The sequence below is a fragment of the Lygodium microphyllum genome, chromosome 13 (genome assembly GCF_053477565.2).
Source record: "Lygodium microphyllum isolate KBCC chromosome 13, Lygodium_microphyllum_v1.1.10, whole genome shotgun sequence".
Taxonomy (NCBI): Eukaryota; Viridiplantae; Streptophyta; class Polypodiopsida; order Schizaeales; family Lygodiaceae; genus Lygodium; species Lygodium microphyllum.
This window is the reverse complement of record NC_141147.1, coordinates 64,797,822-64,869,910: the sequence shown is the minus strand read 5'-3', so window position 1 is coordinate 64,869,910 and position 72,089 is coordinate 64,797,822. Positions and strand designations below refer to the sequence as shown.

The window sequence follows — 72,089 nt, the reverse complement described above, 5'->3', positions numbered from 1 at the left end:
GTTCAATCATCTTATATACAATATGTTCAAAAGTTAAACACCTTCAAAAGATAATTGAAGAGAAAAAATCTCACTAATGGGCTCCCAATGAGTCCGATGAGAGAGAGAGAGGGAAAGAGAGAGAGAGAGTTCCTTTAATGCGTGAAACACTCTCCTCATTGTGAATGAATCTACAAGTACACATACAAACCAAGTATACTAGACAATAACTAATGTTTAGGTATAGGAAAAATGTGAGCTTTGTATGGGGGATAGAAAAGTACTCCTAAACACTATGATGACCCATATTAAATGTTCCGAAGGTGTGCATGTGATCACTTGTGCATTAAAAGGACGTTAACAATGGCATGCACAAACCAAGTACACTAAGTGAGAATTATGGCCTCTTAACTTTTGCCAAGTGCAATCATATAAACGTGTATCGATCATATGAAAATAGTAGATTTACACATGCAATAAATCCTACATTGAAAGTATTAACCCTAAAAGGTATACTGATCAAACAATTTATTTAACATTACCTAAGGAAGCTCTTGTAAAAGATTTTATAACCCTATAAAATTTCACTGCTATCCAATAGTGCAAGGCTTTTAGTTTTTTCCCCTTTACTTTCACTCAACCATTTCACTTTGTAGGGTAGAGGGGCCAATCATTTTACATGTAACTCTTTGTGGCTTGATGTTTGCATGTTAAGGAAAAGGTTGAGACAAAGCAACCATATATGCATTCATTAGTTTAAACTCTACCATCAATATAAATGTCACATCAAGTAATGGTGGATTGAATCACAGAAGAAAAAAGCCCTTGAAAGATTCAATCATTTTATTATAATATTAGTATGGGATCAAACCCTCATTTCCTTTAATAGAGGACCACACAATAATCTTTTACTTAGAGAAACATTGATAATTGATCTTTGAATGTTATGGAGTCCTTCTAAACACCAAGCAACATGTTTTGAGTGATTCATATTTGCCAATGAGAAGGCTAATCTCTCTCTCTCTCTCTCTCTCTCTCTCTCTCTCTCTCTCTCTCTCTCTCTCTCTCTCTCTCTCTCTCTCTCTCTCTCTCTCTCTCTCTCTCTCTCTCTCTCTCTCTCTCTCTCTCTCTCTCTCTCTCTCTCTCTCTCTCTCTCTCTCTCTCTCTAAACTAGGGCATGGCACCGTTCCCTAGTTTATAGAGTTTTCAATAACCCTACTTCCTTTTATTATAGAGTTTGTACACATAGGGGATTCCATTATCATTCAACACAACTCCTATTAGGGACAATGTGATTTCAAGCCATGTATTATGGAAAAGAAAACACCCTCTACTTGGAATCATTGCACTCATACAAAACACATTATTTGTTGGCTACTACTACATTGAAACACGTATTTTTTGCTACCAATGAATGCCTTATGTATTCCTTCAAACCGAGCTAATAACCTCTGTTGGCTGTGCTTTTGTTGATTGCTGGCTCTGGACACGCGCACTCGACCATTAATTATAGCATTGATGGCATTATTGTGGGTGGTTCTAAACTTGATACTATTGCAACTACCTATTGGCTTTGATCATAGGCACTTAACCATTGATGATGCTCTTGATGGCATTGCTGGGGTTGATCACCAACTTCATAATGATGTTGATGGGTGCTGCTAATGAAGCAAGTGATTGACAGGTGCTGCTGCAAGTCCCCCCCCCTTAGTCTCCAGGTGGCTGATGGGTGCTATTGCGACCCCCCCATTGAATGCTCTAGCATGGAACTTCAAAATGTTGTTGATGCCTTCCCACCCTGCTTCAACAAGGCATATTTGATTTTCTTAGGGAGTCAAGGGAGAGGGATAGGGTGTGTACCCATTGCCATGTGTCCAAGAAACAACGATCTACATGCCCATTGCCAAGGAGTCAAGGGAGAGGGATAGGGTGTGTACCCATTGCCATGTGTCCAAGAAACAACGATCTACATGCCCGTTGCCATGGAAGCTAGCATCAACAATTTTTGAGGCGGGCAATCTAGAGTTATCTCTAGTGTTGCCGGCACATTGATGTCATTAGTAACTCGCATTGGTTGGCACCAACAATGGCATGAACAAGGCTATCAACTTGTGGCTGACGTGCGTACCAATTAGACATCGATCCAACAGTGCCAGTCAGCAACTTGTGGCTGGTGGCTGTGTACCAGTTAGACATCATCATACATTAATTCGACAATGCCAAATTTGGGTCAATGATGATGATTCGAGTGTTTCTACTCATCATTGGGCCTAAATTCATCTTGTTTGTGAACCTGTGAGGAACAATTATTGCAGAGTGAGCTTGTGCTGAGTAATTATTACAATGATACAACTGCCTTTCCTACACGGTTATGCCAAACCTGAGCATTAAAAACACATCTCAGAAGACTTCAACTTCATTTGGTAACACCACCTACACAAGGATCCATGGCTCTCTAACTATTGAACTTCACCACAACGATTCATCAGTGGATGCAGAATACATAGAATCTTGCACTCCCATGCTAGCCTACCAGTGAGAGTGCATTCTCGCACTAGATGGACCATATGTAGAGACCCTTGACTACTAGTGTATATAGTAATCTAAGGGAATTTTAAGTTGGAACTGGAATGATCAAGTTATATTAGGAGAAACGTACCTTAATAGATGGCTTTATGCTAGACCACCATGTGTGCTTCTCTAGCAACCTAAGCACATGCGAGTAAGCGGGATGTTACTTCTTGGAGTTATCTCCACCGTGAGAATAGAACAGAGAAAAGGAAATCAATAACGTTGTATGGATGACAATTTCGAAACAGTGCCAAAGCATCAATATGACAACACACCTTGTATGTACTGAATAGAAGAGCAGCGAAGAGACCTTTGGTTAATAAGACTAGAAAGAGGAGACGTAGCAAAGTCCAAGTGAATACTACCCCTCTTGGGATTCAGTATTTCATGAACCTGAGGTAGATGATCGTGTTTCAAGTCATGGGGTCCTTTAATCATTCTCACTCAATAAGTAGGGGTTCCCTGAAGCTCCCCAAGAGTCGTTGCCACAAGCTTTCGTGTAGAGATGGCAATGCAATGGGCCTGAGATTGCCTTGCGTAGGCAACATTTGTGTGAACCAATACAACAGCCATGGCATCAAAGAAGGGATTATCAAATATCTTCCAACTAGGGATGGAGGGGGTGTTGGGGCCACAAGAGAGAGCCAAAGGAGGGTCGCGTGCTGCCTTCTTGCCCCTGATTTGATGCATGCTTCTCCTTCCTTCCTGGGTGCCTAAGTGATAGAAGAATAGACCATTCAAAGAGGGAGGGAGGGAAGAAGAGAGAGTACATTTACATTTACACATGTTATTACCATAATGGCCACATGAAGGAACAATAAAAATATTATGGAGCCACTACCCTACTAGTTTACTCTAGTCTCCTCAAGGCATTTCATCCACCATGTATGATTAAATTTTGATAGTGTGCTTCATGCTGACAGTGGATGGGTGGATCGTGGGTAGTTGAGCATGCATGCGGGTGGTTAGGCATGCGTGTAGGCAATCAAGCATGTCGGAAAATGGGTCAAGCCAGGATAGACACACTATGATTTTTTGTGATCATTAATGACTTATACTTTGCAAAGTTATATGACCAATGGACTAGTCCCCACCACTATGATTGAGATCAAAGTTGATGCATAATACCTTGATTTATCCATAGATAACCTCCATTAAGTCAGAACACTATGTGTATTCTTATATCCAATTATATCTTGAGTCCTATTTAGGCTCTTATGAGAAAGCCTCGCAATGTGCACCATATACTACTGACAAAATCTCACACAATTATTTCATGCCACTAACAAAACATTTCTTGCAACTTTGGCCATTTTCAATGGACTATGAATCCATATTTGTTGAGAATAGCAAATGATGCGTGGTATGTATGCCCATAGAGGCTAAATGTGTGCCCAAAAGAGGCTTGCCCATAAGTGTCTTTGTATGAGAGATAGACAATTATGTATGCTCTAGGAAGAGATATCCAAAATCCCATAAGCACTGTGAGGAGGAGTGGTACTACCCAAAAGCTATATAAGCATGTACTTGACACTCATTTGAATGTAATAGTACAATCATTCTGTGTCACTCGAGATTGTGTTTATGAGTCCAAGTTAATCTATCTTGGAACCTAATTCACTTGAGTTACAATTCTTTATCTCAATCATGTTTTATATTTATAATCTCCGTCCGCCATAGCTAGCATAGCTCTAGATCCGTGTTTCTCAACATGGTATCAGAGCCATGGCTGAGCTAGGTAGCTAGTGGTGTGATTTCTTCTTCTTTGCAAACTTTACAATTTGTTTCTCATTCATTCTTGTCCTTGTACAAGTCCACTTTCATTCCAATCTCTCTCTCTTTCTATGTGGAACAGGGCAAGTCTGTAAAAGACCCTTCCCACCTTTTGATGTTGGTGGTGTTGTTTTTGCTGTGTAAGAGAGACAGGCAAACAGAAGAGAAGCCCATGGACAAAATTTTTTGACAATCTGCTCATGTAGTGTATTAGTACTCTTGGCTTTGGCAAGGAAATGGAGCTCTCAGTCTAGGAAAAACAGATGCCCAGAATAGAGCTCTGCAATGGCTCTGGAATTTTGATCGCATGTGAGGAGATAAGCAAGTGGGTTTGCTAGGAAAGGTGCAGCTTGGAAGCATTTCATTGCTTCTGCAAACGCTCTCGTTTTCACTAAAACAGAGTACTAGACTTTATCAACAAGAGAGGATTTGTCGACTTCTCATATATCACTAACAGAGAAATACCCTATTTTATCACTTTGTCAAACTACGAGAGGAGAAGACAGAATAGCGCCATCTGTTGGAGTAGTATATAGATTCTGATTACTATGAGCCTGTGTTGAAAGCTAAGAAAGAACTTGCAGATGCTGCAAAAGCCTCCCAGTCAATATCGTCTGATTCATCACAAGCCAGTGGTTTGCTGAAATCAGAGAGCAAAGAAGGCATTGCAGAGGACCAAGTCCATCTCGAACATATTCCCCGCACCTGCAGGTTGATATTCTCTCCATTCCACTTTTTTTCTATTTTTTCCTGAACTCTAAGGCTTTAGGTTGGAAAAAAGACCTAACTCAATCTCTCCTTTCACACTCAAGCTTCTTTTAATGTGTGTTCATACTATTGCTCTCAAAAGTGGTCCAAGTAGCCCTATTCACACTATCCTTTGCCTCAAACTGATTTATGTAATCACCTTAAGAAGATGTGTGATTTTGAAAGAAGATCCAACATCAATGTAATGTCAAGCCATATAGCCACTAAGCCAAAGGCCAATCCTATATATGGCAAAGAAAGCTTGTCAAGAGAAAGCCACGTACCTATAAAGTACAAAGATCGTGTCAAGAAGGTTGGAGCAAAAAGCATGTACTATGCATCAACAAAAGGGATAAAGAACATAACAAAGGAAAAGAGCATGAAGACAAAGACAACCAAGAAGACCCAGAAGATCGAGAAGACCAAAGGATGTCAAAGTAGCAAGAAGAGGATAAAGAAATTTTCGCTGCTAACAACAAAGAATGTCCCATAGTGGATCTCCCTTAGTGGATCTTGTTTCCCATAGTGGATGTAAAAACCCTACCAAGATGTAAAATTTCAAGCCTTAACTTGACTAGGCTGCCAAAGAGCTAGTGTCCTGGTCCATGTTTGCATGCAGGGGGGGCAAAAGCCAGCAAGGGTAGGAACTCATCATTTGAGGGGGGGTGTTGAGAATAGCAAATGATGTGTGGTATGTATGCCCATAAAGGCTAAATGTGTGCCCAAAAGAGGCTTGCCCATAAGTGGCTTTGTATGAGAGATAGACAACGATGTATGCTCTAGGAAGAGATATCCAAAATCCCATAAGCATTGTGAGGAAGAGTGGTACTACCCAAAAGCTATATAAGCATGTACTTGACACTCATTTCAATGTAATAGTACAATCATTCTGTGTAACTTGAGATTGTGTTTATGAGTCCAAGTTAATCTATCTTGGAACCTAATTCACTTGAGTTACAATTCTTTATCTCAATCATGTTTTATATTTATAATCTTCGTCCGCCATAGCTAACATAGCTCTAGATCTGTGTTTCTCAACAATATTTTCATGTAAACTTCATCAATGCACATTCTACAAACTATATGGTTTCTTCAAAGTAGGGTCTAGCATATGATGGGGCTACATGCAAAGTTCCTTTTACCTACGTTACATATGTAACTAGCCACTAGTAGGGGGCCCATAGAGGGTATCACTTTGCACCCATATGTGAGTTTCATAATGTCTCATATCGTAATTCCACCCATAGTATGAAGAACGTTGTTAATGGTCATTTTGGTTAAGTGCTTGAGGCTTAATCCAAGATGGTGTCCCAACCACCACTTACCTCCACATGGTATCATGAAAATGAGATGGTTACCACCAAATAGTTTTGGTTGTCATATCACCACTCCATGCTACTAGATCCACAATGATCTTGTCATAGCAACTAGTAAACAAAGAGACAATGATGATGTATATGAAGCTAATTTCATGAGAGCTTTGTGCCCTTTGAACCCCTAGTTTTAGTGCGTTCTTACATTTTCTAGGTTGAAAGGGCCAACAGTAGTACATCTAAGGTCTCTTGATTAATAACACTAGATAAGAAAGTTTGGACACTGCATTAGGTAATGCATCTAAGGTCTCTTGATTAATAGCACTACATATGAAAGCTTGGTCACAAAGCTTTTGCATGATAAAAAAGCATGTATATTGTGCTTGCTTCAAAACCATTTTAATGACTTACCATGGATGATAAAATTTGGATACAATGTGTAAAAACAATAACTTTCTATACATTAACATAATTGGGCTAGTAAGAGCACATTAACACATCAACATTCTATATGTTTTACACTCATTGGAAGGTATCTTAGTATTGGCCCTCACTAGTGTAACTTATTTTTGTCAATACTAGTCCCTGTGATGCTGTTAACCCTTTATTTAAGATATTCAACTCTTGTTTGAACAAAGTTACAAACAAAAATAGATGCATGAGAATCATTGGCTTGTAATTTATTAGAATGAGAATTGCTTTCATGTGGCTTCCTCAAAAGAGTTTCCCCCTCGTCTTGAGATATCTCTACCTCTTTCATAGGTTTGTTAATGTCATGCTCATTAGAAAGTTTTGAAGTTTTACAAAACCCTTTGTTCCTGATCCAAGAGCTATTTTCAAACTCTTTTTTATTACATTATGTGAATTAACTTCTGTGTGTGGGTGTGTGTGTGTGTGCGCGCGCGCGCACGCACAAGCATGCATGTATGAGTGGATGTACATATGTGTGTAGATGTTGTGGGAGCTTTCGCTCAACCGCCAAGATCCTCGGACCGCTTACTGTTTCAAGCGTTCCAAGCCAAGCACTAATGGCTACCTCTCACATAGCCGACGCGCCATCCATATCTATGGGTGTAGTGAGCTTACCTCCACGCCGATCGAGTTGCCTCCTCTCCCGCGCACTCCGGTAGCTCCACGATCCAAGTGCAAGTTTCAAGCACGCTCCATCCTCAAGCTCCATGCTCCAAGCTCCATTGCCGTGAGCAAGACAAGAGAAGAGAAGAAGAGAGGAGAAGATGGAGAGCTTCTCCTCCCCAGTTCCTCACCCTCACACACTCACTCCCTCACACTCTCACACTCCCTCTCTCAAGCACAAGCTCAAGCAAGCAAGAAGAAGAAGAAGAAGAAGAAGAGGAGAGCCACTTTTGGCCACACACAAGAATGAGCTTCTCATTCACTTTTCAACTTTATATACAAAACCCTAAATCCCTTTTGGGCGGTCATCCCCTTTTCCCCTTTTTTACATGGCCGGCCCTGGCCTAGGCCCTTTTTCCCATTGTCCTTCTATCTTCCTAGCTTCCTTTCCATCGCCCGTCTGCATTTACAAATTGCAGGGGTGAGAGCCCGCTGCTCCTTGAATTAACCCATGATGCACTTGCGCTCTTTTACTAAAGTATTGAGTTGCGCTTTTTCTTGCGCACTTTTCTCCCTTATTTAGGACTTTTCTCCTTGTGCGTCTTCATCTTTCATTTCTCTTTGCCTTGGCCTTTGTCTTTGTCTTCTGCTTTAGCTTTTCTGGATTATCCACCTTCGTTTGTTTGAGGGTTAACATTATCCCCCTCCTAGACGAGTGCCAGTCCCATGGCACTCATCGTCGCAGGTAGCAGGCTTTGGTCTGCACCGAATATGCAAGTAGCAAGGACGTCTGTGGTTGCCATGGAGGAGTGTTGGTAGTGGTGGGGAGGAAGGTCGTTGGGAGCACTTTGGTGGCCTAGGTGGCTGGTGGTAGGGCTTGTCTTTGTGGGGATTGCACTGATGGAGTACAAGTGGCAATTTGTTGGGGATTCTACACATGATAATTTTTGGCGGGCTTGCAAGATGATAAAGGATAGAAATTTAGAGTTGAGTGTCGATGAAGAGCGAACGACACTTTCGTTGGAGTCTTCAATATCTGCAATTGAAAACCTCTCATAGGTGGTCTCTCCCTAGGGATAGTGCTAGTCTTCTCTATCGTGCACAAGACATAGTTTAATTAGTTTGGGAGACAGGTCGAACTCCAAGAAAGCTGAGAGTATTGTCCTGCATCACTTGAGGACCCAAAATGTGTATATATTTTGGTGCAAATATTATGTGAGTACTCGTGCATACTTATATATTACATAGTTAGAAGACGGTGGACTGGTTTCTCATAACAATGTGGGGGTGAAGCAAAGTTGTCCATGTTGAGAAGAAGTACACGTGAAGGTGTATGCGACATCCTTTGCATTGCGACTGCACGACATAACATAATTGAACATAGGGACACTGCACTATTGGTAGCGGATAGCTATTGGACCTGCGTAATGAGGACAGTGTACTTTTCATGGCCATTCATGCGGTGCTTACCGCAATTAATTGCAATGGTATTAAGGCAGAGTGCAAGAAGGAATTGTGTGAATGGGTCAGAGTGACGGGTCTAGACGAGACAAGCTCCCTAGGTATGTCCTGCCCTTGATGTGCCCTGAACTATTGTGGGTGATGCTAGTGGGCTAGGGGACTAGGGACGAAGCCAACCGACCAAGGTCACTAGACGCACCTAATTTGAGGACCCCTAAGTGCGGTGCTGTGATCGTGGGTGCTTCTTATCTTTTCATTATTTTCTTCTCTTTTCTTCTTCTTCTTCTTCCCTTTTTTTTTTTTTGACTTGCCTGAGTACAACCATTGCAATATGTTGAGGCTATCAGCCTTTCAATGGGTTGGGAAATGTCAAGCTTCGAAGGCTCAAGAAATGGATATTACAGTGATGATTGTGCCCTAGCCTTGTTGTTAGAGAAGCCGTTGTTGAGATGGGAAGATACACTTGAGATACTGCAAACCTCTTTGAGACATGCAATGTTGGTACGATTGAGGTAACAACCATCGTGAGCTCACTGTAGAGCTTGACCTAAGAAGAGAGCGTAGCCCATGACTATGCTTTGGTTCGTGCGATGTGGGCACTCGCAAGGGTGATTTTTTGCGTTCGGCAGCATGGCTTTGTTGCGGTTCTTTGTGAGGTTGGTGGTCTTGCGATGACTTGGGCATTGAACACATTTGCACGAAGACCTGTGTCATCCTGCATCCACTTGTCACTTCATGAGAGTATATGCAAGTCGCATGCATCAAGTACAACGAACAAATGCAATCATGTCAAGATATAACTTTTCAAAATGCTATGATGCTTATTGCAATGCCTATTTCAATGCTTGTTAAAGACGTGGCATATATTAATGATAGGTAAAGGAAGTGTGTATAGGTGGGGAGCCTACCCCTTTAATCATCAAAAGACAAAAAGTTATGGCAGGATGGCTTGTTAAGCTGCTTGTATATCATAGGGGCTACTCGATTTGCACAAGGCGGGGTGAGTCCGGGTGGTCAAGCGACTGAGGCTCTACTGGTGCGGGGCTCCTATGAGGCTGGGCAGGGAAGATGTCGGCAAGGATCTGAATGGTGTAGTCTCTAGCCACCACCGTTTCCAAAATGCTTTTGAACAATGCATCGAATTCTTCCCTGTCTAGGGTTGCCCTTTCTGCTCTTGAGCACCTGGTGCCCGAGCATCTGTTGGGGGTTTGCACAACTGGTGTTGCCACACCTTGTGTGCTTCTTTGAGCTTCTACTCCCCTGACCTGGGGATTCTTCGGCCTACGTCTAGGGTAGTGTCGCTTGGGACCTCGTTTCTTTGCATACCTTTTGAGGGTATGACAAGAAGGGGAGGGGTGAGGCATGCAATGTTTGTTGTAGAGGGGTGGCCCCCATGATAATGTTCATGTAGCCTCCAGTCATTAGCAGATCTTGGCTCATGCTAAGTTACGCGGACTGGTGGCCATGGAGTGGGGCAGGGCTCATCCTCGGAAGGATAGAGCGAAAAGGGGAAAGGTGTATAGAAAGGGACAGTACCCTGTCTACACCATCAGATATGTTGGTCGGGGCTTTCTATGGTGGTAATGAGGATTGCATGCCCTCCACCAGGAGGTGGGAATGGTCACACAACTTCTAAATGTGTGGTGAGAGGAGGACCTGAGGAGCTTAACCTGTTGAACCCAACTCTTCTCCCTACGCTTGACTATTATTGCTTGTGTGTGTTGATAGTGTCTATACAGGGTCACAAAAGTCACTTTTATTTATATACATATCCATGAATCCATGTCACTTCACGAGGATAAAAGCCAATTGTAGAACTTCGGATTGTACTGGAGCGTGGCACACTCATCTAGTACTCGTGGCAGCTTACTCAATACCGATAGATATTTCGCAACATCGAGTAGCATGGAACCTTGTTCGAGTCTACTAGCAACATGTAACTCCTCCTCAGTGAGAACCTTATCAAACAAAGAGTTGTCTTGACTAGGTTCAGCTAAGCCCGTACCCTGAATGGCAGTCAACACTCGAAGGGAAGTTGGTGCCACATAGGTTGGGTCTCTTTGAGACCGCCATTTGGCCAATCGCTCCTCTGAGATTGTCATGATCTGGGCTCCTATTTCAACCATTGCAACGCGGTTTTCACACAACGCTGTTTGAATTGACTTCGGCCCTTTGATAGTCACTTTAGTTGCTCTATCTCCAAGAGATTTGGTTGGCAGAGCACATCATTGAATGTGACAGTTAAGTGTCGTTCGTCAACTTCCTCGTCAAAGATGAGTAGCATGCGTTCATATAGGAGCCTGTTATAGTGCTCGTCAAGATGTTCTTGCTCTTCCTAGGATAATGAAAATGGCAAGTATTCTTCGAGTTGCTCTTTAGGGAATCCACCCATGTCTGCCAGGACATAGACACGTGCGAACACCTTGAGCTTAGCATCCAACTTAGTTAAGCATTCTGTGACACTTCTATGTTCAACGAGGGCTTGCTCGGTTGCTATCTCATGCAAGGTTCTAGGAGTTTGCATGGGCTTTAGCGTAGCTAGGGGCTCAGGCCTAGACAAGCAAGTTTGGCCAACGCTAGGATTTCTTATGCTAGCAATGGGCTGCAATATGGCCTATTTTTCCACAATAATGACAAACAATAAACAGAATTTCCAGAACTTCTATTCTGCCATCCACCTCTTCTTCTAGAGCTCCCCCTGCCTCTAAAGTTTCCTTGGCCTCCTAAAACCTTCATTTCACCAAATTGCTGATTGAACCTATTTTGTTGGTTATCGCCAGCACGTCCCATACCACAACCTCTTGAAGAGGATCTACCATGTCCCCTTCCTGAACTTGAGTAAAATGCTTGAACTTGTTCACCATTTTTTTTAGATAAGTCGCCCTGCATATTGATCTCTTCGGTAATCATGAGAGAGATCAGCTCATCAAAATCTGGAAATGGCTTCCATATGTATACAGAAGTAACAAATGATTTCCATGCCTTCTCATTATTAAGGCCACTCAAAGTGGATGAAACCAAATCATAATCATCAGGCATTGCATCAATCGCTACTGCTAAAGCATCTGCAATGCTCCTCACCTTCAACATATACTCATTGACATACATTTTTCCTTTCTTCAAGGCATTCAACTCTTGCTTGAGTTGAATCTTTCGTGCCTTTGTATTTACTGAAAACGTTTCTCAAAAATTGTCCAAGCTGCATGTGAAGTTTCTACATTCTTGATATGTCCCAATATTGTATTATCAATGACTGCTGATAACCAGTACATCACCTTTTTGTCTTTTGCATTCCATTCTTTCCATGCTTTTAATTCATCTGCAGTCGGAGGGATACCTAGCTCTAGCTCCTTTTCTTCACTTCAAACAAACTCATAAAGACCCTTTCCAATGAGGTAGTTTGTCACACGAAACTTCCATGAAGGGTAGTTTTTCTTGTTGAGCTTCTCAATAATGGGATTTCCACTGTTCTCTATCATTATCACAAACAAGGATACAACACAGCAAGCTAGTCTTCTGCAATCTTTCACAACACGTGTATAGCAATATACCAAGCAACCTTTTTCACTGATTACTCAATAGTACATGTAATCTACAACCTATTTGCAGATAAACCTTATGTTTGCTTCTTGCAAACACCTCAAAAATTATAGATTCAAAATCTGTAACATGTGCACCCACTTTCGGTCAATATAGTTGAAATCACAATGTACCCTAAAACTGTTGTCCGCAACCTTGCGGCTCTAAAACGGGGCCTTAAATGGCCTCAGACGCCCAAAATAAGTGCGAGAGAGGCCTAAAGGGAATATCTGCAGAATATACAATGCTTTGCTCGCACACCAAATCTCACAGCAATCAAATATTTTTGCTCTACCATGCTTCCAATGCCTCCATAGGCACTATCCAAGAGAGAGAGCAGAAGAATGGGAGAGCTTCTTACAAGTTTCTTGCTTGCTCGAACCTTGCTTCTTCTCCTTCACTTCAACCTTCAAAATCAGTCTCTCTCAGCAAGAAGAGAGATATGGAGGCCAAAACGTTTTCTTCTTCGGCCCAAGTATATTTGTGAGGGCCACGACATATCAACCATGCAATATCCAAGTGAATATCCTAGTCTCAAGTATTTGAATGCTCGGGTACCATAAACTACCTGCTCAATGTCTGTTAAGCATATCCAGATGCTTCCACTAGCACAAAGGCCATAAATATCAAGCAAAGAAGCTCAACAAGGGCATATGATAGCACCATTTCTAGAAGATCCAAGATCAAGCATCAATAAGACCTCATGAGCATATAGGCCATGTAGCATCCGTACATAGCATCCATAGACATCAAATACAACCAAAATATAGCTTTGGAAAGCTGAGAAATAGCCAAAGTAAGCTCCAGGCAATCAAAAATCAAGCTAAAGCAAGACTCAATAGCATCCAACTCCAAACAATATAACGGGCGTGTAATATTGGCATAGGCCAAGCATGTCAAGACCGGTCAAACATAAGCAAAGTACATGCCATAAGTACATTAGAGATGAAGATCCAAATGCTATGTGGAGCAATCTCAAGCTGAACCAATGATTTGAGAGAAAATCCAAGCTCTATGTCGATCCCCAAGAGTCACTACATCAATGTATACATCCAAGATATAGCCCAAATCCAATAGGCGTATCCAAACATAAGCAAAAGAGCTTCAGCCCTGAATATTCTAGCAGTAAAAAAATGTCCAAAACTGAGCAAACAACAGCTCAATCCAAACTCAAAACCATACGCAAAACATAGGCATACTTCCCCATATGTATAGGCACCAACCAGGCATAATCGAGCATCAAATGACCATGTAGCATAAGCATAAAATGTAATGACATGGGGCTGCCCTTTTTTGGGCTGCTTATGGACTATGTAAAATAGTCAATGGCTTAGAAAATTCAGCCCCAAAAGCATCTCACATAATAGGCATACATTTCCCTAGCATTCGGGAAGCATTCGATCGGGCAACCAAGGTCAATGCCAAAGTGGTCCAGACATAAAATGCTAATGTAGCACTACTGTGAGCTACCTATAAAATTTGTATAACTATCCCAAGCCTAAATTAAATCACATCAATGCTCAATGCCAAGGCTTGGGATCAAATGCCCAGCATAAACCAAGTGTAGAGTGCCTAAATGAGGCTGCCAGTGTTGACTGGAATGAGCTGGAGGAGATCAGACAACTGATAACGTGATGTAAATGCACCTGGAAAAATGGCACAAATATTCTTGGGGCTATTTCTCATGTTTTTGAGCTGGGCAAAGTGGTAGGAATCTCAAGTGGGTGCCAAAGAGGCACACAACAAGCCTAAGGTGCCCCAGTAAAGCCTATGTCAAGATATGGAGCACCGAAGCATCCATGGTGCTACCCCCCTCTCTTCTTAGACCTGTAGACACGTAATTAGCATGAAACCTTGAAGGAAATGAATAAATACCTTTGTTGGAATGCCTTGAGGGTGCCCAAAGGGGTTGGGTAGGTGCTCGGGAAACCAGGGAGTGACGAGAGCTCAAGAGAGTTGGCTATGGCTACCAAGAAGGAGACCCAATGAGTGTAGATAATCAATAGGAAGCTGAAGACACCACGAACCAAGCTCAAGTGGTCATGAATCCATGTTCTAATACCAATTGAAAGGTGAGAAGGATTGAAGCTTGGTTGGAAGAGCTATGGCCGGGGGAGAGAGAGAGAGAGAGAGAGAGAGAGAGAGAGAGAGAGAGAGAGAGAGAGAGAGAGAGAGAGAGAGAGAGAGAGAGAGAGAGAGAGAGACCAAATGGGAACTCCAACGGTCACAATGTGTGACCGGGCCTTCCTTTATTCAAACTATCACTAAAAGAATAAAGAATAAAGTAATGGTGACAGGTGCCTGCCACCTATAGTGTGCAGTGGCAGGTACTTTCAATGTAGTAATACACAGGTGGCTAGGCGGCTAGGCGGAGGTGCCTTTACCCCCAACATATTATGCCTTACATTTAATTAAGTCAACCTTAAAATACCTTTGGTTGAAGGAATAAAATCGATTCTTGTAGAACCACTTCTATATGGCTTTGCATAAATTTTTCTAGTCTAGGTTTGAAGAAATATACACAGAAGAGAAACACGATATTGCTTATTGAGTAGATATGGAGCTCGATTGCGATAGTGTACTAGTCTCCAACTGCATCATTGATGACATTATTATTCACTATCTCGGATGCCTGTTGTTATGCACTTTCACAAAACCAAGAAAACTCCTAACTTTGCATTGGATGGCTAGTATTTTGTTGGAATTTTAAATTTTTGTGAGAGTGGTATTTGAGTTTTGATAATTGAGTACAAACTCAATCTCTAGTAGGGTAGGAGATTGAATCTTACTTCGGCTTTGATTTTTCTTATGCATATAATCTTTTTTTGCTAGATTGGATGTGTTATACATGATAAAAGGAGGAAGTAGATCAACATGTTCAATGAGTAACCTTGAGGAGAGGTAAGATTTTTAGAATCCTGACACTTACATATCACCAAATGAAGGGTCATAGGCACTGCACTGCACTGCACTTGTTCTTATGCACGATATGCACGATATTGGGGCTTCATATACCCCTACTCCTTCAACTACTTCCATGCCATAGAGGATGATACACTAAACTACGCCTTTTACATACATTGCGCATCATCAGTCTCATTGAGGCTATACTCAACAACCCTAGAAGCACATGCACAAGAAGAGATTACATTGCACATACACATTTTGAACAACACTTTAGGAAAAGTCCAACACTCAATAGGCACCTTAGATTGAGAGGGTGAATGGGATTATGTGAGATGAGGGTTGCGATTGTCTAGTCTAGCTATGAGAAGGGTCTAGAATGGTTTTCAACTTCATCCAGAGAGTGCTTGAGAGTGTGGGAGTGGAGCAAAGATATCCAATGAATGGTAAGGTTCTATGTAAGGGACTGAAAAAAAAATTAAAGAACCTTCTATGCATATATGCATAAAAGCACAAGCGCTAGTGTAGGCACAAAGGATTCTTCAATACATTCATTTCTCTTTTGTTTGCATTATGTGTTGAAGTGCATAACATATTCTTTAAATTGCATTTTCTTTGGAGCATGCATGCTTCGGTGCATGTTACATCAAATGCATAAGCATGTGCCAAGATAGGTGCACAAGGGTTGTATAGGGGCCCATTCAATGGGCACTAGTGTAAGAACATGCATTACAAGTCATTTATACGAGCCACGGACAAACTAAATATGTATAAAGCATCTTTAATATATGTAATTTAAAACTCTAATTTAGTAGTTCCCAAACTAAGGAGATGATTCTCAAGCCTAGGTGGCACAAACTAGAAAGGTTTGGGATGCAAGGGTAAGTGGAGGTATTTCTCCATCATGAGAGCTACAAGACACTCTTTCATCCTCCTTACATCTATCTCTCTCTCTCTCTCTCTCTCTCTCTCTCTCTCTCTCTCTCTCTCTCTCTCTCTCTCTCTCTCTCTCTCTCTCTCTCTCTCTCTCTCTCTCTCTCTCTCTCTCTCTCTCTCTCTCTCTCTCTCTCTCTCTCTCTCTCTCTCTCTCTCTCTCTCTCTCTCTCTCTCTCTCTCTCTCTCTCTCTCTCTCTCTCTCTCTCTCTCTCTCTCTCTCTCTCTCTCATATGGCTAGCAAGTGTTTGCAACCTAACATGGCATGGGTAGGTGCAAATGTAGTTATTGTGCAGCAATCAAGTAGGCAAAGTGCTATGTGCATGAGTAAGATCCCAATATGTGAGCACCCATGTACATGGGTTATAACCATATAAAATGGATTTAAGACTTCGAACTATGTAGGAATAGAGGATTCGAGGGTTTGTGAAAAAGATTTGGATTAGTGAATAATTGAGCACAAATAGTAAAAAGTGGTATAGAGAAAGGATTTATGCAAATGCATTAATGATAAACTTATTAAAATAGAAGGCAAACTTTGAAAAATACACTTCCACTCAAGATCCTCTTATCTAGCTACATAGTGGTACATGTCTAAGTCTCTATCATAATTTATCTCCATTACCTACATAATGAAGGAGGACCATAGAGAGAAAACAAATTATACAAAGGCTGTATGAACTTGAGATTGTATCTTACCATGATGAAGCAATGGGCAACTGTGTATCCATGTATGTGTGCCCTCCCTATAGCTAGAATCTCTAGATTATAGACAACTAGTTGCCCCTACTCAAATTCACCTTCTAAAGAGTTTTCTATTGATGGTAAAACTAGAGTGATGGATGATATCCCAAGAGGAAGAAGGAATATTATGAATATTCATGGCTATACATGGTGAAGCAATGATACCACCCCTTGAGAGCCTCTATAGATAGGGGAACTAGATGTGACGAGATGTGCTCTAATGGTGAAAACTTTGGGAAAGAAGTTGAGACATCAAATACAAGAGTGTACTCTTGAAATCCCTAACACTCACAATGAATCATGTGTCAAGTGTATCCAAGTCTACCACCATATGAGAGCACAAGGTCTAACGAACTATAGAAAGATGTATAAACAACAAGATTAACAAACCTAGGCTCTCCAAAGGATATAATTGGGATGAAATAATATATTGAATGAACAATTGCAATAAAGCATACAATGTGCTCAAGAAGTGGAGAAGCCACCTACAACATAGTTGCAAGGATATCATACTCAATGCAAAATTTTGATTTGCATTGATCAACAAAGATTTCATGGATAACAAGTAGTGGTAGTGTTAGCTACATTTTAATGCAAGTTCATTGTCCAAAGCAACATCACACATCATGGGGAGCAAGGAAACTAGGCCTATTTTACAAGGAAACTAGGCCTATTTTAGTGCATCTCATGTCTAGTCCTACTTAGAATGCTATAAGTATACACTTATATGCAACTCAAATTGTATTACAATCTATCTTTCTTATCCATATTTTAATCAAGCTAAAGAATAGGATAGTTGTCCTTTATAACAACTACAATTTCTCACTACAAGGGAATACAACTATAACAACAGGTAGTAACGACACTTTTTTGGCATCACTATTTCTATCGCTATGGTTGCCTCGGTATAGCAATGCATATAGCAATACTAAATATCAATGTTCATTCCGACAGCCATTCCAACATGCATTTTGGGTATGCATTTCAATGTCGATACCAAGTAGAAATAGCAATAGCGTACTTTGTTAAAAAAAACACTATAAACGCAAAGCACAACAATTTTAGCTTTGTAAAACAAGCATTAAGAAAGAAAGAAAGAGGAAGAGAGCATGGAAAAAAGCAAGGGAGGTTCTGTGTGTGTGTGTGTGTGTGTGTGTGTGTGTGTGTGTGTGTGTGTGTGTGTGTGTGTGTGTGTGTGTGTGTGTGTGTGTGTGTGTGTGTGTGTGTGTGTGTGTGTGTGTGTGTGTGTGTGTGTGTGTGTGTGTGTGTGTGTGTGTGTGTGTGTGTGTGTGTGTGTGTGTGTGTGTGTGTGTGTGTGTGTGTGTGTGTGTGTGTGTGTGTGTGTGTGTGTGTGTGTGTGTGTGTGTGTGTGTGTGAGCCATCCATGAAGAAGAAAGAGACCATTGTAAAGGAGAAGAAGAAGAAGACTATGCATGATTGTTTCTTCGAGCTTTGAGGTAAGTCCTTTCCTCTCTTTTCTCTATGTTTTTCTTTATGAATTGCAATTAAAAGATAGATGAGGGGAAAAAGAGAAGGAAATGGAGATGGAAATGGAGAGAAAATGAGAGAGAAGAGGGTTATAAATTTATTTTCTTCTTTCCTTGTTTACTTTTTGCATTGTGCTTATGAGGGAGAAAGAGAAAAAGAGAGGGGGGAAAGGATTGTGGTGATGAAGAGAGCAATAGAGAGAGAGAGAGAGAGAGAGAGAAATAGAGAGACATGGAGAGAGAAAAGTCTAAAGAATGGGATTAGAGGGTCTTACATGGGGTTAGCACATGTGAATACCAGGTTGCACTAATGGGGTATTTAAGGTGTACAAGGACCTGATTAGGGTACCATTTGATAAATACAAATCTGTCTCCTCACCTTCACCTTCAGCTCCCATGGATTCCCTTCTCTGTCTCCCCTCTTTCTCTCTCTTTTCCTGTCTCTCTCTCTCTCTCTTCTCCTATTCTTTCTCTCTCCTCTGCTCTCTTCTTCTCTCTCTTCTACAGTCTTCTTCCTTCTCTCTCTCTCTCTTATGTCTCCTTCATGACAATTGGTATCAGAGGTTAGGTTTTTGGTCCCTTCTTCTTTTTCTTTCTTCATATGCAGTTATATTTCACAAAAAAAAAACTAGTTACACAGGTACAACAGTTGTAAGAAGCACTGATGGAGTACCACATGGTGTTGGCAGCCTTTCTTGGAAATCTCATAAGAGCCACATGACTTGGAGAGAGTTTTGACTACATTTACTTTTCAAAGGAGAGTTTTCTTCTTCATTCTTGAGAAGCTCCCATGGATTCTCAGTCCAACGAAAGAAGGGAGAAATCTTCTTTGTTTTTGCATCACCCATAACAGGAGTTAAGGAATCTTTCGAGTAGCAACATCATAGGCTTGGACCGCTTCTTCAGCTGTGTCAAATAAATGTTTCTTTCTCCTGGAGTTTGTGTTCTCAACAGGTGTTCCTGCTATGATAGACGAAGGCGTAAATCAGGGTGGAAAAACGTTTCTACAAGGGTTCCTACTGCACTTACTCTCACCTCTAAGGCTCCTACAGGGGCAACTTTACTCATAGAGGCAAAGTCAAGGAAAAGTCAAAGGCAATGTTAGCTACCTAGTTTATTTGACTTGTCTATTAAGGAAATTTGGTGCACAAAGCTCAGATGGATTTAGGAGGAACATGTAGGGCATAAGAGTAGAACAGTGGGGAATAGTGACAATGACCAGGCCGCAAAGAAACTACATCTGCACTATGATGATAATAGCCTCATGATCATAGAGGGAGCTACAGAAAGCCATAACTAGAAGGACCCTCCAGAAGAGAATGGTCAAGTGATGGAAGTGGATGCATACTGTGGATCAAATTCTTAGGAATGGACTTTTTTTTTGCAATGCCTCAAAGCAATCTTCAGATGAAATAACATAGGAGCCTACATCAGCCTTCTCCTTGGGGGTTTAAAAGCAGGCTCTGAGTCAGGAACCCACTTTCCTTCATAAAAATGGTGATCGCGCTTGGTTGCACACAACAAAAATCTTCTTATCAAGGTTCCGTATTTGCAAAATTTGCATTGTTGTTTTGGGAAAGTTTTACTACTCTTTTCTAGTTACAATAGGTATCCTCGAAAGTTCTCTCGCCTCTGGTTACATCTGCTAGAAGAAGCTCAATCGTGAATTTCATATCTGAAATACCTTGCACTACCACAACCTCTTCATCCACACCATCCCCCCTCGAAGATTTGAGATGCAACAGTCTCATCCGATGGAGTGTAATAATTCCACAACTTCTTCTTTCTCACAAGGATAAGGACCTACAACTTGCTGAAATACATATTCTGAATCCACATAGTCGTTATTTGCAAGAAGCAAATGGTGAAATTCCTCCTCAAGTCGTCGGATCATAGCCAATTGTAGGAGGCTTTGTGCATGATCAAACATCTAACCAACTAAATTTCTTTATTAGCCCCTATTTCAAACAGACAAAGGTGGGTGCTAGTCCAAGGAGCAAAAGCCCAACAACAAGTCAATGAAGCCTTTGAAAGAAAACAATCTCACCTTAAGCCGATGATCAAACCATCCATGTTGCTGCTACTGCAGCAAAGGCCTCCCCCTCATCACAAGAGCCATCCCTCAGGGAGGGACTCGAGAGAATCCAAAAGAATCAGGAACCTTATGCCATTGCCAAGACTATGAAATCTAAATCAAGAGTTATGCCTATAAGGAGCTAAAGTCACTCAGTTCTTTGTCAGTAGTGGATTTGCATTTGTTTATGCAAACTCTATTACAAATGCTGTGGCTATTCCCCTGTAGAAATTGTATTCACATGGATGGGCAGATGGAGACCAACATCAGCTCTTATTCTTGCATTTACAACAATGGGCCTTGATCTTGTAGGAGAACAGAAAGTGAATAAATGTATTGGAGTTCTTTTGGTGCAAATTCATTGTTAGACAAACGTGTCTCAGCTTTGAATAATCTACAGAAACATGGTTTTCAAGAGGAATCAAACCTCTCATAGCAGCTTTCTTCTTTCTTGGTTGAACAAAGTATGATGGTAGCTTATGAGCTTGTATGTGCATTGAAGTCCTTAGGGACCTTTTATCCTGATTTTTGGAGGAATAGGCAGGTACTAAACTAGAAGGCACGATTTGATTGGAGTTCATCTTGAGGATATCCCTAGCATCTAAGTTCTAAAGCCATGCATGAGGGGATTCTTAGCATGGCATGCGAGACATATACATTATACATTGGGATCATTCCTGTGATAACATGGAGATTGATCAAAGAGAGGAGATGTCTAGGGTGAAGTTAGCAATCATTGGAAACATGGCTACATTGGTTTGCAACTTGCAGTAGCTTTGGTCATGGAAAGGAAGGGATTGACCCTCTTTTGAATATCTGTGTCAAGCTGTGTCATTGAGATCTGACATCAATACTAGGAGCACCCAAGGAGCTTAGTTGTTGTTATTCAAAAGCATTCCCAAAAATCTTCTAGGTCTCTCTGAAAACCAAAGCTTCACATTAGCTTATTGATCTGCCCAATGAAAAGGAAATTGCAAAATGCTACCAGCTTTAGATTCACAGGGTTTTGAAGCAATGGAATGCATTGGATGTGTGAGGAATCATGGGGTGTATGCCTAAGTGTAGTAATTTAGTTGCAAAGCTAAGGCTTGGCACTTTGATTCTCTTGATAGTGGCACTTATATGCCCATGTTGGTATGAAGATGTTTATGCAAGTGGCAATGGTACTCACGGGGTATGCCTATGCCTTTGATTGGCAATCTTGGTAATGATGCTTATGATTGGTCTTGAGATGTCATGTCTGGTAAGGTTATGCTCTTGTTGGCAATGTATTAGCCCTAGTCAGCAAGGATTTGGTTCATATTGGCAATGGTTCCCATGCACAGTGATGCATGGAAGTTGCAAAGTATTGCAGGGATGCAAACTCAGGGAATTGCTGACAAAAGTGATTACAGAAAAGCCCTTTTAATTTATTGAGCTTGAACCCCATAGCTCATTTTGAAGAGGGCTTAGTGCCCTTCGATCTGAGCCACAAATCTTCCCATTCCGCCCTACGGAGATACGCCCAATTTTGTGCTCAGAGGAGGTACTGTGGGACAGGCAACAGTCCTACACAGCCAATCCACAAAAGTCAATTATAGCAAAGCCCTGGTCATTTACTATCAAAGATATTTTTACTGAGCTAACCAATGGTGATGAGCATGTGTGTAGATTGCTATCTAAGGCTAAACGCATTAGACACCTTACTAGTGATACGATACGGGAACTCATGATGTGGGCTTATGCTATCAATGTGCTAAGCAGATATCTTGTGATCATCCAGACAAATGTAGAGCACAAAATGCAAAACTCCTATTTGTATTCGAATATCATTATGCCAAGGATAGGACAGATCTTGCTAAAGACCATTTTGATGTGGGTCCAAAGCAAGACGAACTTTCATTCAAGAAAGAAGATCATGTAGATCTTAAAGATCATGCTCATATTACGGATCAAGAAAACATGTCCTTTTAGGAGACCCTTCAGTCTTTGTACACATGTCACATATAATGATTGATGCAGTACACATATTACGGATCAAGAAAACATGTCCTTTTAGGAGACCCTTCAGTCTCTGTACACATGTCACATATAATGGTTGATGCAGTACACTTTTTAGGTTATGCAACCCCATGTGTTATTGACAGCATCCAAGCACAGACCAAGCTTAATCATATGATGCTTATGGCATACTCGATGCAACAGCTAGTGGTACTGACCATTCTAGCTTTACTTGTGGATGGTAACCCAATGCATGGAAAGGATAACCACTTTCCATGTGACCCCAGTGGTAGTGCAGAGACCCACGCTTGCATGGAAGACCTATATGCTGGTGATGCTTACCATGCAGGTTATCCATTTGATCCTGGAGGTTGAAAAAAGCTCTATCTATATCAACACTCCCTCGATGCAGTCCCCTCACCTTGAGATAGCAACCTTGGCTGAAGGACAACTGGATTTGGGCATGTTTTGTAGTAGACAGCCATCTATTTTTTAACAGATTTGGGCCTGCATTAATTGCACCCATGCATGACCTACTTGGGCTGAAAGTACACTCAACGAGCTCTGTTTTGACATGTGGAACGTCTCGTTTGGAGTTGCCATGGAAAGTTATGATCAGTTTTCCGCTACAGGTTTGTTCGGCACAGCATGATGTCCAATGTTGTCCAGCCCTTCTTGTTTGGAATTGGTGCCTATCCTTGTACTGAGTTTCCTTCTTCCCTCATGCTCACACCGCATACATGCTCATAGGCCACCGTTCCACAAGATTTCACCCCACCCCTCCCCCCACTGAGCCATACCAATACGTCCTCTTTTTGTTTTTGAGGGCATAAACCTTTTGGGTCAGGATGGAATGTAAAGAATGAGATTAGAGGGCTTACACGGGGTTAACACAGGGTTAGCACATGTGAATACCCGATTACATTGATGGGGTATTTAATGTGTATAAGGACCTGATTAGGGTACCATTTGATAAATACAAATCTGTCTCCTCACCTTCACCTTCAACTCCCATGGCTTCCCCTCTCTCTCTCCCCTCTTTCTCTCTCTTTTCCTATCTCTCTCTCTTCTCCTAGTCTTTCTCTCTCCTCTACTCTCTTATTCTCTCTCTTTTGCAGTATTCTTCCTTCTCTCTCTCTCTCTCACTTAGGTCTCCTTCATGACAGAAAGAGAGACACGGAGAGGGGGGAGAGGGAGAGAGGGAGAGAGGGAGAGAGAGAAATAGAGAGAGAGAGAGAGAGAGAGAGAGAGAGAGAGAGAGAGAGAGAGAGAGAGAGAGAGAGAGAGAGAGAGAGAGAGAGAGAGAGATGGAGAGGGAGAGGGAGAGGGAGAAATATAGAGAAAGGGAGAGTATGACAAGATTGACCTTCACCTAAAATTGAATTTAGATTATATATTTTGATTTTCTTACCTTCCAAAACATAGAAATATCCAAAAAAACACTCACCAACCTATAATTGAAAACATTCACTTCTTAATCATTAAATTTTAGAGTTTTTATTAAAAGTCTATTGGATTTGTTGATTTCTACTTGGTTTAGGGTGACCTAATTATATAAACAATGTATTGTCCATATTATAGCAAACAAGACCAATGATGATGACCATGATATTGGAGGTCAAGAGGCATATCTCATAGCCTTGCACTTAGTGTGAGCTTACAATTTGACAAAAACATCATTTGTCTATAGACCATGTATGATGTTATGTCTAGTTTGATGTAATACCCCCCCAACCACCACCGAATAGGTGGTGAGGGGAAGGGGTTTGACAACAAAACCAAGGTAGGGGAGGGAAAGGACGAGAAGCTCACATGGCAGAGGGTGGTGACGAGCACAAGGAGGAAGAAGCAGAAAATGGCAGTCAAGAAGAAGGCGACGATGGCAAAGCTGATGATGATGATGCCGATGAAGCTGATGGGGGGAAGGAGCACACATGTGCTACCATTCCCTCCCCCCCACCCACCCCCACTATCTACCCCCCCCCCCCCCCCCCACTCATAATAAAGGAGATAGGATGCCTTAGGGAGGAGGCTTAGGGACCTGAATGCTAGGAGAGAGTGAGAGGAGAAGAAGAGAAGGAAAAGGAGAAGAAGAAGAAGAGGAGGAGAGGAAGAAGAGAAGAAGGGAGAGGGGGAGAGAGAGGAGAATAAGATAGAGGGAGAGAGAGAGAGAGGAGAAGAAGGGGAGGAGGAGAAGGAGAAGAAGAGGAGGGGAAGAGGAGAGAGAGAGAGAGAGAGAGAGAGAGAGAGAGAGAGAGAGAGAGAGAGAGAGAGAGAGAGAGAGAGAGAGAAGAAGAAGAAGAGGAGGAGGAGGAGGAGAGAATAGGGAGAAGAAGAGAAGAATAAGTTAGGAAAGAAGAGATAACACTAGAGAGAGGAAAGGAAAAAGTTGAGCAAGAGAAGAAGATAGGAGAGAGAGGAAGAGAAATAATAATAATAATAATAATAATTAATAGAAGAGGAGGGTATCATCTCAAAGGCCCTACTCTATCACCTCTTGCGGAGTCAAAGTCTCTCTCATCTCTTGTGAAGGATCTACTATCTCCGTCCTAGCTACTCAAAGCTAGATGATGCAACCTTCAAGTCCATTGAAGTTTTACTCAAAGAAACATGCATCCGTCATGGCCCCTAAGAGGAGAAGTTTGAGAGCTATGAATGTGGAATTCGTGAAAGCTGCATTTGGAAATGCCAACAACAAAGATAACATTTCAGCCCCCATCATGCAAACCCAAGTTCATCTATTGCATGAAAAAGAGTGTCCACATGCGTCCTTTCTCTAAGTGGCCCTTGCTAATCGAGTACAAGACGCAGATTTCCTATGCAAAGCACATCTAAAAGAGAAAAGATTGGGGATGGCACCCAAGCCGAAAATGACGCGCATGGATGGAAACCCCACAACGAGCAACAAAGCCCCGGGGGGTGAGGACATCACTACCCATCCAACCACAGTATTGGTCATAAATAACATATTTCTAGATTGATAAATGCTTACTTTGATTCCCACATGAGATGCATTAGACCCATGTTATGCTATATAGGAATAGGACATTAAAAATGATAAATTGCATCGTAAGTGTTCGAAGGATTAAATTTTCCAAATGGGCGTGTCAAAAGAAGTCAATTGTATTTAGATACCATGCGATGAATTCATAAACAACATTTAAGGCTCCAAGCATGCCGTCGCAATAGTAGGTGTGTTTTCCTCACTTTGAAGGTACATGTTGCAACTTGCATGCCTAAAGGATTGCATGGCAAGCAGCTTAGTCCAGAAAAGAATCGTTATCGAAGCTCTAGACCTTTGTCCAAGATCTCATTAATAGCTTATGTTTAATAGATTGGGAGTCTTGATGTTGTGTGTAGTTAACACAAACAGCGATCATAAGGGCAAAAACTGAGATGCCTTGAGATCTGTTTGATAGCTACGATCTTATCAATCCTATTCAAGGACTGGAATAGATATAAACAACTCTAGGCCTCAAAGGAAAATGAAGAGCTCAAGAGTTAGGAAACCCTAAGTCAAAGGAAAGACCGATGCTTTTGTACTCATTAGGAAGAAGGTTCGGTTATCAATCAAAGTAAGGGATTATTAGAACTCATGTCTTGAGCAATGTTGAAACTTCGACATATATCCTGGCCGAATGGAGGAAGTGTTAAGTAAATTTTGCATGGAATAGCACTGTTTTTGTTGATGGATCGAATAACGTTCTAAATGCTTTTGCATTAAACTGATTGTTGGGATGTGATCTAGATGATTATTCCAAGTGCTTGTGTTTTAGCAAGGGTCAATAACGACAAGTTGCCATGGAAAATAAAGGAATGTTTCCTTGGAAGATGACATTAGGCTGATTGCCTTGATTGTGCTTGATTTTTAATTTGATTAATTAAGGAATGATATTTTACACGGGTGGATCATCTCCAAGGTCACTCTGCATCTCAATCCAAAAGGGCAGTGCTTGATTCACGGGCCGAAGGTCAAGTGGTGAAAAGGCCAACCACGAAAAGTGTATCTTGCTCATAGGTTGCTTGGGGTCAATGGAGCTCTGGACACCCCTTGCCGAGTCCGAAACGGAATGGAGTTGAAGACTACCGTGAGCCCAACGTCTATGGCATTGGAAGATCCTATTCTAGATAATTGATAGAAATTATGGTGCCATGTGATTTAGATTGGGTACTTCTGTTGGATAGAAGGGATACATAATTTCTCATGTATGGGCAAGAGACAAAGATTAACTGGAAAATAAGTTAAGGAACTTTTTTGTCAAAAGGACTGCTTGTTTTTTTTTGTGCGTTGATGTTGTAAATTACAGGAATGAACCCTGAGGTGGTCCCTTAGTATAGAGGCCAGATCATACATGATTTTTCGGATCTCGAAAGATGCTCAAGTAAATGAGTCTTCATTACCGTTACTTGCTCTAACGTAGCACACCTTAAGTTATCATGCATATCTATTGTGTGGAATCTCAAAGATCATGAGAACAATGAAGAATATAGTTCATTTGGGGTACATAACATTCTTGCCAAAGATCCATGAATTGAGAGAAGGATTCCACCATTTGCAATGATGAATGCCTAAAGTTGATATGAGTAAAAAATGGTTCATGAAGAGTCATTTCCAATCAGAATATAATGGTTCTCAATTTTTTATGAGTTGCTATACCATATTGGACCCATTTATAGATCATATGCATATTTTCAAGAGTGTTGGCAGCTTGTTATGGGATTGTATCACGAGAAGAAAGAGAGATGTTCTGGGGGTAAGGATGAACTTGAAAAAGATAGGTGAGATGGAGGCATATTGGCCACAAACAAGCTATGATCATCATGTGCAATTACCTCATATTCCTTTGGTCCTATATCCACTAAAGAAAAACACACAATGAAGCAAATTATCAAGCCTATCCACATGATGAGGATGATGCGCTCTCTCAGGTTTGCATTTTCTAAAGATGACTAGCTAATAGGACTCAAATCCCACAATTGGTATGGATGTGTTAGGTTTATATAGGCCGTAATAGTCACTGACTCGATTAAGTGCTTGTATTTTCTATTTTGTATCAATCTAAAGTACATAATGTGTTAAATTTGTGGCAGTCTATACTAGCAATCATGATCGTAGGTTGTCTCACTCCAAAGATATGTTTGGCGATTTATAAGTTGTCAAAGTTAGTGCAATGAATCTCGCAAAAGGAGATAAGGGCATCCTCTATTGAATCCGCAAGGCAAGGAGTGTGGCTGTGGTTGCATGACTAGAGCTCGAACATGCTATTCCGGGTTTGAAACATTGGTCTTAAACCATACAATTATAAAGTCGAAGTGCAAAATGCACATGTTGGGCATATGACGTACCACAAAATTTCCTAGATCATTATCTATTGGGTCATGCTTAGATAAACAATTTAAGAGGCGGATGCCTGTATAGTACAAGTAGAGAGATGTTCTAGTTCATGTGCAGCAAAGTGGCTCCATTCATGTAGCGTCGAAGCACTTGCATACGAGATTTGATTCTTGCAGAGAAGCGTGTATGTGTTCTAGTAAATAGATTGGCAACTGGAGCTAGTTTCCAGATTATGGGGGACTCGTATGGTTATGCCGCAAGCACATTAGCATGCAGCATAGTAAATCGCTTTTGCTTAGCTATAAAAGTAGTCTGCTTTTCACCATTTACATGCGGCTAGATGGGAGAGCAATGGCCAAAATATCCTAGGGCCTTCAAGCAACAAGAGTTGTTTTGCTCATAGTCTAATAGTTGCTCCATTGGCGTATCTTGCAGATTTCTTCAACCGCAAGGGATCTGATTCCACACTGTTACAATTGGTGGTTATGGTTGATTGTTGTGTTTGGGATTATGATGTCGGTCGGGCAAGTGCTATATTCATGAATGATTTTGTTTTGCTTCTCGGCCAATGATGCATATATGTCTCCAGGACTCAAAGTGGAGGGTGTTGAGAAATGACAAATGATGTATGCTCTAGGAAGAGCTGTCCTGAATCCCATATGTACAAATAGTACATGTTGACTCCGTATAAAGGGTGGTACACGACATGGGTATAGTACACAGAGATTCATTCATCTCAGAGTGAATGAACCAGTGATTGATCTTAACACTTCAAGTTGTGAGGATGAGATTTGGCTGCAAGTAGCATCCACCTTGAATGATGTATCTGCAATCACTATAGAAGAAGATGAAAGAATGTGGGTGAGGGGCCCTATAGACTATAGGAGTGAGTATCATTGTTCTGAGATGAGGAGTGATAGATGAGACAATCCAGCAAGGTCCATGTATCAAGAGTACCTTTGATAGGGCCTTCATTGTCAACCAGATGTTCATGAGGAAAATTACAAACATAAATATGTAGGCAATTTAAAATCCGTACTAGATTTTGGTCTATGTATTGCTTTTTCAATAACATTGAATTCAAAATTTCCATACAATTTGGTTTTTCAGCCGAGCTGTTCAATGGCTTTAGATAGTCTGTACAGCAGTCCAGTTTTGCATTATTTTGCAAATACCAGAACAGGACACTAAGTTCCAGACTGTGATGTAAAATGTTGTGGATGTGACCTAAAATGATTGTGGGCTGCATAATATTACCTGTTACACCTCTTTTCATTTATATGCGGTATTACAACATTATAATGTACTATGTTGTATTACGGAGTGTCATCTTTGGAATGTACTATTTTGAATTCTGTCATCTTTGGACAAGTAAGGCTATCTGTTGTAAAGTGTAGCTGTGCTCTCCATTACAATGTTTCATAATCCAGAAGTAACCTAGCACAATCTGATCTTCCAATATGTTGGAGCTTTTTGTGCAAGGGAATGTAGGACTGTGCACATTAGACAATGTTCCAGAATATGAAAACCACTCATATGTACTAAAGCTAGATGTCCTCCATCCACCATTAGACAAATGTTGAATTTAGCCAAGACAGATGGATCAAAAAGAGGACCCTTCGTATCTGCAATTGGCATCCAAAACTATCTGGTAGTGCTGTTATGAGAAAATTCAGAGCAATTGTACTACTGCCATCAGAATGTAGCCATGGAGACAACTTGCATGTAAATCATGGAGGTTATAGACAACAAAAGGCAACAATATCAAACGAGCTAGGGACTCTTTTAAGCAAATGCTTTTTGCTAAGGTAAAAAGGATCTGACGAGAGCATCACACTAGCACTGCACAGCTGGCAAGAAGGAGACTCGAGGCTTGCAATCTACAGAAAGCAAACTTGTAATCTAATCCTATCTATGGGCAGCAGGCTTGCAATCCATCGTCTGATGCCTGGTTTACTGTACTGATTTCTGTTCTGTGATGTGGTGTGTAAAGGAATGGAAATTTGTGGATGTGGTGTTTACGGGGATGCCAAGACAGAGGCTCCTAATACGGGTTCAGCAGTAGCAATTCTGTAAAATACTAGGTAATGTAAGGGACACACAAACACCAACTGGGGAGCATGCTACTTGGGGTACAAAACCCAGTTGGACAGCATGCTACTACGTAATACAGTAGAAAAGCAGCCCCTAAGTTTCAGAGAAACCTGACATTTGGTGCTAGAGAGCCACACCCTCCGATTTTTAGGGTGACAAGGAAGGCATTATGTTGTGATAGGCTCTATCCGCATCTTAAAATTTTTAGATAGAGAGCCAACAAGGCTTGAGACGGGTACTGGAAGCAGCAATTATAACAAAAGACATGGCCTAAACAATGCCTCCGTAAGTGAATGAATTATCTGCCATCCACTATGGTTTGATTCCCCATGCTATGAGCAACAACAAACAATTGCAATATTGAAACTATGGCAGAATTAGACCGGTACCAGGAATTAATTGCTCTTGTACTAGAGTTGGCATTTCTAGGGAAGTTTCGTCATTCTGATTCCTAACAGAAATGACGGACCTCTACATACATGCTCATATAGTGCCCGTTAGTTCTTTGCATACATGCTGACATATTGCCAATCATTGTCGATTATTGCAGGGCTGCCATCATTGTCAAGTATTGCAGGACTGACAGGGTTTACAAACTGTCACAGATTTGCCATCATGTATGTGTAAGTAGCTCGTCAGAGAAGTGGTGGAATGCTAGAACAGAAACATGTAGTATTGAAAACGGCCTCGAGGCATTCCTATTTATCCAATGCCCTGTGTACTTACTATTCTTTCGTTAGGTTTCCATGTCGAGTAACCTCTCTCTATTGTCAGGACTGTATCATTATGACAAGGGCACAAATCAGGATAGAGTCCATTTAAGAGCTTTCCCTGAGTGGCATCTGATACTGGCATTGAGAAACTAGCGACAGCTACTCACCTACAAAAAAGATGCTCAAAATGCTCTATCACATAGATTGTGTTCTAAACAAACATAAGCTTATCCTGAAGATAACAGCATAATCTGGAAGCTGCATGATCCTGTAAAGCATAATCTGTCCTACATCAAAAAGAATCAGTTGTCTTATTACTGAAAAATAGCACATTTGGCATGTTGCAAGAACTACCGTCCCCTGCCCCACGCATATAGAGGCTGCTGCAATCGAGAGAACGCTACTATGATAATTTACTTATACGACAATTAGAGTTTTCTGACTAAGGTTATGTTTTGAAGTGCATAGCATTTTGCAGTTTTGTTTATGTTTTATAGAGTCCTTTCTGGGGGATCGATACCGTCCTTGCAAAATGTCTCTCATGTAATGTGTTGCTACTTGCCATTGTTGGCTTGCTTGTTTATGTGCATACATGCAGTGCACTGCATGAATAGTAAGTCATAGATGGAACAGCAAGAACAACGGGAATACACCATAGTGGAACCCCAACTGAGAAGTCGGGGCACTCAATGTAGCATTGTGGGTCAACATCCAAAGATTCATTCCATGATTCAAACTATATTCGGATTGTTGTTGTACATTGGCATACAGAAATGCAGGATGGGGACAGCAATCCAGCATTGACTGCAGCTAGTCGCCGTAGCTCCATTGAACCCCCATAGCAACGACCACTGCTTACATTTGCACCAACAGCGGTACTCTTTTTTTCCTTGCATTCATCTGTCCTTCGAGAAGAATCCTCTTTTGTTGTGTCGTGGAAGGAACACAGTATGATTTGATGACTACTGCTTACATTTGCACTAACAGTCAGTACTCTTTCCTTTCCTTGCATTTGTCTCTCCTTCAACAAGAATCTTCTTTTGTTTTTTTGTAACAGGAAAAAAGTATGATCTGAATACACATGCGCAAAAGGGAAAAGGTTGATTTTCAAGGGTTATTAGCTTTGCAAGCTGCACGGTGTAATTTTTGGGTCCGGTGATTGTGAATCCCCCTTACAGAACTTTTAGACCCAATTGTCCTACCAAAGAAGCTTGAGTTATTGTTTTCAATTTAAATTTAATACAAGTTTCTTTTTGGGGCTAGGATAGAGGAGCCAACACATGACGCTTGGGAAGAGCTCAATCGAGAGAAAAGCCTAACCATAACCACAGTGTCAATGCCCGTGTATGGCAACAAGATAAAAAACTCGTGTTTCAAATAGTAAGGTTGATAAGTCAGGACAAACGAGCATTGAAAAGAAACGTATTCATAGGACCATTCCAATGACCGGTTTCAAGCACTCTAACCTCCAATAAGAGGGCTGTACTTTCTCCCCCATAAACCACTGAACCATCAGACCCCCTCATTAACAAAATGCTCTTATACGAATGTCCATGCCATGCCTACTAAGAAGTTATAAGAGGGAAGTGAGTCAAGGGCTGGAGGTGGGAATGAGTAATATGCAGCTGCTGTGAATTCGTAGCTGTCTTGGGAATCTTTACCATGCAAATAAAAACTGATCCCCCTCATTTAATTATTCAAGTTATCTTACTGACACCCTCATCCAATTCCTTAGCTTTTCATAGCTGTGGGCTTCCCCTTCTTAATCTTTCAAGTTTCAAATCCATCAGATTTTCAACAGTTTCAAATTGTGACAAACCAATCTTTGGGCCAAGTCGATAAGAAGCTTCACAAAGATTCAATAGCATATCTATCTTTGACATACACTATCTAGACAAACAGAATTGCAATTCAACAACCTACCACGCCCAAGTTAAAATCTTTTATATTGGCACATCTGCATGCAGTTAAAAACCCATATACAGTTCTCAACCATTGTCGCATGTGGGAGAGAAAAAAACTGAGCTGAATACCTACTTCACATTTATTCAAGACGAGTTCCCACAATGATCTTACTCAGAAAGAACAATCATATTAGGTCAGCATACAAAAGAACTATCATATATTAGGTCAGCATAGATACATATCAATTGTTTTACAGATAATACAAGTCATCATTGCACAGGAGCCACTTAAGATAGCTTGGGTCTGGTAATGTATACAAACATTGTCACATATGTTTGGACCATACAAAACATCTATGTACTGTAAAAAGATCTGGGCATCAACCTTTTCTTGCGTGATTTAAAACCAGCTGCAACCTTTTGCATTAAAACTGGTGCTACATCATCAGTTGTCAAAATACTCACCACACCAACTGAAGCTTGCCCATGGCTGATTGTCCTTCCCTTTTCATGTTGCTCACTCACTGAAACGTGTGGACTACCTTCTTCAGTGTCAACATTTTCATTTTCAGTTTCCAAACTCCTTGGCACACCTGGCCCGCCCTCTTTGATCTCCCTAGGCTCATCATCGGCTGCTAAAATGTTTGTCACAACACCTGAAGCCTGCCCATTGCTGGGTGCTGTTGCTTTTTCATTTTGCTCACTCATTGTGACACGTGGACTGCCCTCTTTGAGGTCAACAATTTCATCTTGCAAACACATGAACACACTTGGCCTGCCCTCCTTGTTCTCTCTAAACTCGTCATCACTATCATCTATAATAATCACAGAGCTCTTTTGACAGCATTCCCCTTCGTTAGTGTTGTTTTGTCCTTTCTTTTCCTCACTCAATACTGCAGAGAAAGAAACTTGACAAATTAAAACTTAGCACGGCAGTCCAAAATATTGATGGATCCTAAATTTATCACAAACCTGAAACTTTGCCTAGCAGTCCAACTTATTGATGGATCCTAAATTTATCACAAACCTGAAAGTTGCCAAAAGCCAAAAGCCAAAAACCAAAAACATGCAAGCTAACCTTTCTTTGGCTCTCTCTCCTGGAACCCGATTTCCATGTAAACATCTTTCATTACATTAGAAACTACAGCACCTGCACTTTCATGGCAGCTCTCAGTATTATAAAGCTCTTTTCCTGATCTTTGCTTTCTGACTGACTCATTTGACATTTTGGAAGTGGAAATGCAAGACGTATCTGCAACAATTGTGCAAAGTATTTAGTTTGCATAAAACTTTCGTATTTCACTTAAGAAAACCCTTTACAGTAACAGCTTGAATATATCATGTGTGGCACTTTCAACTGTATTAATACCCAGCATACCCAGTGCAATAAAGAATATCATTTCAAAACCAATAAGCAAAGCAAAAAAAACCCCACAAAGATGGAGCCAGAGTTACCACAGTAGGAAAGCCTTATTTGGAGAAGGAAATACAGACAGATAAGAGTAGATAAAAAAGCTAATTTTAGAGTAGATGCCAAACATGGCAAAGAATTGTGAGTCAACATGGTTGTGGGCAGCTTAGCCTCTCACAGTTAGTCTCCTTCAGCTTGAAGGACACTGACCACTCACTGAGTGTGAGCAGCTTGGGCTCTCACATTTGCACCTTCTCTCACATGTGACATTATTGCTGTCAACAAGCACCTTTCTGCACAAATTTGCTTCAGCTTGATTAAGCCTGGTTGCATCTTTGAAGTGTTACTCAACTGAGGTTGAAGCCATGCATCTTTCAAGACCATTTATCATGTCTCCAAGTTCAAGCTTTATGTTCAAAATTCTTGAAGCTGAATAGCATTAACAATGCTAGACCTGATTGGAGTATTTGGTGCACCTTGCTACAGGTCAGCCATCTCATAGGTGGCATTCTAGAATTCCCACTCGAATTCCAACTGTCAATAAATGAAGCGATGCAATAACATCCAAGGAACTAAAATCTCTTCAATAACATAACTAAGGACATGCTTGGCACAGAGATGACTGGCACACCAGACAACCAAGAGAGACATAGTAAAGAGGTGGGTTTTGTAAAAAAAAAAAATGAACTTACCCTTCAAAGTAACCATCTGCTCCCAAACTGGTTTCTCAAGTTTACTTGGAGGAGTTGTACACTGAGAAGAAGCCAGGAAACCCATGAAGCTCTCTTCAGGTTCTGCTATGAGATTTAAGTCAATGTTTGGCCTAGTATTGCTGGATAAGGTGTATCCAGGAGGTCTGAGCTTGAAATCATCAGAAATCACATTCTCAACTTTGGGCTTGGGTGGCCTTGCAGTCTCTAATGACAATTTAGTATCTACATCCAAAATGCAAAACAATGCCTTTTCAGAGGGAGATATTTGAACATGAAAACTTCAAGGAACGGTCTACAGCCTTAACATACATCACTACCTAATGCAGAATTTTCTTCTTCGGCTATCGTATGCATCTCAGCAGCTGCTGTATCTGGGTCAGGCATGTGTTCTACCTGAACATCACTTACATGTTTGCTGACAGCAGGGCTGTGATGCCTTTGACAATGAGCATGACATTTGTAGACATGGTTCTTACATAATCTGATCCTCCTTCTCTTTCTGCTGTAATAACTGTGTGTCAAGTCTTCAGAGTCCTGCATTACTGGCAAGTAGCTGTCATAGTCACAATTGCAGCTGAGAGGAGATGCTCTGCTACATTGAAAAGCATATGCCCCTGAATGTCGACATCTTTTTTTCTTGCCAGAGCATGTACAAGGACAGAGGCCATCATTTGAGAAGCCGGTACTTTCCTTACAGTAGTTTCTATGTGATTTGTAGCAACCATGAAAGAGAAACTTCCCAGAGACACAATTGTCTTTACTTCCATCCCTTTGACACTTATTACCAAAACTGCACCTAGGGGACCCTTCCTCCTCATGTCTGTGCCTCATATGTGAGCACCAGCTGGCATGCAGGTCCTCACATTCCTTTCCAGTATAACTGTGGCAATTGTTCCGATCCAGACTTATACTTCTTCTTCTGCAGCTATTACTGCCGCTCCTACTCTTGTGTCTGCAGCTGCTGCCTTGGCTATCACTTCTTGTTTGTACTTTCATCAGCTAATTCTTTACAAGCTGATCTGATGGAACTTGCACAAGCACTAATAATGGTCCCTTCCACAGGCCCAGTAAGATTTTACAGCCTGAAAGAAAAGAAACAGTTAATGGTGTTGACAAGGGATTTTATAAACTCTTTCACAGTAAACTACAGTCTGCCAGATCCTGTAGAAGGGTATCAATGTTATGAAAAGAATGAAATGAAATATACCAGAATATTCCTTGAAATCTTTGACATACAAAACTTTGCATAAACGACATGTACAAGTGCTAATGCAAGGCACCACAGAGGCAGTGGCAGTCAATTCTGTTGTGTTGCCCACCATTAGCATCCCTCTTTCACCTGGAGGGCCCCATTTATGTTTTTCAGCCCACTTATTAGAGAGCACCATCCTACAGAGGAAAATGGTGCAGACCTAGTTTGATAAATAATAACAAGCGTATCTTGAATTGTGCCTTGATTAAACTCATTACATGGACTGGTATTTTGCACCAGAGAAGTGCTTATAACAGGTTTAATGTCCAGAGAAACCTTACTCACACAAGGGCAAATTTTTATAGCAGAATTTGCACGAGCAGATGTTTTGATTTTTTGGCTTCCTCCAGCTAACTGTTTCAAAAAGGTGAAATTAACCTCAATATATAGTCCAGAGTGCTCAAAAAGCGCACCCCATCCCAATTGCCCACACAATTCCAAACGATTTAATCAGTAGCATCATTGAAAGCATCGCTATTCATTGTCTCTCAGCCCTGGTGGGCATTTTAGTTGTCAAAAGAACTTCCATGTGTAGGTAAGTATGTGCCTGCAAAATGACGTGTTGAGGTGGTAAACATGTTTCTTATAAACATGTAGATTTGGTAAATCTCAAAGAGAGACGTTGAATGAAAGCATTTGAGCTGAGCTTCTCTTGTAGGTCTATAACATTCATGTTGTCAGTGATGCAGAGAAGTAGAGAAACAGCATGCAAATGAAGCATAGTAATTTTGCATTTTGCTTTAAGTTTTTCCATAGCATGTTTCTGCGTTGAGTACTGTCAGAAGGGATTACCAGCTTAAGCGATTACTAGCTTTCTCAATTTTCTGAGTGCCCAGTTTCTATACAGAAAACACTACGCTTCAATAATCAAATTTGAAACCCTTAAACAGACTTTTACCCCTCTCGGTAAAGGCAAAGCATAAAGTCATGAGACGTTCTGCGTTGAGTACTTTCAGAAGGAACTAAAATGTCTTCCATTAACTAGTTTTGTCCGTCTTCCGATTAGCTAATTTTCACAAAGCACTGTGCATCAACAATCAAATTTTAAACATTTGAACAGGCTTTTGCCCTTCACGATAAGGCAAATTATTGCCACAGTAAACTCCCAAAAGCTACAGATAATAATTCACCAGAAGTGCTACTCTAAAATTATCTTCGAAAAGAGATTATATGTACTACTTTGAAATTTGAAGGTTACTAATGCATCCAAATTGGACAAAAGAATTCTGTAACCGTTTTCCTCTCTTATACTTTTTTCCCAATAAATATTCTTGTGTGTATCCGGGCACATATGTGATGGGATAGTGCATCATCCGCTTCCAATTTACACACACACACACACACACAGAGACCTCAAATCATCATCCGCTTCCAATTTACACACACATACAGACCTCAAACCTTCCTGATGTACTTCGAAATGATCTCCTTGTGTTTGAATTTGGCAGGACCGTGCATGCATCAGGGCTGTGAGAGAGTAGTACGTCGCCTAGGGAAAAGGCCGCCATCTTCTGTCCATTTTTTCTGCATTTTTCTTCTTGAATGTGTCCTTGACCACGCAACCGTAAAGAAGTATCAGAGCCGCAGGCCGGGACATGGCTGCCGCGTCACCCGTGGAGATAGTGAGAGCTCGCAGGCTTCGTCACGGGAGCAGTGCCTTGAAGACGGGGGCGCCATGCAGCAGCAGAAGCTCGTCGGCGGGGGCCATGACAACGCAGAGCGTTCCTTTTATTCCTCGTTAGCTTTTAGGCCAGCTGGGAGGGAAGGAGACAGACGGAAGGGGAGAACGTGCTACGGTGCTACCTCACAGAAGAATGATTCCAAATTCAGACAGCCACCCTCAGTGCTATTAAGTGCCGCCAACCCCCCGCCCCCCATCATCCATGCTTGCTTCCCCAAACTTAGGGTGAGCTGGACGTTAGACAACACAGACAAAGATTGACTAAGGATGGTAGGGCATACTCAGAACCTTCAAAAGTAAAAACTATTGGTATTTTCAGGCCAATTGTAGAACAGGTGGGGAATAGATTCTACCTTGTTGGTTGCATATGGGGCACAGTCCATTACTAAATCATGGTTATGATCATCCCTGATTCTTTATGCTTTCAGCAGCTTGCCATTAGTCCATGTATTGCATTTCCAGCTCATGGACTTCTTCCAATGAATGCCACAATACAAATATATTGATATACTCATATTAGCCAGTTATCTCTAAACTATCAATGTCATCAACACAATGCCAAACTCCATCAATTGTCTGCAGACTACATCACTACATTTCACTACAAAGTCGGTGACCTATGCCACCAATTGAATAGCCACTTTAGTAGAAATGTTGTTGCTCTCTTTAATTGATGCCCTCCTTAGGCATCTTACACCAGTTGACATGTCACCTGTCACTCCTCAAAGCTTGCTTTGATAGACCTCTCATTAGTCCATAAAGCTCTAGGGGTTATCAACCACATTAAGCATGAAATTTTGGGTTTGATCATAGGTAGCCACAAATTGCTAAATTTATATATCAACTGTTGAGGGCTCTAGTTGATGTGTCATCTATCATTTAGCTTATACACAAGTTTATTTGCATGTATTTGCAAGTCAAATAGTGGTAGGAGAGGTTTTCTCATGTTAGGCACACTCCTCTATAATTGAAGGGGAGGTTGAGGTTGATCACAACTCAAAGGTGAGGGCCCCATAGGCTGGTCCTACTTCTTATTAAATCCACATCAGCTTGGTTTAAGCCGAACTTATTTTTTAGATTCTATTGTTAGTCATGTCCTGATATTGGGAACCCATAAATTACCCCAAACTTGGCTACCTTTCCTATAGAGTTTGCAAGCTTTGTTCAACTCAAACTTTGAGATAGAGTTGTGGAAAAAGTTGAACTAGACAAAGTCAATTGAGGCCCAAGGTAAGGCGAAATTAGGGTGTGGAGAAGGCACAAGAAGCTTCTTGTATTTGAACCATGCTTCTCGAATGCCCTTTGTTATTCCAAAGGATTGCTTGGTTTTTATTTTCACTGGGCTGAGGATAACAATGAGAAGGGTTAAGCTCTTCCATCTAGGACACCCTGCTAGATAGAGGAAATTTGTTACATGGGGGGCTTGATGCAGGTTTTCTAAAGCGATGTCATTCTTGAGGCACTTCGGGGATAGGGATGGTATCAGGTTGGCCATTTGGTATTCCTTTCTGATGTGTATGTTGGCTTTGTTGAGCAAGGTTCTACTAATGTTTAGCAACTACAACATTGTGAGCCCATGGGGCTTCTTTGAGACTCTCCCCTTGGTTGTTGGGGCTTCCGCCAGTGCTTCTTGCCAGTTGTTCTTGAACACCTCCCAGGCCGAGGGATGTCCAACTTCCCATTGCCCATTGGTTGTTTCCCAAATTGCTCCCCTCTCCTCTCCCCCGAAGGTTATGGGCTCCATTGCCCAAATATTGTGTAGAGAGCCATGAAAGAGAGGATTACCAATGATGTTAGCATATGAGCATTACAAGGACCCTGCCATCCTTGGTTCTTGAAAGAACAAGGTGGGGCGTGTTTGTTGCATGATGGGGGATGAGATTATTCCAAACCAAGGAAGGATAGGAGGAAGATTTGGTGTATATTTGGCCACCTCAAAAAAGACTCGTGGCATGCTTGGAAGTGACTCCATTTGTGTGGTAGGGAAAGTGTCTCCCCCACCCCCTTGAGGGGGAAAGATTCTCGATGTTCGTGAACAATCTCAATTAGATCATTACTACAAAGGAATATGTGATTCGTGTTGTTAATGTAGCTTGCAACCAAAGGAATAGGGAATTAAAATGAAACTCTATTTTTTCCATCCAAATTTTCAATTGACCATTATGATGCTTTAAGAAATGGGCTACAGTCTACATTGTACAATACCTCATAATGCCATGCTAAGTGCAAATAGCAAGGTTGCATGTACCAAAATTTTATGTGGGGGGTCCCACATGCACCACGTGGACCCCCCCAAAACCTTTTGGTAATAATATTAGATTGCACATTTTGGCACTTGGATTCAAGTTGGTCTCTCTATGCTTTTATACCTCACTCCACTAAGGGTGGTGCCACTCGTGGACCTACTCAACTTTCTCTAGGTCCAACAAGGCAACAGCTTGTCATCCAATTGCATATCCTCCAGACTTCAAACCTTCAACTTTCATTCAAAGTCAAATCATCGGGTGGACACATGCTAGTTACCTCACTCATCAAGTGGGAATCTATGGGGATTCAATGTCCTAAACATTGATTAAAGATCAAAGTTGAGTGCACATTGAGCTCTATAATAGATTTTTTCAAAGAATGGTTGATTGTCAAAGTGAAGTGGGGTAAGTGGAGATGCATGTGGCACCTCTATGATTTTAAGTCTTAGTGATCAAAGTCACCCAATTTGGCATGACTCTCATGCCAGATACAAAAATGGGCTTGTGGCAAGCAAGGACCTTTACACACCATATAATCATCATTGAAATATGATGGCTATAGTGGTACTAGTGGGGCCACACCTCTAAGTGGTTGGAGACTCAAGTACCCAAATGACAATTAACTTAGTTGAGTAATCACTCATTGGTCGAGTGTCCTATTGGCACAAGTGGAAACTCAACATTCATTCTACACACAACAAACCAAAGTGCTACTAGGAGGCCCCCTTTTCAATGCGTAATGAGTCTCACTTGCCTCCTTTAGTCCAAAAGACTCATTTTTGGTGTGGTGGTTCCCTAAGCATTCCTTTCTACATACACCAACTTATCTATTGTGATTTTCAAACCTTGAAGCTGGAGTGACTTTGGGTCCATGATGGGAGATACAATAATGAGTTGGCTTTTCTCTAATTGGTTCTTGCATGGGATAACCCTCTGTGTAAGATTGTCTTTTCTAAGGAAGCTTGCATGGCTTGATCACCCAAGGCTTGGTGTCACAAGTTTGTGGTAGACTTCATGCTATGGTATGGGACACAATGATTGTTCCTAAGGACTTGTATGCTATTATCATTGTACATGTTATTGTAATGATCAAGCATGATCTGAGAGAGTGTTTAGCATTATACATATCATGGGTTTGTTCACTTCTTAGTGGGCACACAATTGTGCATTTTGAGAGGCATTGATGGTGGGTAGAAATGTAGCATTATACATATCATGGGTTTGTTCACTTCTTAGTGGGCACACAATTGTGCATTTTGAGAGGCATTGATGGTGGGTAGAAATGTAGCAATACCCCTCAAAGTGTAGCCACCCAACCAATACAACCCAACTATATTTCTGGTCCACTTGATTGATTCATTGCTTGTGGCTTACCTACTAGTCTTGATCCCCACTTTAGCCTACATATAGTTCTTCTCCTCTGACACTTTGGAAAGAGGGAGAATAGAAGCATTGTGGCTTGTCAATGAGTGATGGTTACCTTGGTGGTATTGTACTTTGTTTTCATGCTTTTTTTCAAAATTTTATCAGAGTTCTCTATTCTTCTCATTCATGGTTGATTCTATTCATGTTTGTGCCTTGAGTTTATTGCATCCACTCCCATTGTGCACTATGACATAAGAAAATAGGATTCATTAGATTCAAAAGATGAGGACAAACAAAGCTTCTAGCACACCTTACATCTAGTGAACACAAGATTTTGGCTTTGAAATGAAGATGAGCTCTAAAGAATAATTGATATTCTTTGCACCTCACAATAAATATGGCAACTCTCATTTTCCATATTGATCACAAAAATTATGCAGAAAGGTGTAAGAAAAGCTTTCAATGTACTAATTCTAATAAGCATTTTGCAATGCACCTTTTCTTGAGGGATGGTTTACTAACAATCTACTTAAATTTAAACACTTTGTACAATCTTACAACGGCACATTCTCATAGTTGAAAAAATATGTTTTCATTACTCTAAAGGCATTTACATCATCATATCATGGATGATGCTTAATTAAATAATATATACTAGATCATGTATGAATTGTTGCATGTCACACATAATATATAGTAACTATTTAATTACACCATGAGGACATGATATGGAAATGGCATTGTCATTACATGATCTTGTACAATACCTTAAAATTTGTACAAGTTATATAAGTATGGCATCAAACATCAACCCAAAACATCATCTTGTTTATTAGCTTCAAATGGAATAAGTGATTTATGTGTTTCCTCCAAGTTATCCCAAGATTTTAGTGGGGCATCTTCAATTAACAAGGAAATCAAGTTATCAATAAAGATTTCAATATTTGCATAAGGCTTTGTATATGAGGGCACTCTAGGCTTATTTGAATGCTCTCTATTAAAAGCCTCATAACAATATTGCCTTATTTCCCCTAGGTGACCAATTGCTATTTTTAGATACCTTGCCTTTTTACTCCATATTACTTTTTTATTTGATTGTTGGTTCATGTTAACTTTTTAAACCTCTACTAACTATACTTGGCTTACCTTTGGATCACCTTTTCATCAACTATGTCCATAGGATTTGTAAAAGGTACTGGCCAATTACCCCAACCTTCTATTAGTTTTCCATTTTGCATCCAAGGACATTTGAGAAATAAGCTGATGTAATCCACACCTCTCACTACAACAAAGTTGATTAAGAACCTTACACCTACAATCCTGAAGGGCTTCCTTTAGGACTTTGATGGGCTTGACTTCTCATCCATCAACCATGATAATTGAATTGCACATTTTTTAGGGATGGATTGTCCCATACCTAAAGTATTGAGATAAGTCTAATATGCTAACACCAACCTCTATATCTATTATCCCTTCCTTGATGATGTCTACTATGGTGACCATTACCAAAACATTGTTTCTCTTAACTCCTTTTGTCTTAGCTTTTTATGACTACATTTTATCTTTTCATCATGCATGATGAGAAGAATGCATGTGTAAGTCTCTTTGTCCAAGGAATAGGTAGAAATATTAGTCGATGGATTTATAATGATTGAATCAGGTAGACTTGGGATTTTTAGCTGACTTGATGTTAGCCCTAGGTATTGTAAGTCTTTGGTTGTTCAATGTAGGCTTGGCTAAAAGTTCTCCTCTTCTATCCAAAATTCCTCTATTAGCTAGACATATACTATTTGTATAAGAGTTTGGATGGGGTTCTTCTTAGCACTTGGTATTTCTACCCATTATATGAGGATGTATGGCAAGGGTCTAAGACTAAGACATAGAATATTGGGTAAATTTTCATCGATTGTGGTAACTGAGAGAAGAACATGAATCCTATTGTAAAATCCAAACTCAATCTCCAATGTTGGATTTGGATGTTTCATTTGTTGTCAATCAACGCTGTCCTTATATCTTTCTTGGGCTTGTTGAATACATGACTTTAACTTCTTATGGAGCTTTGATAAGTATTTAGCTAAATTCATAGATGCTCATAAATTCTTTGATAGGTATATTCCATTTTAGGGTATCTTTCATAGTTGGCAAAGAATGGAGTTTGCCCATTAGAGGTATGAATGGCATTATTAAAGGTGAATTTAGCTAATAAAGTAAATCCAACCTATTATCTTGACGATAGTTGATTGTGCTTCAAATACATCGTTCCAAGTCTTGTTTTACTCTCTTTGTTTGTCTATTACTTTGAGGTTGGGTGACCAAAGAGAGGTTGGTTTGGACCCCTAGGAGCTTGAGGAAACTTCTCCAAAAAGTTTACAAAAATTGTACTCCTCAATTTGAAACAATGTCATTTGGCAACCCATGATAATGGTAGATATATTCAAGGAAAAGTTGGTGAGTCATGCCTTTGCCAATTCCTATCTTGTGGATGGAGATAATCTTGGTAAATCTATCAACCACCACAAGAATGGAATCAAAATCCTTGGAGGAAGATAGATGGGTATTGAAGTCTATTGACATAGATTACCAAGGGTGATTAGAAATAGGCAAGGGGCAAAACAACCCATCAGGTCAATGGCAAGGCACTTTGGCTTTGTTGCACATATCACATATGCATACGAATTCTTTGACTAATTTCCACATTCAAGTCCACCAATAGTCTCGAGAAATGAGGTCTATTGTTTTATTGACCCCAAAATGTCTCTTAGTTGGAAGGTCTTTCCTTGTTGGAAGTATTTATAATTGAAGTTATTTGGGTGATATATGCCATACCCCTCGATAATAGAGCATGCCTTCAACTTTCTAGAAGCCTTCAACATTTGTACACCCTTCTTAAATTTTTTGCTGAGTGATCCTATGAAAGTTCTTGCTTGACTTGTAGAAGAAAGGCCAAATCTTTTGGAGCTTTACTTGTTATCATGTAAGGTTGGAATTGTCCTGGTTTCAAGAGAATAGAATTTTGCTTGTCATTAACTACATCTCCTTTTTTAGGTGCAAGGTAGGATCATTGAGACAATGCATTTGGTTTCCCTTGTTACTTGCCAAGTTGCTATGATATGATGAAATCAAATCTAGAAAGAAAGATACTCCATCTTGCTTGTTGTTGATTCATGACCCGAGACGCATGAAGTACTCTAGATTTTTATGGTATGTAAAGAGTGTGATTTTGTGGAGTGTCCCCTCTAGAAGATGTCCCCTTCAAAAGAGTCAATAATAACCCAAAGTTCCTTATCATGAATTTCATAATTTATTTTAGTTATTGAAAATTTTATAGAATGAAAAACCATTGGATGTACTTGACCATTTCCATCTTGGAAAAGGATAGTACTAAGAACAAAATTAGAAACATCAACTTCCAAGAAAAAGGTGTTGGACAGATCTACATGTATCAATATGGGGGTAGTGAAAGCTTGCTTAAGTATTTGAAAAATCTTCTATGTATCAAAGTTTCACATGAATTTATTATTTCTAGTCAATCACATGAGTGGCATGATGATCTTAAAATAATTCTTAGTAAATATTTAATGAAATTTTTCAAATCCCAAGAAGCATTGCACATCTCAAATTGATCTTAGTGTCTCCCCTTCAAGCATAGTATTCACCTTCTTCTCATACACTGAGCTTCCATTTTGAGATTTTGAGAATATATCCAAGAAATTCCACTTTTGATTGATGGCTCATTGATGAAAGAAGCACCTTTTCAATTTAGTGTACAATGTACAAGGCCTTTTCATGGAGCTTATCAATAACTAACCTCACATGATTTTTATTCTTTAAAAATATTAGAATGCCATAATATATTACCATAAAGTCATCTAACTACTCATGAAAGATGTTATCATTAGATGTTGGAAGACTTTGGAGCATTTGTGAGACCAGATGACATGACAACATTTTCAAAAGTAGTCGTATCTTATGGAAAATATGTCTTCCATTCATCACCTTCCCTTATTCTCATAAGATTATAAGCCCCACAAAGATCAATCTTTGTGAATACCTTTGCTCTTCCAAGTTTCTCTAAGAGTTTTGGGATCAAGGAAAGTGGATAATGATTCTTAATGGTTATCATGTTGAGTCCTTTGTGGATTCAAAAAACAAGCAAAGAGAACCATACTCCTTCTTGACAAATAATACTGGAGCTCTTGCCACCAATGACTTCATGTGTCAAATGAAACCCTTGGCTATATTCTCATCAATATATTTTTGTAGTTCTACCAATTTATATTTAGATAGCTTATAGATTGGGCCAAAGGATAGTTGAGTTCCCTCTTGCAACTCAATGGCATAATCATAAGGTCAGTGCACTTTGGAAGCATATCTACTTTATTCTTTTTAAACATATATTGATAATCTTGACATTGGAATGGGAGAGCTTGCATGCCTTTATCAATCACCGGTTTGATTGGCAAATCATATATTCGAAAACTAGGATTTTTCATAGCTACTCTCGTGAATACCTTTGGCCTAGGTCTTGCATTCTCTCTTTTAATAACTTGTGTGGACCTTAGTTCAACTTTTTGAGTTCTCCAATTGATATTGGGATTATATATGTTGAACCAATGATGATTACACTCCTTGGGCAACGTATGATGTTGAATGTTGTGTTTGTTACAAAGGCTCTGAATCTTACTTTTATAAGATGAGCTTCATTCCTGACATCACTTGAAGTAAGAGGATGGCCTTACCTAAACACACTTTGCTCAACACTCGCAAGAGGCGAGTGGTGGACTGCGCATTCGATTTGAGAGCTTCCTTGAAGGAGCAAGTACCATTCGGATTGTAAGGCCACCTTGGTTTGCTTAGACTACAATTGGTGAGCCCTAAGTGTGTTTACTATACATTTATTCCCATTGGTTTCTTTTGTTGCCTCTATGAGAGTCTACCTTGGATGAGAGAGGTGAGAGACTAGGTGAGAGCTAGTTTACCTTGGATGATCAAACTACTAAAACAATAGGAGCTTTGTATATGCCCCAACTATTGAGAATGGATGAAGCATGGCAACCCATCTCCCAAATCAACAAAAATGTCATGTGCACGACAAGAAGACTAGCACTGTCCCCTAAGAGAGACTATACAAGAAGTTTTCCAATCACATGTACCAAAGATTCTAAGGATTAACATGTTATCAGCTTCTTTTCAATTTGTTCATCCTCAATCCAATATATTTGCCCTTTGATTCATCATTAAAACTTACCAAAAGAATAATCACAATGAAACCCACCAAGACAATTGCAAGAATACCACTGACTTTAGCAGTCAGGTCACCTACCACCACTCCAACCACCAACTTTAGTCGCCCAAAAGATGGGTTGGATGCTCAAGAGGGATGGGGAAACCCTAACCCCAAAAAAGTGTATAAAAGGATGAGAATGAATAGAACAAGCTATTCATGTATGTACAAACTTTGTGCACTTTCCTTCTTGATTTCTTTGTGTGTGTGAGAGTGAGGGCGAGGGACCAAGAGGGTGAAGCTCTACTATTCTTCTCTCCATGTAGTCTCTATTGCCATGCCCATACTCATTCTTTCACATGTGGAGACAATAGAGGGTTGAGGGACGAAGGAACACTCACTTGGATCATGGAGCTTGTATGTGCATCCATCATGGTTGGTGGTATGCTATGCAATGCTCACCACAATCAAGTTTTGATCCACATGCGAGTGGCTAGGTGAGAACTAGACCAAGGATTTTTATGTGTTGAAGCTCTTGAAGTAATAAGAGTGTGTCCATGGTTGCAAGATGTTGAGCACATATTTCCCAACACTCTCTAAGAAGGTAGGTACTATACCCTACTATAAGCGACTTGGAAATTGGATGCATGTGCTTTTTCATTATGGTTTGCTACTTAGGGAACCCAAACTTATCATGAATTGATCCCATCTTGACCATTTATGGCTTTTTCAGACTTTCTTGTAGATACACTAAAGAGTGTTGGATCCTGAAAAGGCCACAAAGCATAAGAGTGATTGTAGCAAAATAAAATTCCCTTTATGTTTGGGACCAAAGAGATAATAACCTTATGTATGTTTGTAAAGTATGGCTTTTTCCTTCCAACATACTAGCACAATAGGGCCTTGCCTAGAGCATTCAATCACTAGAGAGAGAGAAGGTCCAATCACCATACATCCAACAAGACACTAGGTACAAAGCACTCAAAGCTAATAACATACTTGAATTGCTAAGAGCATAATGTTTTTCCCTGTAGGCCCATAAATTACTATAAGCAGCTTGTGCATGCATAGTTTCAAGCATCTACTTATGAACTTTCACAAATATAGCATCAAACACAATGTACTTCATATATTCTTCAATAAAATAAAATCCTATATTTGCAAAGGCTTCATGCAATGCTAATATCTATGGATCAAATTGTTTTCAATCAATAGTGTTTAGTCTCTTACCAAACTCTTATCAACAACTAGCTAGTAAAAAGCCTTACTTGCATAGCAAAAAGGATGTTGTGAAGATGTCATAGCAACATGGAATGGGGGGATTGGAGCTGAAGATGGAGGAGCATCATTCTTAAATAGTTGAGAATGAGGAATGTGTTCCTCATATTCCAATTCCCATTGCCTACAGTTATTCCTAACTAGGAACATTCCTAGACAATAGTTTGAGACTATTGCATGTTCCTTTTTTAGTGTGTTATTTTTGCGAGTTTTTGATTTCATGATTTTGTAATTGAAACTGATTTTTTGAGGTCTTTCAAGCTTGCAACAAGACGTATACTATCCAAAATCGAGGAAGCTATGGTACAAAATTCTAGAAAATTTCCCAAGATTTCTATGGCCTTATATGTAGTCACAAACTATTGTCTAGCAATGGCCTTGTCCTTATAGGCTCTCTTAGACCAAAAGCATGGTGCAACCAGCCCTAGTTACTAACTTTGTAACTTGTTGTTGCAATAGTGTCATTGATGCAATTTATCATTGTGGATATAATCTTTTTTAATATAAAAATTGGGTGCAATATGACTTGTTTTGCCACAATAATGACAAATAATAATAGAATTGGCAAAACCTCTATCTTTCCATCTACCTCTTTCTCTAGAGCTCCACCTATCTCTAAAGTTTTCATAGCCTCCTGAAACTTGCATTTCATCGAACTATTGATTTAATCTACTTTGCTGGTTATCACGAGCACGTCCCATATCACGGCGTGTTGAAGAGGATCTTCCACATCCCCTTCCTGAACTTGAGTAAAATTCTTGGATGACCCTCCATACCAAAACATTTTCTCACACAGTTAGGTGGCATCCTTCATAAAGCCCACTCCTCTTGTGCCACTTCTACCTCTTTTACATAGGTCAATGTTCCTGCATTTGACACATTTATTCCACTTTCCAAGGGCTTGACTGGTATCTCTTCATTCTCCTCAGCATCCTAGATATATATCTCTTCCATCTCACCATCATCAAACTGTATACTCCATGTCTTTCCCCTATTTTTCCATTGACTTGACTCGATCACGTATCCTAACTTGTGGGAACTTGCAGTTGCTCCACTTCCCTTCTTTTTTCTATGCACAAACTCTCTATCACCTTGCATTGTGGGCTCTTCATACAAAGGACCACAAGCTACAACACCTTGCAATACACACACAACAAAAGTAGGATTTCGGGATTCCCTTTTGCTGGCACTAGCCACTCATCACAGAGTCCATTAAAGGCGCAGATCTAATAAACCTAGATGTGGTATAGCCCAACCTCTTTGCACATCGAATATATACATTCAAAACATCACTAACCCCACCTTCACATTCTAACTAGCTAAGCACGTTCCCCCATGGACTTTTACTAGCCTCTAGAGTCAAATCTAAGAATAGAGTTAGTAGCTCTCCCCATCAGTGCATTTTGTAGCAATTCTTTTAATGAGCTAAGAAAAACAACACACCTACATGAGATTCAATTCCTCCCCAATGCGCAATTCTTTACTGCCACCAAATTAGCCACATGTCCTAAGCCTTAATGTTATCCTTGTTTACATTTTGTGCCCACCGATGTCAGATAGTAGAGGCATGAAGCAAGGCCTATTGACTTGTTGCTAGCCTACATGCTTCACACATTTCAATGTGATGCGTTTGTTTATCTTTAGTGACTAATTTCTTACTATTCCTTTGTAATTTTTTCTCCCAATGAAAAAGATAAGAGCACTCCCTCCCTTCCATTATGTTATGCGATCCTCCATTGTACATAGCCCTTACTGCCAACCAAATTGCACTTGCCTCATCAAACATGAATCCAGCAAAGTCAGGAGGATCATGGCCACATCAAACTATGACAAAATTCGAATTTCTCCAAAACAAGATTTGAGAATCTTCATCCTTCTCTTTAAATTCACATATTGCTATCACCTACAATGCTCTCATGCTAGTTGATGGTTTATACATTACTACAATATTTGCTAGTAACAATTCAATTTAAATGTAAGTTGTAATAATGTTATCACATACTTGGGATCATAAACAGAATAAGACATTGTTGCCCACCCATCAACCCCATGGGTGTGATCGAAGTGCACCCATGCACTTTGTAGATCTTTGGTTCCTATTTGCCTCATATGATTCACTATGTCCACCCCAGATATGCTGGTCCCTTTGTGGACATTTTAAACAAAAAACACTTCTCCTTGGCATCACCTTGCCCAAGAAATCTAGTTCCATGGAAAAATGGAAAGACACAATGTTTTTGCAAAAGAAGTATGTTGCCATACCTATCACTAGACATGACCTTGATTAGCTCTCTCTTATGAAACAATACCTTGGAACATGTGTGTTTATTAGATTATTATTTCAAATTCAAGGCATACAACATTAATAGAAAGTAATGATACATAAGGTTACCCTTTATTTTGCAATAGTGGTATCATTTCTTCTAAAAAATGATTAAGATCCACCTCAGTCACCTCTAATTCGTCTTCTTTTGTCAAAGATTCAAACAACATCTACCAAGCAACTAGCATCAGTATTTTTCATGGGCCCCCCTTTTTTATCTTTGGACTATGCTAAGAAGACTCCGCACCTTTTCAATGGTTGCCCTCTTTGTGCCCCATTGAACACTGTGAGCATGCCCCCCAACATGGATCACCAACAATGTAATTGTAGGGTCCAGTGGCAACACATAATAGATCAAGCATCCACAAATGGCTATACAACTAACAACCTTTTGACAATAGTGACATGTGATCTTGGAGTTTCCCTCACTTGCAGGATAGCCCATGCTCACCTATTTGTCTAAATGACCATGGGAAAAAATATCATTGTATCTTATATCAGGTATCCATACCCATCATTCGTTTCTTACTATGTGTAGCTGGAAGCTCAAAAGCAATCATACCATTATACTCACTTGGTAGCTCATCCACCTTTTGCGGAGATCCACAATGTGCTAGTAAATTTTTCAATATACCTGGCATGGTTCTCTCCTCAATAAAGGCCACAATGGACTTAGCATAAGAAGACACATCCTCACTTTGGTTGCCCACATGCAACTTCTCCTCTATATTTGTGTCATGTAGCCCTGTGTGCACATTTGTGTCATTGTATTTGGCTTTTGATATTATCACTTGGTCAACATCCTTTCTATAATCTAAGGGTATATCAAGACACATTGGAGTTGATCTACTACAACCAGGTGTATAATCAACGTAGTCATCAATACCATCTTTTATTGACTCAATACTATGAGACACATGCACACAATCATTTGAGTGCATGGTGGAGTGGGTGGTTGATAATGTGCTATTAATCATGTAGTGTGCATGCCCTTCGTGATCCCATCTTGGTGACACATTGACCTTGTTTGCTCCACCTTCATCCTCTATGAAGGCTTGCAACCCCTGAAATTTTTGTATTGGAGGCAATAGATTTTGTAGGTAGTTCTCACTCAGAATAAGCTCTCCATGTTTTAAAGAAACTCTGTGCTCCAAGTAATCACTAGCTATTCTCCATGAAAAAATGGAAAAACTTGACATGTTTTACTCTCTGTTGGTGGGCTAGAATTTGAGGAAAAATAAGACAACTCTATATTGAGCTTACAGTGTGGATCTGTTAAAGAGAAGGCAACATCTCATGAATTGAGGAATGTGCAAAGGAAAAAGTGCAGACGGAGGAAATCTCAAGAGGGTTTGAATAACCTAAAAGTTATACATGCCATCATTGCAAATTGAGAAGACTAATAATGAATGAGCAAAATCATCAAAATTTAAGATCCATAATGAAAGAGCAGATTCATTAGAATTTTAGAGCATTGAGTCACATAACTATCCATTTATGATACACCATAGAGAACGTTTAGTAATGATGGCTCAATAACTCTAAAACATCATTAGGTTGAGTGAGAGACTTGCGTGATGGATGCAAAGAAAATGACACAAAAAGACATTTGGGCTATTCATTGGGACATTTTACACACACATTAGTATGACCCTCCAAGCCTAGTAATATAATCTCTAGAGTCACCGCTAACTACCTTGGTAGCAAGAGCCTGGGATAATCCTACTTAAGAAAGTTGCCTTTCCAAAGAAGATGTCTTTCAACATGAACTCTTGATTTTGTCAATGTCTTACTCTCACTCTTGCTCTCACAAGCCTTTGTGTGTGTCTCCCCCATGTCTCTCTCTCTCAACCTTTGTGTATGTGTTTCTCTCTTGCTCAAGATCATGAAGCATTGGGTCATTGAGTAGTAGGTCGCCATCCTCAAGATCGTAAAGCAGTTGAGTCATCCATACACACACAGATCACATGGGAGCTATATAGGTGAACTCACTTAGGATCTTGTCCTTTGATATGCTTGCCACCTACACTAAGAAAAAGGAGGGGCATTAACCCCCCCATCATTTGTGTGCATGTGGAGGTGGGGGCTGCCACCCCCCTTTTCTTTTGCACATTATGATGATGTAAGCATTTATGTGAGATGACCAACGCATAGGCTAGGATATGTGAGAGAGAGAGAGAGAGAGAGAGAGAGAGAGAGAGAGAGAGAGAGAGAGAGAGAGAGAGAGAGAGAGAGAGAGAGAGAGAGAGAGAGAGAGAGAGAGAGAGAGAGAGAGAGAGAGAGAGAGAGAGAGAGAGAGAGAGAGAGAGAGAGAGAGTGTGTGTGTGTGTGTGTGTGTGTGTGTGTGCACGCGCCGCACAGGCGCGCATGTAAGTAAACATGTTTTGCTGCACAGGATTACTCCATTGTAAAATAGCGCGGATAGACTCCTTTGTTGCACCAACTATAAGTGGTACATGTTCTTTTATGTATGGCCACTTTGTGGTGTAACTTCTTTTATGTAATTGTGAGTATATGCATCTTATAGACATAAGGATTTTGTAGTCTATTTATAGACTATCCCATAAGTGGTATGAGTGTCTCCATGTTCTTTTAGGTGTACCTCTATTGTTGCACCAACTATAAGTGGCATAGCTACCCTACTACATAGCATGCCAACTCATTTATTGGACCATTTTCAATTAAAAGGATTCCAAACAAGCATTATTAACTCATGTTAAGAACAACTCACATTAAGAACTTTTACACATATTCATATTATCATGATCTTGATCATGATCCAATTAAACTTAACCTAAGACCTTATAAAGTCCATTGGGCAAACGAAAGAGCTCATTTAGATTCTCTAAGAGATCATTCTTATAGGTGGATGGTAAACTTTTATATAGTATCCTCGTCATGGAGAACCTGATTCATTTCTTGGCTCCCACATCCTACTCAGTTCTCCACATAAAGGTTTAGGGGGGAGTTCTTGGCCTTATTCATGTTCTTGTTGTAATTGGTTGTAACATGCTTAGTTTTCAGCAATAGAGAACCATATAAGAGTAGGCATGATTGGTTGTAGTCTTGTGTTGAAGGTGGGAAAAATTCACGCAAAATAGAGTGCATAGGGCTACTCACAAAGGAATCCATAAGGTCCAATAATGCATACACTATGATCTTTTTATAGATTTTAACATTCCACTTTGTTTTTCCCATACAAAAAGTGGCACGCTTACACGAGCATAAGGTTCTACATGAGCAAGCATAACCCTACTTGAGCTAATCGAATACACAAGCAAGAGTAGCAAAGTGGACTACACAAGATGCCAAGTCATTTATGCGCACGTGGATTAGAGGTAATCTCAGCTCTTTTCACATGCTCTTTGTCCCACACTCACTTAATATTTATTTTTTGATCCACATTCAGTTAGTAGGAAGGATGTGAGGGTCAAACAAGGTCTTGTAGATGTGATTAAAATTTTCAAAGTTCTCTTTTTTAAATTGAAATTTCAAAAGCGTCAAATGCAAGTGCTTCTTATTTCTCAATAATACTACATTGGTTTATGCATAGAGTACCATGAATGTTGAATGCTAAAATTCTGTTTCTCGACTATCTATTACTACAAATGTTGAATGCTGAAATTATGTTTCTCTGTTTGCTAGCAATCACTCGAACTTGAAGTTTTGTTTCTTTGTTATTGGAAATCACTAAAACTTAGTTAATGTAATTGCATATTAATTTTATGAAGTTTTGTTTCTTTTGTTTGCCACTATTGTGGCAAAGCAAGTCGTATTGTAGCTCATTATTATGCTAAGAAGAATGGTATCCACAGTGGTAAATTGCAACAAGGAAACTATACACAATCTTCATGATAGAATAAAGACAAAAATGAGCATATGTTTGTTATGTACCATATGATGGATGCTATTATAAGAAAGGGGACACATGATGATGTATGGTATGCCAATTCATGTGCATCTAGTCATATGACTAGTCATGCTAAATGGTTTGGAGAGATGCAGGACTTACAAAATGCAAGTTATGTGTAGAAGGGTGATGATTCATGCCACTGAATTTTCAACACCCAATTTCACACATTGGAAAGGTTTCCTTGTCCTTGCATGATGTCTAGACAAAGAGTCTATTAGATATATTACATGTGACATCATTCACAAAGGATTTAGTGTATGCTGTCCAAATGATAGAGCAAGGGTTACAAGTTTGATTGAATGCAAAAAGCTAATTTGTAGAAGACTTTAATGATAAGCGTAGGTTGGTCGCAAAAGGAAGTAGAGTTGGTTGCATGTTCACTTTAGATGCTAGAATTCTTGCAATGAATGCTGCTATGTATGCCAAAGAAAAAGGAGTGGTTGCAGACATTGAAATATGGCATAAACATATTGAACATGCAAATGTGCAAAGATTGAAATTAATACAATTCAAAGGATTGGTTACATGTCACATGCTTTTAGAGTTGCAAAATTTCATAAAGTGTAATAAGCATGTCAATTTGGTAGTTTAGCAAGACAACCTTTTTTGCATGATAGAGATGTGAGTAGAAACATACTTGATGTTGTACATACATATGTTTGGGGGCCTACATAGAACATATCTCTTGGTGGCAGTAAATATTTTGCTACACTCATTGATGATTGTTTAAGAAAGCTATTGGTATATTTCATGAAGGAAAAGAGTGATGTATTTGAGTACTTCAAAACTTTCAAGTCTGTGGTTGAAATAGAAACATGCTTTAAAGTTAAGTGCTTGAGATCAGATAGAGGGGGAGAGTATCTCTCAAATGAGTTTAGTGCCTGCTTAAGATCTCATGGAACAAAGAGACAATTTACTTGCAGGTATACCCCACAGTAAAATGGGATTGCAAAAAGAAAAAATAGACATATTACAGAAGTTGCATGGGTATTAATGCCTAAAAAGAATATGTCAAAATATTTTTTATCTAAAGCTATTCATACTACTATCTATATTATGAACAAAACTTCCACAATTAAAATTCATGGGATGACCCCTGAAGAATGCTTTACAGGTAAGAAGCCTAATATATGCCACACTTGAAAGTATTTGGATGTATTGCATATGTTCATATGGTAGATGAGCAGTGAAAGAAGGTTGATCCAAAGTCTAAAAAGTATATTTTTATTGGATACTCTTTAGAGTAGAAAGATTATCGTTGTTATAGCCTTGTCACAGGTGAGTTCAGAGTGAGTATGGATGTTATTTTGATGCGATGAGTAGTTGGTATGAATCTAGTGGTGATGCATTGGATGTTAATGATGATCATGTTAGTGATGTGAAAAAAGAAAAGCAACAATCATAAAGTCTTAGTGGACCAAAAATATCATCTAGTACTACATCTACAATTAGTCCTTAGTATTCCAAAGGAGTAGCTCCACATCTTCAGGTGGATCTACAAGCATTGCAAGTAAAGACAGAGAAAAGAAGAAAGTGTCAGATGGTAATGATGCATCTACTAGTCATTCAGGTTTCAATGAAAATTCTAGTAGTTTAGAGAGTTTGGATGATGAGCTTGGTATTCCTTCAGTTAAGATACTAGGTGTACAGAGAGCACATGGTAATGTAAAGGCTCCATTAACTGATTCAGTGGTACACAGCAGGTCTAATAGAATCAGATACCATGTTAAAAGATTTGGTTTTGAAGATTATGTAGCTCACCATTATACTTATATGGTAAAGATAGTTGAGAATGTTGAACCCACTTGTTTTGAGAATGTTATTGGCCATGCTCATTGGGATATAACAATGGATGAGGAGATGGCTACATTAAAAGCCGATATGACTTAAGATTTGATACCTTACTTAAGGGTGTAATACTTCCACGCAATTAAAAATTAGTTGGTTAGTTTGAAAGTTAGTTAGTCAATTAATAAGTTAGTAAGGTTACTAACTAAAGTCTAACTAAAGTAAAAACTAACTAATATTAATAGCTAATAATTTTTATTTAATTAAAAATAAAAAATTTGAGAGTTATAATCTGACATTTTTTCCACGTTGACAAGGACTGTAGCCACCCTTCACTGAAGTTACAATGCTAACGAGACTTATGAGCCATATTAATCATTAGTCTTAATGTGTATAGTATGGATGGTCCAAAAATATTAGATTTTTAGGCAAAACTAGCATATTTTAGATATTACTTATTGTAAATATCCTAAAAAGCTATGAAAATTTCTAGAACATCATGTTATGTAAAAAAAAGCAAGTAGTTTTTTCAGCTTGTTTTAGAGATTTAATACAAAAAAGAAGGATTGGCGAAATTGCGTGCATCACGATCGCTGTTTACAAGCAATAAACATCACTTCGAATAGGGATAAGAAAAATGAATGATCTGGAAGATTTCTAACCAAGTGTCTTGGGGTTTTACCCCCTGAAAGGCAAGTGTCTTGGGGTTTTATCCCCATTTCGGAGCCAACGAAACTATCAAAATTGTGATTTGAGTATCAAATTGTTGATTTTTCCAAGATTCCCTCCATAAAGAGCTATTCTTCTCAACCATAACCCTTCTTCTCTTGTTTAGATATAAATATGAGGCATGGGGAGCAATTAGAAAATCATAGGGAGACCCCGAGAGGGTGCAAGAGAGAGGTAGAGAGAGGGAGGTAGAAGGATACCCCTCCAAGAGAGAGAGAGAGAGAGAGAGAGAGAGAGAGAGAGAGAGAGAGAGAGAGAGGAGTTACCCGAGAGGCTGCGAGGGAGAGAGTTAGCTCAATTCCCCCTATCTCGGTCTTCGACTAAACCATCTCCTCTTATGCTCTCCCATCTCAAATCCATTTCTCCTTCTTTATCTCTCGAATCTGCTTGCAGAAAATGGCTCCCAAGCGAAAGATCTCTCCAAATGCTGAAACTCCCACCACAACCAATGGGATTGTGAACTAAGGGACCGCTATCATGGGAATGTTTGCCCATGGATGAAAAATAACACTTTCTGTTTCTTAAACCACTCTAGAACTTTCTAGAGAGTTCACAAAATAAGTTGTTCTTCGTACTTCAATTACTCTTGACCTTCACTTCTATTTCCATTCCAACATAATGTTCCACCCTTTGGTTTCCTGCCTTAAGTCAAAAGTTCCCACCTTGAATAAAGAAAATGCCATGGTTGCCTTGAAGTTAAAACCCACCCTACTTTGCTTCTTTGACTACAAGTTGTAATAAGTCATGTAAATCACCAAGCATTAAACATGATGTAAGTCTGGGTTGTTGGAAGTCTAGGCCTTTGAATATGCCTTATAAGCTTCTCTGTCACTAAGCTCAAATGGAAAAACCACACTCTTAGGCTTCATATAATTCTCCAAAGTGTATTTGATCAACTTAGTGCACACATGGCATTGTATAAATGACTTAGCATGACTTAAGAAACTTTAAAACTATTGAGTATTGAGCTTATTGAAGAGGAGGAACATGCCATTTTTTTTCATCGCAATTTGCGGGTAGATCCTAGTGCCATGGATGGAGGAGGAAGAGAGGTGTCCAAACCACCACATAAAGGGGAAGCTCAAGCCATGCAACCATAAGCAACTTCAGAAGACTCTACTTGAACTGTAAGTACCTCTCTTCCCATGCACTAATGAAAATGGAAGGTCACTCTTGGCTATGAAAAACAAGGTAAATTTGTATAAAGAGGGGGCAACAGCCCATACATAGGGGTTTCTCTTTGAGGATTCTTGAGGAAAGTTCATTCTTGATTTGTGTATTCTTCTATATGTTGAGTCTGATCTTCCATGCCAAGAGAGGCATCAAATGTACTCTCTTGAGTGCCTCAAGAGTTGAATGAGGACTGCTATTGGCTGTCCAAACCTGTAATCTGAAGGGCTGAAGCTCATCTTCTTGCATTAACACATCAAGGGCTCAATCTTGATCTAGGAAGCTAACTGCAAGCTACCATTGTAGAAACTTGAAGAGAGGAATATCAAGAAACCTTCTTGTCTTGATTATGTGATAAAAGTGGGCTGAAATAGGCAGCCCAAACAAAGGATTGTAGGTAGCAATACATATCTTCCTCTTCTTGAAGATTCATGATCAATCATTGGTCTTACTTAACATTGATATTGTTGATGCAAGTTGACATTGCATAAGCATTGTGGAAGGGGTATCAAGAGAGCATCTTGATTGCTCTATGTACATGCTTGGGCTGAAATAGGTAGCCAATAACTGGGTAGACAAGGGCAATAAGATTTCCTTCTTCTCTCTAACTTCTACATGCTTCTTGCAAGCTATCTGTTGCTTGTTACATGCTCTTGAATATAGGGGCTGCTTTTGTACTTCATCAAAGTGTCTTCTTGGAAGATTGATGCCATGTATATGGGCTGAAACATGTAGCCCACACAGTGATTTTGTGGTCAACAGGTCCTTTTTCTTCCCTATTGCTTCATACGGTATGATAGACACTTGCATTTGGCTGATCTACGCACTCCATGTTAGGGGAAGTTTATGTTATCATTAGAGGTGAATCTCAAAAGATATTTGGGCTGATATATTCAGTCATAATCAGAAAATTAGCTACAGTAGTGATCTTTTGATTCAATTCTTGCTCTTCAAAAGACATCTTGTCAACATATGAAAGTCTAATGTGCCCCTATGGTAGGGGAATGTTTTTAGACCATTCGTAAATGCTTTGAGTTGGATTAAGAGGAGCTTTTTCTCTTTATTCTTGATTGTAATAACCTAACCTTATCGGGAACTCTATTTGAGGCTTTCTTAAAGCAAGTCTCTTTTGCTCTACAAGCCTTGTAATTGACTCTTAGTCATTTGTCTTTATCAGTCTATATTGAATGTAATCATGCAAAGTTGATTCATACTTTGGCATCATGTATGATTGATGGGATGCAGAGTTGTTTATGTTACATGATAGCATATTGTACTTGAACACATATCTTGGGATTGCTCTTACAGTCAATAAAACAAGCTTGGTTTGAATTAGATCTTAAGATGCAATACTCTTGTGATCTTTGCTAAGTACATGCAATTGGAAGCTCTATTAACATCCTTGAGAACTTGGCTTGAAACCTTCAATCCTTCTTTTATTTCTACCAACTCTAGAGTTGAAGCTCTTGAACTTTCATACATTCTTCTCTCTCAAACCCATGTGGTTGACCTTCAACCCTACACACTTCGACACCGCAACTATAGGAAACACATCTCTTATGAATCAGGTGCACCCGATTGTATTAGGGAAAAGAAATTGGGAGAAAAGAATGTTTACATTAATTATTGCAAATTAATTGAGCATGTTCCGAGATAATGAGCGTACGAGGAAAATTTTATTCATTGCATTCATCTTAGGTGATCAATTAAAATTGCACTTAGAAGCCATTAAATTGCACATAAATTGCATAGAAATTTCATGATAATATATATATGAAAAGTTTCAAGAATACACATTAAATTGCAATTAAGCCAGCTAGATTTTATGCATCTGCATCTATTTGCTTGGTTGAAATAACAGGAAATTCTATTACATCTCACAAAACATAGATTGAACTTGTGATAGAATGCATAGGATTCCTAGGAAGTTGAAAGAGTTTCAAACCCTAAAGAGTTGAAGGATTCTTCTCAAGGCCGATCTTGCTTGAAGCTGAAAGGAATTCAAAGTCCTTAAGTGACTATATGAATTACACGACAAACCTTAGTTCAAATGAATACATAGGGTTTCGTTGTAGGGAAGCTAATGTTCCAAATTGCAATGAAAATTGCAAGGATACTCCTTCATTCAAAAGAACGAGGAAATTAAATTAGGTTATCTCTGGAAATCTCAGATGATAACAGGGATAAAACTGAGACTAGATGCTGTCGCATCAAATCGAAATTTCCTTCAGTAGAGAGAACAAAGGATTGTCTAGTACATATTGTACACTTCTGCTTGTGTTTGTACTTAGGAACACCTGTTTGGAAAATGAGTCATCTAACAAAGGAATTGATAAGAAGAGAATCTTTCAAATTGGATTCAAGTTGAAACACATGGGAAAGGCGTGTTGAGCACCCCTAGCTAGCCACCAACCCTATCCAAGGAGGTTTTCGATATAGCCAGGTCGGGAATATGGACCAAACCCATCGTGAGAGGTCTTTTTGTAGAAACGTCTATTTGTAGGAGGATGCTCGGGTGGCAGAGGGGGCTCTGGGTTTAAATCGCTTGCATCCGGGTCCTACTCAGATGGTCTAGTGACTCAAGAAGGAATCTCGAGGCCCTGTTACTAGTGCAAGGGTAGAAACTTAAATAATACGCATCCTTACGGATTGTGGGAATCCTGCCATGGATGGGATTTTTATCTCAATTGAGATTTAATATAAATTTTACTTTCAAGGAATTATTTTGATCTGTTATTGTGTCAGTGCATAAAATTATGTAAAGGAACATGTGATTAACAGGTTAATTAAGGAAGCTGCTTGTGTGTGTTACCACTAATGTGCCCTTAGTTAAGTAGGAAACTAAAGCTATCAAGGGAAGCAGGTGGACGGAATCCCCGATAGGTCCGTTCTACTACAGGGTGGTCCCAGAGAACTGGGAGGCTTCTCAACATTCAAATTGCAATGACGTATTGACCTTAGATAATGTAGGGTAGAACCCTGGCTCATATCATTTTAGGAGATCGAAATGGGACTTTACCCTAAGGGTAGAGAGGTCGAGCGATGCATCCCTCTTGTTTCCCATTCTCTTTAAATCAAGTGCGATATGAGTCCGTCTCAGTTTAGATGCTCTGCGCAAAATAGATCGTCTAAAGAATGATACTAGAAGGCTATAGAATGACTTAACCATTAGAAACCCACGAAGATTCAGGTCGATCCTAATAAGGTTAGCCGATATGTTTCGTTGTGCAGAGTAGACTCGGGAGTTGCTAACTAACAAACCCTGTGACATTCCATGGGAGTGCCAAGTGGCATCTTTTAGATCAGACTCCTGATGGACTACTAAAATGTGTCGTGACCTAGGCACGTTACAGTTGGTATCAGAGCAAACTAACAAACAACATAAGTAAGATAAGAGTACAAGGACGAGGTCAAGGATAGCGAAATCACCAATTCTTAGTGATCCAAACCCCTTCACACTACCAAGGTAAGAATTTCAAAACCTTGATTGACTGTGGAAGTACACATTCTTTTATTTCTCCTACTTGTGCAAGAAAGCTAGGAATAACCACAATAGTTGCACCCACTTTACTTGTGGAATTAGCAAGTGGGCGTGAAATCACTTGTACTAGACAAAGTGCCAAAGTGAGATTCCTACACGATGAAAAGCCAACAATTGTAAAATTCAGAGTAATGAACTTAGAGGCTCATGAATGCTTACTTGGCATGGATTGGTTAATATCCAACGATGCTTACATTCACTATGGAAGGGGCCAAATTTCCTTCCGAAGTTCTAAAGGGAAACTAGTCACAACTAAAGGGGAGGTTGGCAAACCCAAAATCCAATTTACAAAGGCATCATGGATAGTTAAGGGAATGCAGAAGGGATTACCCATCTACTGGATCAAGTTGAATAAGCTAGAGAAAAGCAAGGAGTCTGAAGAAGAACCTTCATGGCTGAAGGAGTACACAATGTGTTCTCCGAAGACTTGACAGAGGTACCGCCCCCAAGGGAGATTGATCATGAGATCAAACTCATACTAAGCGCCACTCCAGTTGCAAAAAGACCTTACAAAATGTCTATTCCTAAAGCTATCAAATTAAAGGAGCAGCTCAAACAACTTTTAGATCAGGTATTTATTTGGCCTAGTAGTTTTCCATGGGGAGCTCCTGTGTTCTTTCAGAAAAAGAAGGATGGAACGCTCCAGTTATGCATCAACTACAGAGGGCAGAATCAAGTAACTGTCAAGAATAAATATCCTATCCCAAGGATAGATGAGTTACTTGATCGCCTACAAGGGGAAAAAATCTTCTCAAAAATTGACTTAAGGTCGGGGTATTACCAAATCCACATCAAGGATGAGGATATTCCAAAGGCAGCTTTCAACACCATATATGGTCATTTTGAGTTCACATTAATGTCCTTTGGATTAATCAATGCTCCTGCTACATTCAATAGGCTAATGCATGATATCTTTAGACAATACCTTGATGAGTTTGTACTTTTTTTTCTTTGATGACACCCTGGTCTACTCCAAGGAAGAAGAAGACCATGAGCTTCAATTTCTCATTTTCCTTGAAATCATGAGGACGCACAAGCTTTATGCCAAAAAGAAGGAGTGTGCCTTCCTCAAATGACAGATTGAGTACCTAGGCTTCATTGTATTAGAAAAGGGAATCTCTATGGATCCTGCAAAGGTTAAAGATGTACAAGAATGGCCGCCACCAACCACTATTAAGGAAGTGCTTAGCTTTCTTGGTCTAACAAGATGGTATAGAATCTTCATCAAAGATTACGCCTTAGTTACGGCACCCCTCACGAATCTACTAAAGAAGTAGGTTGCCATAGTGTGGACAACCACTAAACAAGCAAGCTTCGACCAACTCAAACATAGCTTAGTGACAGCACCAATTCTAAAGCTCCTACACTTGAGCAAGGAGTTTGAAGTTGCTACAGATGCCAGCTCACTTGGACTATGATGTGTACTAATGCAAGAAGGTCATCCTGTGGCATATTCCTAAAGGAAGTTAAAAACCCATGAGAAAAATTATGCTACTCATGACTTGGAATTGTTGGCTACCATTCATGGCCTCAAACTTAGGAGGCACTACTTGCTCGGTAACAAATTCTCCTTGGTCATGGACCACAAGAGCCTCAAATGGATATTCTTCTAGGCTGACCTCAACATGAGGCAACGCCACTGGACCGAGGTGCTACAAGAGTATGACTTTGAAATCAGATATAGACCTAGCAAGGAAAATGTGGTCACTGATGCCTTAAGTCGTAAAGCATTCCTCAACTCTCTCATTATGGAGGAACCTTCGATGGCCAAATCAGTAATGCTAGGCAACCCTAGAATTGGCTAGGGAGAACTCTAAACATGACCCACAATATCACAAAATGATAAATGAGGTCCTAGAAAAGGACCAAAGTCCCAAACTCAAAGTTAAATACCAAGAGTACTCTATCTATGAAGGCCTAGTCTACTTTAGGACAAGACTATGTATTCGTTCGAGCCAAAGACTTAAACAATGGATACTCTGAGAAGCACATGATTCCCCTTTCTTTGGTCATCCAGGATATACCAAGACCCTCAACATGGTTAGGAAGAGCTATAATTGGGAAAGACTTAAGGGAGATGTACTCAAATATGTCACGGAATGTTTGTCTTGCCAACGCATCAAGGCAGAGCATGCCAAGATGCCTGGAAACCTACAACCCCTCTACATCTCTTAGATGAAGTGGGAATTTATTAGCATGGACTTTGTTGTTAGGTTACCTCCAGTTCCAGGTGGGTACAACTCAATTATGGTTGTAGTAGATATGCTCACCAAGGTTGCAAATCTCATCCTAGTAAAGACAAATTATAAGGCTTCAGATATTGCCAGACTATTCATTAAGGAGATATTCAAACTACATGGTCTACCCAAAAGGATCATCAGTGATGATCGAGACTCCCTTTTCACATCTCATTTCTAGAGAGGGATATTTGAAGCTATTGGGACTCAGCTCTGTTTTAATACGGCCTATCATCCTCAAACTGATGGCCAAACAAAAAGGGTCAATCAAGTGATTGAAGATATGCTTAGAGCATATTGCTGTCACGAACCCAAGAAGTGGATCCAATATCTACCCTTGGTGGAGTTCGCCTACAATGCTTCCTTCCAGCAAAGCATTCAAATGACACCTTTCCAAGCATTGTATGGGCATGATTTCCATTCTCCATTAAATTTCTTGGACCCTACTTTAAGGGTAGAGGCTTCCAAGAAGATGCTAGAAGAAATGGATGAACAGGTTAAGGCCATTAAGAAAGACATCAAAGTGGCCAAGGATAGGCAGAAGGCTTATGCAGATTTGAACAGGCAAGAGCGGCTCTTCAAGGAGGGGGATATGGTTTTCATTCGTGTACCACTTGAGAAGGGTTCCTTATCCTTGGGAGAATTTAAAAAGCTTAGCCGAAGGTATTGCGGGCCTTACAGGATCCTCAAAAGCCTAGGACCTAATGCTTACAAACTTCAACCTCCTCAAAATGTAGAAGTTCACAAGGTATTTCATGTTAGTCTACTAAAGAAATATGTGCCTAATCCTAGCCACGTACTGAGTGATCAACAAATTATAATACTTAGCCAAGGAGTCCTTGAGCTACAGCCAAATAAAATCCTAGATACCAGGAAGAGACAATTGAGGAGTAGAGCCCTTAGAAAATACATTGCCTAATGGAAGGATTATCCTGAAGAAGATGCTACATGGATAGATGAGAATGCTATTCATCAATAATACCCACGGTTTCTCTCGAGATAAGGACATCTCGATTTCTTTAAGGGGAGGAGGATGTAATACTTCCATGCAATAAAAAATTAGTTGATTAGTTTGAAATTTAGTTAGTTAATTAATAATTTAGTAAGGTTATTAATTAAAGACTAACTAAAGTAAAAATTAACTAACATTAATAACTAATAATTTTTATTTAATTAAAAAAACCAAGAGTCATAATCCGATATATTTTTTGGATTGACAAGGACTATAGCCACCCTTCACGGAAGTTACAACATGAACGAGAGTTATGAGCCATATTAATCACTAGTGTCAATGTGTATAGTATGGATGGTCCAAAAATATTAGATTTTTGGGTAAAACTAGCATATTTTAGATATTACTTATTGTAAATATCCTAAAAAGCTATGGAGCTTTCTAGAACAGGATGCCATGTTTAAAAAAGTAAGTGGTTTTTTCAGATTGTTTTGGAGATTTAATACAAAAAAAGAAGGATTGGCGATATCATGCGCGTCATGATCCCAGTTTACAAGTAGTAAATAACACTTCGAACAGGGAGAAGAAAAATGAGCGATTTGGAATATTTCTAATCAAGTGTCTTGGGGTTTTACCCCCCTTTTGGAGCCAACGGCACTATCAGAATTGTGATTAGAGCATCAAATTACTAATTTTTCCAAGATCCCCTCCATAAAGAGCTCTTCTTCTCAGCCACAACCCTTCTTCTCTTGTTTAGCTATAAATATGAGACATGGGGAGCAGTTAGAAAAGCACAACTTAGACCCCGAGAGGCTGCAAGAGAGAGATAGAGAGAGGGAGGTAGAAGGATACCCCTCCAAGAGATTGTGAGAATGAGCTTGAGAGAGAGAGAGAGAGAGAGAGAGAGAGAGAGAGAGAGAGAGAGAGAGAGAGAGAGAGAGAGAGAGAGAGAGAGAGAGAGAGAGAGAGAGAGAGAGAGAGAGAGAGACAGAGGAGTTACCTTGAGAGACTACGATGGAGAGAGTTAGCTCAATTCCCCCTATCTCGATCTTTGACTAAGCCATCTTCTCTTACGCTCTCCCATCTCAAATCCGTTCCTCCTTTTTATGTCTCCAATCTGCTTATGGTTTCGTAGTGTGTAGGGTTGAAGGTTACCACAGGGGTTTGGCAAGAGAAGAATATATGGGGGTTCAAGAGCTTAGACTTTGGAGATGGTAGAGATAAGAGAAAGGTTGAAGGTTTTAAGCCAAGTTCTTGAAGATAAGAGATAGCAGGGTGTAGGTAGATTCAAGGAGAGGAGTGAATGGAAGAGAAGGGGTTCAAAGAGATTGAAGATGTAGAAGAATACTCTAAAAAAGAATTAGAAAATATAGAAGAATACTAACAGAGATGAAGCCTGTTAGTTTCTTTCCGCATTATGAGAAAATATAACTCTAATAGATAAAAACGTGTACAAAATAATACCTTCCTCTATGTTGCTCAAATTGCCAATCTGATGCTTCCAATGGCTCCGAAAGGGGGGTTAAATACTAGGACACCTGGTCAGAATCCTGTCAGATCACTCCTTCTTCATCTCCCACTTTCGGAGTGCTGTTCACTACCTGAAAACAACAGTCGCGCGTCGCACGATTTTGCTTATCTCTTTTTTTTAAACATAAAATCCTCTCAAATTGGCTGAAAGCAACATGCTTTCTTTTACATGTCCTCCTAATCTAGAAGTTATCTATAGTTTTATGGATTTTTACAAGAGATAATATCTAGAATATAAAAAATTGACTAAAAACTTGTCCAAAAAAATTTAATATTTTGAACCATGGACACTAATACTAATGTCTAAAGTGGCATTGGCTCTCTAAATCTAAAAGGTAGCCACACTCTAGATTTTTTTATATGGTGTGCACATAGAGGTATGACATTCACCCCCTCCTAAACTATACATCCTCTGGTGTATGCCAAAACCTTACGGATTTGCAATATCAGAAGAAGTATCTTCTGCCATGTCAATCTCTTCATCTTCTATCTCTTCTTCTTCCTCTATGTCTTCATGCTCTTGAATTATATTCAAGTCTTCTAGCTCATATGTTGAACTTTCTCTTCGTTTGAAGACCTTGATTCTTTTTCCAGCTATGGGTATCTTCATGCTTGTTCCATCCAATTTAGCCAATGAATATGTGGCATTGTCATGAACGACCTTTACCACATATGGGCCAAACCAACGCTTTACCATCTTCCTAGAAGCACTGTATTGATTGTCTAGCTGCTGTCATAGATAAGCACCCAATCATTTTCTTGAATTGCTCTTGGCCGAAGTTGATGTCGCTTATCAAATCTTCTTTTGTTCTTTAGTCTTGCTGTCTTTAGCTTCTCAATAGCTGCTTGAACATCTTCAAGCCTTCTTTCTAGCTGCCATATGCGCAAAGTCGGCAACTCTTATCTACTGATGACTTCCTCCCAAGGTAGAAGACTCCATGTGAGAATAGATTCTTCAATTGGCATAATTGGTTGTTATCCATGCATAAGTTCAGCTGGCATATAGCCAGTCACTGAACTGTGAGTAGTCCACTCAGCCCATAATGAAAAATGTAGCATTTTAGGCCATTCTTTGATCTTTCCTCTATAAGACTTTTCTAGAGCTTTGAGAATAGGTTGATGACCTCTCTCACTCTTTCCATTGTCTTCAGGGTTGTAGGATGAAGTTAAAGCCAACTTAATACCCAATTGAGCAAAGAAGTTGCGTGCCTCATTAGCATCCAACTCTTCTCTATCTGCTATTTACCGCAGCACAGAGGATCGGAAAATGGAGGAGAAGTGCGGGAAAAATGGAAGAAGGAGATAACCAAAAAGGCACATGACAAAGGAAGGAAAAGGCACCCCGGATGGAGGTCAGACCCTGAAAATTTGAATGACGACCTCTCCAGAAGGCTTTAGTGAGAAAAGAAAAGAGTAAAAGCGCGCCATTAAATATGAAGGTGCTCCCGAATCATTGTAAAAAGAGCGTCGGGCTCATTCCTGTGCAAATTGTATGCATTAGTGGGAATGTTAGAACGGTGGGAAATAGGAAAAGAGGGCCTAGGCTAATGGTTGGCCATGTAAAAAGTGGGGATGACCGCCCAAAAAGTAGGGTATGTATATAAAGTTCAAAAGTGAATGAGAAGCTCATTCTTGTGTGTGGCCAAAAGTGGCTCTCCTCTTCTTCTTCTTCTTCTTCTTCTTCTTGCTTGCTTGAGCTTGTGCTTGAGAGAGGGAGTGTGAGAGTGTGAGGGAGTGAGTGTGTGAGGGTGAGGGACCGGGGAGGAGAAGCTCTCCATCTTCTCCTCTCTTCTTCTCTTCTCTTCTCTTCTCTTCTCTTCTCTTCTCTTGCTCACGGCTATGGAGCTTGGAGCATGGAGCTTGAGGATGGAGCTTGCTTAAAGCTTGCACTTGGATCGTGGAGCTACCGGGGTGTGCGGGAGAGGAGATAACTCGATCGGCATGGAGGTAAGCTCACTACACCCGTAAGGTAGGCATTGCGCGTCGGCTATGTGAGAGGTAACCATGGCCGCTCGGCTTGAAATGCTTGAACAATAAGCGGTCCGTAGGTCTCGGGGTAGAGCTTCATAGCTCCTCTCCATTTTGGTTCCGTTGCCGGGACCGACGGAATCGAGCCTTGAGAGTCGCGTGCATCGAATTGAGCATAGAAGTAGGGTTTGCAGCCTGAACCTGTGGCTCGAGATAGTTAGAAGATTTAGGAGGTTTTAATCCTTGGAGCAAGTAAGTATTTTGATTTGTTGTTGAATATTAGAGTAGGACCATCCATCCCCATCTCTCATTTTGATTTTTGTTGCATTAGGTTAAGATTAGGATAGGAAAAAGAAGGGTTCTGCTGCTGCTGGAAACATGGAAATAGGGGCACATATTCAGATTTCTGGCTGGAAGAGAGTGAGGGATTAACTTCTGAGGTTGTAGCAGGCTGGGATGGGGCAATAAGAGGCCCAAGGAACTAGGAAAGATCACATTTGACATTTTGCGTTGTGAGAAGAGAGCGAGCTTGAGAGCTAGGGAGAGAGCAAGAGAGAGAGAGCTACAGGGGGATCGCGAAGTGCTGATTGATTCAAGCGCCACATCGCTTTAAGGTATGCCAGGCAGTCCCTCTATTGCTTTGCACTTATTTGGAGGGCACGGCACGATTCCGTGGAGTAGGCGTTGACCTTGAGGCATCGCATGCAACCCGGGGGCCGTCGTCCGCGCCGTCGGACTAGTTCGCGTCCGAGTCCCAGAATAGGACTATCCGATTTCTGGAGTCGGACCATCCGACTCCGAAAATCAGACCACTTATCCGATCCGATCTCCAGAGTCGGACTAGCCCGAAAATCGGACCAATTATCCGATCCGATCTCCAAAGTCGGACCAGCCTGAAAATCGGACCACTTTTCTGATTTGATCTCCAGAATCGGACCAGTCGTCTGACTGTTATAATCAGATCCGGTGTCAAAGTCGAACCACATATCCTAGTCCCGGACTTGGACCACTTGACCCATTGCAATAGTCGAACCTCCCCTATCCGACTAGGGAAATCGGACCAAAGTAGAATTTGACCACCGTTCCTAGTGTGAAACTCGGACCAGCCCGTCCGATTCCCAGAATCGGACTAGCTGCGGTCCGATTCCCAGAATCGGACTAGCTGCGGTCCGATTCCCAGAATCAGACCAATTCACCAGAACTTTAATAGAAGGTTTTTAAACCTATCCCACAGTCCTGGCCAACTTGGTTACATCTCTGATCCCCTAGGGAACCCAGTTTAGCCTTAGAAGCCAGAGGCCAGACAGGATGACTGAGGATTCACCCCAAACAACTAGACAATGAGCAGATCAAATTTAGAATTTGATTTGACGTTCGGTGACCAGCCAACCAACCAACCCTGAAGCAGAATAGAGAATGCAGCAGGGTCTTTTAGTAAAACTTTAGATCAACTAGAACATGCGCTTAGAGCCATATCACGCTACAAATGTGAGGGGTAGAGTGGAGTTTGCATTGAGCATTTCGTGCATTTGCACCTCACCTTTTGATTTCATCACCTAAGGTGCACTACAAGAAAAGGAAAAGCCTGTTTTCGCACTGAGCACTAGAAAGCATGAAGCACAACTTGTGAATAAGATTGACGGCTGCTTCCAATAACAAGGAGCTCATCAGGAGACATAATAACATCAAGGAACCCACTACTAGGAGAAGATCCCAAAGCATTGTTGGCTACTTGAGAGCCCCATCAGTAGGACCCTAAGAGGACATGCAGATCCGAAAGGCGACAACATAGAGGATTGGACGCTGCTGAAGCTACTCAAATTGATCGACGACCTTGTGGAGCTAGAAGTGGGAGCAATGTCAGGATCATGAGGCAGACAAGGAGAGGACCGACTGAACTTGGGAGAATTCCCAGTCATAGTGCAGGAGTTAGTCAATGAGTATGGCTTGTTGACTAGGATGGTAGTTTAGGGCAGGCCAGTAGAGGAAGTGGTAGCAAACCTAGAAGAGGAAAGAAAGGTGATGAGAAAAGCACGAGAGAGCATAATTGCCTATAACCACAAGCAAAAGGCTAGGAAACTCCAACAAGATGTAGACATGTACGAGGTGCAGCCAAAGCAGGACCAAATGCAGAGAGAGAGCGGGCAGTAGAGGCTGACTTATCATTGAGTGAACTTGTAGCCAGGCGGCTCATGGACAACACGTCCGCTGAGCAGAGCGCAATAGCCTTAGCCACAGTATTACTCTCGAGATTAGGGGTCATGCAAGGGGCAAAGGGGAAATCTAGGATCCCTGTTGTAGCAAAGTAACTAGACAAGTATAAACCTAGCAATGATCCATATAGCTTTATGGAGCAGTTTGAACAAGTTTGCGAAGCAAACGGTCTCACAGACCTTGCACAATGCTCCCAATCTTTTGGGCTGTGTTTAGGTGATAAGGGGAGAATTTAGTACACTAGTCTAGAAGTAGCTGAGTGCACGAACTTTGCTCGTCTTAAAGACCATTTTATCAAGAGATTCTCTAAGGCAAGGTACTCTGACAATCTCATCATCTAGTTGATGAATGTCAGTCAGAGAAAAAAGGAAGACGTAAGAGACTACGTCACTCATGTGTGTGGCCTCTTCAAGAGGATCTTGGCCAATGAGCGACCTAACGAGAAGGCTGTGTCTACCATGTTTATAAATGGAATTCGAAGCGAGGAGCTCTACAAGGCCTTGGCTAGTAACTCCACTCTACACAGAGACGTGTTAGCTAGAGTTTTTGAAGTGGCAATAAGGGTGGACAATCAGCTTAGGGAGCGAAGCATGAGGAACGCCAGTTGGGACAGTACAAGCCAGAGAGCTCCAGAGCAGACGACAGCTTTGGGAGAGAGAGAGAACTCTAGCATACGTGATAAGGGAAAAGGTGTTGACCAAGGCCAGGAGCTGGCTGAGGTGAAAATGGAGCTTGCACGGTTGCAAGAACAGATGAGGAAGCCTGTGCGGTCGCATGTGTAGTGTATACGTTGTGGCAGAAAACACCTCCCAGCCGAGTGTCAAGATCCTAGATCTAGGCCGTGCTCGAATTGTGGTAGGTTCGATCATGATGCATTGCATTGTAGATTGCCAAGGAGATTCCCATATGTGCAGCAATAAACCCTCCATACTTAGGCAACATGCCACCTAACCTCTTTGGAAGGGGAGCCCAACTAGCACTTCCAGCACCAAATGATGCAAGACCGGCCATTCCTAGACTAGAGATGAACCCAACAGGCATACCTAGACCACCAGGGCCCTATGTAACCCAACCACTGAGTGACGCTTCTGTTCACTATATGGAAGAACCTAGTGAAGAGAAAACCTATGTGAACCCATACATCTATGACGAGGAAGGCAATCCAGTCCTGATGGACAATTGACCAGTACCGGTAATGATGCTAGGCAGAGAAAGAGGCAGATGCTTTGGAGGGCCAAGTCAAGATCCACCAATCTCATGCTGGACTTGTGGTCATCCATGCCATATTTCATCATGCTGCCCGAAAAGGGAACATGCAAACAAGGACAAGGCTGCTGACCTTTGATGCACCGAGTATGGAATCACACACCTATTCCATAACTGTCCTAGATGGAAGCCATCAGCTAGTTCTGCCAACATGCCCTCCGTACACTTGGGGCTATTCGGTGTGGAGACCTTTGGTAGTGAGGATACGCCCATCCCACTGCATGTCATGACATGAGCACAGACAAAATGAATAGGCATCTCGTTGCCTGGGCCAAGTAACCTAGATGCAGTCTCATTGGGAAAGAAAAGCCAGAGGAGAAGGAGAAAGAGAACAGATGCAAAGATTACCCTTAAGATTGAGGAAGCTACAACTCTAGTGGCAGAAAAGGGGGTCACTGATGTAGAGGCAGAGACCTCAGCTCTTAAGACAGTAGAACTAGGGAGTGCCAAGGTAAGGGAGTACCCCCATCCCAGACGGCAACTCGAGGCTATAGCCAAAGTTAAGGAGTGGATCAAGGACACCCAGGAACACCTTAAAGATGTAGAACCCATACTGGAAGACCGAATGGAAGACCTCTCTAGTGTGAGTACACCCGTTTCACCATCGTGACCTCAATCATGGA

The 72,089-nt window shown here is 40.4% G+C and overlaps 1 protein-coding gene across 11 annotated transcripts; it reads right to left on the bottom strand.

Annotated features, from left to right (window-relative positions):
• Positions 1-32,866: 32,866 nt before the first annotated feature.
• LOC148026714 (uncharacterized) lies at positions 32,867-37,988 on the bottom strand. Of its 11 annotated transcripts, none has more exons than XM_087691201.1 (7): positions 37,436-37,988; positions 36,323-36,588; positions 35,997-36,128; positions 35,107-35,871; positions 34,769-35,011; positions 33,744-33,917; positions 32,867-33,558 (listed from the first exon to the last, which is right to left on the bottom strand). In XM_087691201.1, exons 4-7 carry the CDS (start codon positions 35,783-35,785, stop codon positions 33,020-33,022), a joined length of 1,635 nt encoding a protein of 544 aa, XP_087547327.1. In that variant the 5' UTR covers positions 35,786-35,871; positions 35,997-36,128; positions 36,323-36,588; positions 37,436-37,988; the 3' UTR covers positions 32,867-33,019. The 11 variants fall into 11 exon arrangements, with proteins under 11 accessions (XP_087547327.1, XP_087547328.1, XP_087547333.1 ...); XM_087691202.1 differs by having other exon boundaries at positions 36,327-36,588; XM_087691207.1 differs by having other exon boundaries at positions 36,323-36,395.
• Between the last annotated feature and the right edge of the window lie 34,101 nt (positions 37,989-72,089).

Coding starts and splice junctions, on each gene's coding strand:
- LOC148026714 (XM_087691201.1), bottom strand. CDS start 35,785: ATGAAAGTACAAACAAGAAGTGATAGCCAAGGCAGCAGCTGCAGACAC. Junction 35,012..35,106: donor AGAAGAAAATTCTGCATTAG/GTAGTGATGTAT, acceptor TTTTGGATGTAG/ATACTAAATTGTCATTAGAG. Junction 33,918..34,768: donor GCAGATGGTTACTTTGAAGG/GTAAGTTCATTT, acceptor CAATTGTTGCAG/ATACGTCTTGCATTTCCACT.